Consider the following 59,684-nt stretch of genomic DNA (forward strand, 5'->3'; position numbering starts at 1 on the left):
TGAACAGAATAGATTATGACTGAATATCCCTTCAAGTAATATATCATATTTTTCAATCTTCTCTTCTCAAATGCTCACTCGCTAACTACAGATAGTCCCCATTTAATGACCGTTCAAAATTATAGTAGTTTAACAAATACTTTGTGACCAATCCTTGAATTTATGACCATTGCAACATCCCACAGTCACAGATTGTCATTTCAGCACTTTGCACGCTGCACATATTTACAATCGTCTCAGTATTCCAGAGTTATGTGATTGCCATTTGTGTGCTTTATAACTGGGTTGTAACAAGCTGAGTTAATAGAAAGGCAGAAGTAAAATTATTCATTGCAGTCATGATGTTTCGCTTAATGACCATGGCACTTAGCCATAGAGTTACCAGTCCCAATTGTGGTAGTTAAGTGAGGACTACCTGTAGTTTCCTTGGTTTTCTTCCTAAGATTTAAGTTTCTCCCCTGTGATTGATCAGCCTTATTATCTTTCTCTACTTCTATTCAGTTTCTCCGCATTTTCCCTCAAAGTGGTTCCCAGAACTAGACACATTCTTAAGACTGAGTCCACTCAATGCAGAATATAAAAGAACAGATATAGTATGTACTCTCACCTTCCCTAATTTTTCTAAAATAAACAGGAAATTATTTGGAAATTATTAGCTCGTTAAAACTTTTATTTGCTTCTTTTTCCACCAGATCATAGTTCTGATTAATATTGTTTTTAATAAACTACAATTCCAAAATCATTTTTCACACAGCTCATTATTCTGATCATATTTGCCTGTGCAGTTACATTCTATTTTCTTACATTCCTTAAATTCTGCTCCCTCCTCTATCAAAATCATTTTCTTTTTCTGTCTTCTAAGATACTATATGTGTCCATCATGTTTTGTATTGTCTGTAAATATGACCATTTGCTATCTTTTCATCCAACCATTGAATTGAAATAAATTCTACTTGGTGAAGAATATGCTAATACCTGATAATCTGCATTTCTTCAAGATTGCTTTATCATCACATCTCAAATCTTCTCTGTTTTCAGACTATCATTTCCTGGGCTTGCATTTTGCCCTTCCTGATGAAAGGGCCAATGTTTGTCTTTCTCCAGTCATCTAGTACCCCTTGTCCAGGATTTCTTAGAGAAAAGAGACAGATTTGCTTTGATCATGAGCAAGTTTCTTCAGGATCACACATGTCATTCATCTGATTCTAGAGATCTGAACTCATTCAAAGTCATTTCCCTGACTACATTCCTGATACAGCAAACTAGGAACTTGCTTACTCAACCATTTCTTTCAACTGCCTAGGGGAAAACATATCTTCTTTTCAGCAAAGCCTAGGCTAGTTCTTTTACTTTTTCCTTATTATCTATTAATGTAACTACTGATTGAAGTGGCTGGGATCAGGAGTTCTACTTCAACACATTGGTAGGCTCTGGGTTGGGAAAAGCTTGCATAGGAAACAGTCTAATACAGGAAATCAACAAAAGTCAATATGCTATAGATATTATTGTACTATTTATCTTGCAATTCACTCTTCCAATGTTATAGATAACAAAGGTGTATCAACACAAAGCAGAAATTACTTGCAGATTGTTATTTTGTAAACAGATAATTTATTTTGTAAAGCAAATCTGTTACTGTATGATGTTTCTCACAAGGTTAAGGAGCATGATAATTTTTATCCAGTATTTGGGCCACCTAAATTGAGAGGAAGCTTCTGAGTCCCTTCTGAGATGACAAGGTTGGCATGTTTGGAGGGGAATGGGGTGTTCCTGTGAGCTAGCATTCAAAAATCAGTGAGATTGGGCATCTCTACAAAGAAAAGCCTTTTTATATAAATCAACATATAAAAAATCAACTTCTTCAATGTGAGTATATGAGTATTCCGCCATATACATTGAGCTACATTGAAAAACGCCAAAGAAAGAAAGAATAATAACTACTTGAAGTGACTTTGTTGTCAGTCCAAAGGCAACCTTGATGTAAGTTGCTACACTATATCATTTTTATAGCAGTCTTCCATGTTTCCTTCCAATTTCTATGTCACTGGCATTAAGAAACCTTGTGTCCCTTAAGATGTTGCCTATTAAAATTTCTACATCCTTAACCAACATGACCCAAAATGAGAGTTGCTGAGACTAGGAATTCAACCATATCTGGAGGTCACTATCCTTGAACGTGACTGACATATTATCTAGGTAACTCCACTTACTACATTCGATAGCTGTATAATTGTAGTTGTTTATATTCTGACATTGCTTTAATCAATGGGTCAAATACTTCAGCCTTATTTTGGGCATTCATTAATTGTAAAAGTGGATAGGAGCTGGGTGTATATGTTCTGGTTCTACCTCACCTTCCCTTTTTCTAAAATAAACAGAAAAAATTGAAGAGGGACTGTAACCGTGTTCAACTGAATGAGCTTATAGCATCTCTTTAGATCTGTCATGAAGAGCAAAGGGTAAGTGAGACAGGTGTTAGAAGGAACAGAATACTTGTCCCTCAATCCTATCTAAACCTATAGTTTCTGAATATTCTCAGAGGGGCTTGAAAAGGGAATTTAGCAATGGTGGGCAAAGCCACAGACAGTTATCTGTTTACCTTGAGCAATGAAAGAGTGTCTGCTAATCATTATAAACAAGAAGGAAACTGCGGTATGGGGTTTGGGAAGGAAACCTTCCTGAACTCAATAAATAACAATATGAGCTATTTATTTTCCCCCCTCTGTATGTGGACTGGAAAGTAGAGTACATGATTGTCTGTGGGTCTGACATATCATGGTGCAGTGCGTAATTATGTTTTTATTTAGGTCTGAATTATGGGAAGAGACAGAACAAGCACACTATATAAAGCATAATTTATTGGGGGAGGGATATTTTTTCCAGAAACAACACTTCATACAATAACGCCATGTCCAGGTGCCATCTGGTGGAATTGTTCTGGGCAATGAATGGCCTGCTGAGCTCTCTTTGCCTGGGAATTGAATCAATCTATTGGGATGACCTTGCAGCCAACTTTGCAAAATAAATAAATAAATAAAAACCCTGACATAAAGACAAACTTTTATCTATTCTATTTCTACCTTTCAAAAACCCTGCTATTTGAGCTTTGCTTTATGGTGAGTCAATTTGAAGACCCTGTTTAATTGTCTCGTCAGGAACCACACACACATTTAAAATAGATTATGAGAAGCAGATTTAGTTAGTTATAAAGCTTCATTTAGTTCTTTACAAAACTTGACATCCTGCTTTCATATTTAGTCAAAATTGCTAGAGCAAAATAAAACAACAATAAAAAGGAAGAGAGAAACCTCAAATTACAGCTTAGTGACCAAGTCAAAGACATTGTCTCTACACTCTCTTTGTCCTGGCTTGGAAACTGCCCATTTGATGTAAGTGATTGGGAACTTGGACATACTTGACCACCTCATAATTCTGGAAAGTTCAAGAGGATTATAGCAAATGTTCTCTTTTGACAAAAACATTGAAAGCACTTTCTCCATCACTTTAAAGCCACCCCCAAATGTTTTCAATTGTTGGATTTCATGTCATAGTGATAAATATCAATACTGGAAAAATAATATTGTTTGTTGATTTTCATTTCATTTCAGTTTAATTGTTGATCTGACACACTTCTTTTTCCTGGTCCTATTTTTGAAAGTGTGGCTTCTAATATACCATTACCACAGGAACCTCTTTGAGGCAAGCAAAATACCATTATAACCATAATTTGATGGGATCAAATCAGGATTAGGGCAATCAGGATGGCATAATTGATTGTAACAAAAACTACAAAAGATCTGGGGAATAAACAAAATAGCACACTCTCTGTGCTCCTAACATAGGATCATTCATTGGGATCAAATAAACATTCCCCTTCCTATGTCCAATGAACACTCATGAATGAAAGCAAATGTATGTGTCCCGGATAATGTCGTAGGATCCAATCTGCCAGACACTGGGACCAGAGGCTTTATCTTCTGAGCTGTCAGACTTGTGCTTGAGCGCATCTTCAGGGAACTTCTGTCTAGTGAGTGTGTGCTGTTCTGTGTGTGGTATTTATAGTGCCTGTTGTCTGTGCCTTTTTTAGATGCTGATTGGGGTATGTTGATGGCTGGCTTTTACATCGTTAGCTGGCATTTGCTTGTGCTGCCCAGCCCTCGCCTTCTAAGTACTTGATAGGCTGGTGGTAAATCAGCACTCCTGTTGACTGACAAGGGGCCTGTTTCCCCGGCTTCAAACACTTCCCTGGCTTTTTTTGTGCCTGCTCGTCCAACAATCTTAGTAGCTGCAAAATTGAATGTGTGTCCTTGTTCATTGCAGTGTGAGGCTACCAATAAGTTAAGGTCTCCTCACCTGACTGCTCACTTGTGTTCTTGCAATCTGGTGGTTAGTTTTCTCCCCATCAGTCCTACATAGCCACAGGGGCAATCCATGCAAGGGATTTGGTAGATTACTTTGGAAGTATCTCCCACCTCCACACTAAGTAAATAACGGCCGTACAACTTTTGAATTTGAAGATCACTTGCTTTAGGGATTACCATGCCTTGGAAGCAGCTAATAATATAGCTAATAATTCTTCCCCTGCCAGGTAATGCTATTATTCCATCAATAACAGAACCCCATTATATATCTTTCCTCCCACTATGGTATGAGGGACAGTTTGCTTTGGCATAGGGTTTGTAGAAACTGCAACAGTGTCCACATAATTGCTCTGAGTTTGTTTGGAATCTACTCTAAACCAGGCTAATCTCAAATGTCCACCTCCTGAACTGATCTGCCTTTTTTCTGATCCCAAAACAGTTTGTTATTTGAAGCCAGATTTTTTTAAAAAAACAAATGACTTATATCAGTTGTGGATTTAGTTTCTTAAAGGTTGCTGACATGAAGACAAGTACCAATACTTCACATTTCTTATTGCCATGGGGTAGATGTATCCATGCTTCATCAAGTTTACTTTCAGTCTTTTTCTATTAGCTCCAATCATTACATCAGCTGGTTCATGTCTCAGAGCTTCTCAATGGATGGTCACTAGCATCGAGTGATTACTAGGGAACAATGTCATCAAAAATTCAGGTTGTTTCTTGATACAATACTAGAGACTGATCAAGCAATCAGTAGAACTGCCTTCCTGCCAGATTGTTTGAAAATGTTCTTTACTGATGGATACATTATTCTAGTGGATTTTTTGTTGTTGTTGAAAATAGTAGTTCTCCTCCAGCAATGCATATGAACCTATTATTTATACGTTGTTCTGTACTGAGTTAGATACTGCATTGAAAATACCGAACAACAACTCAAAGTATGACAGCATATGTGGCTCAAAAATTTTAAAAAGTGGGATATATTGTTTATTTTTTTCCCTTTCACTATAATAGCTCATTCAAACCGAGGGAAGTTAATAAACACATCTTAATATAGCATTCTACCATTACGAAACACTTGGATGTAAATACTTCTGAGATATGTTCAAATGTGATTATTCTGAGAATCAATAGAACAATTATTATATTACAAATATTATTTACTGGCTAATACAGTTGTTCCAAAAGATCCTTTTCCGGGAGTGGGTTGGGATCTACTAATTTAAATATAAAAAAGACCAAACTGAGAGAGGAAGGTACAACATTAGAATTAGCAATGAAGGCATTTTAAAAAAGAAAAGAAAATATTCATCAATAAGGAACATAATCTTAAATATAGTAGCAGCAGCAGCAGCAGCAGCAGCAGCAGCAGCAGCAGCAGTAGTGACAGGTGAGCCACTGATCAAATGAAGGACCAGGATGGGGACAGATAATCACGGGGATATGGTCTATCTATATGATCAGTAAGCTTCAACGCGAAGTTAATAACACATAATCAAAGCTGCATTTAATGAATATATACAGAGTTGGTTAGATATACAGTGCCTTTGAATGACTTGCAGTTTGCACCAATGAAGGTGACAAAGACTTACCTGTTTAATTGCTGTCACTATTTTGAATAGAATAAATAGAATTCTTTATTGGCCAAGTGTGTTTGGACACACAAGGAATTTGTCTTGGTACATTTGCTCTCAGTGTACATAAAAGAAAAGATACATTCATCATGAATCATAAGGTACAACACTTAATAATAGTCATGGGGTATAAATAAGCAATCAATTCATATTAGGAAACAATCAGTATAAATCATAAGGATACAAGCAACAGAGTTACAGTCATACAGTCATAAGTGGGAGGAGATGGGTGATAGGAATGATGAAAGATTAATAGTAGTGCAGACTTAGTAAATAGTTTGACAGTGTTTAGGCAATTATTTGTTTAGCAGAGTGATGGGGTTTGGGAAAAAACTAACCTTGTTTCTAGTTGTTCTGGTGGGCAGTGTTCTAGTCTATAGCATCAGGGTAGGAGTTAAAACAGTTTATGTCCAGGATATGAGGGGAACTAGCTAAAGTAATGCATTGCCTTTACTAGTTCGGTGTTTCAAAGATGCTGAAGATGATATATATTGAACAGAATGTCTTTGTCTCCCACCTCATTCCTAAGAGGCAGAACTTTGCTAGGAATTTATCAGTGACCGATAAATCCTATGTTGGTCATATGATCACATCTCAGGAAACAGGGAAGTGGGAAATACATGTAGGGCCTTTGACAATTTAGCAAGAAAAACTAGTAAGCATGGTCTGAAAATCACACAGGCAGAATCATATGATCAGAAAAGAACATTGAAGTTACCAAAGCATTCTGATATCAAAGTCAACTCCAGATTAGAAAAAAACCCAGAAATTCAAAGGTATTTGAAACTTTTTCAGTTTCTTCTCTTTGGGGGAGATGTGCCCATGTGATTCAATTCAGCTTTTTGGCTGAATTTATTTATTCTCAGGAAATTGATAATGATAATGGTGGGAGAGGTCATCCATGAAATATATATGCATTTCCGTATCCAATGTGTGGGGCACTATGATTCAGCAGTTAAGACTCTGGACTTGCCCATTGGAAAGCCAACAGCCCGTGACCCGAGCACCATGTGATGAAGTGAACTCCCATCCTCGCCAGCTCCTGCTAGCCTAACAGTTCAAGAACATGCAAATAGATAAATAGGTATCACTATGGTGGGAAAATAACAGCACTCTGTGACATCAATCCTGGCCACATAACTGCAGAAATGTCCTCAGACAGTGCTGGCTCAATGAAATGGAGATGAGCACCACTTCCAATAGACAGCAACGACTAGCGGAATAAAATCCACAGGGAACTCCTCTACCTTTGACAAGGTATATAAAGAGTCATGGCGGCTGATAAGATATCCTGCAAATATGACAAGGCTGAGTTCCACTGCGGGTGCCTAGAGTCTCTTTACTAGTGATTTAATGTGTTCCTCAACCCTCACAACATCAATAAAATGAACTGGTTTCATAAATTGAGGTATTCTTTGGAGTGTTTTGTTAGTTGTACATTTTGTCTCCTTGATGTTTATATTAGTCAATGTCTGGTTAGTGGTACACCTGTCATAACCTACTTGACCACAAAGGAATGGAAGTGGGTGCAAGATCAAGACACTCCTCCAACCCCACCGTTCTAACATTTGCTTTTGCTCTCTTAAAAATTGTCATGTACTTGTCATACCTCATTTCTGCTACTGTTTGCTTCAGCGAGGGAAAAACTAGCTTTCTGAAACAGGAGAAAGAAGCCTTTGTCAGGGACCAGGAAGGCAACATCTTTTGATGAGAAATGGGTTGGCATGTTCTGGTACCCATGCAAACTGTAAAATAGGAAAGTTCCTTCCTCCCTCCCTCCAAAAAGCCTCTAGAAAGAATACTTTAACCCAGTGGTTCAAAATGTGGGGGCCACGCCCCCCCAGGGGGGCAACTTGATTTTTAATGGGGACAATTTGAACCTTGTTTAAACCATGTTAATGGCCTTTTAGACTTCCTCCGGGTGAGTAGAGTTCACTTTTTGAGCAAGTTCTCACATTCTTACTTGAGTAAAAAAGAATTATAAGGCGCGCGGGGGAAGGGGGGCATCAGGGTTTTAGAGATGCTTAGGTGAGGCACAGCCAAAAAAAGGTTGGGAACCACTCCTTTAACCATAAATTAGCCCCTTCTCTCTCACACAAGGAACGCTGGGCATTCGCATGGCGGCCGGCTAACATCCAGCGCTTGTTCCCCTCCCCTTGGGTTTGGAAATATTGAGCTGGGCTTCCAAGTTGCCCCGAATCCAGACGTGGATTACTTTGGTTCCGACCTAGTAAGGGCCAAGTCAGCCAACCGTGGTCTTCTGCTGAAGAAACGTCTGGTTTCACGTGTTTGAGGACAAGCGTCCTGCTGCATTCCTTGTCTCGACCGCCGTTCGCTGCCCCCCATCTGCGGCTTGTTCCGCCGAGATTCTTATTCTAACGGGCTTCACAGCGAAGTATTCCCGGGAGCATCTTAGCCGCGGGGTTCAGCGGGATTTCCTCCTTGGTTGGGGAAGGCGAATGGCTGGGCTGCGGGTCCTCGGTATTGGTAGTCGACCGGTAGGATTCCCGGGGGGTGGGAAAAATCAGTTTCTCCTGTTCGCGGCGGGAGAATTTTTGAACAGGGGCGGGAGTAGGGACCGGCGATCTGCAAAGTGCTTTATAACGCGCGCAAAGGACTTGCGGTGGGGGGGGAGGAGACGGGGGACGGATTGCTGAATAGCCACCCCCTGGCAGGCCGGAGGCAGGGGGAGAGAGAGAGAGACGGATGGCGGAGGTTTCCGGCGCCACCTCGGAGCGATCGCCGGCGATGTCGCGCTTTCGCTGGGAAAGGCAAACGGCAAGGAACGGGAAGAAAAGGAAAGAGAAGGCGGCGTTTTGGGAGCAGACAGGCCTCTCCCGAATTCCCTCTCCCCCAAATCTGTGATACGTTTACATGCTTAACTAGGTGGGTTGGTTAAGCTCTGGGGACTCTTGCTACACATAGGCTAAGGCTAAGCTATAAACCAGGTTCAGGGTTCAAATCTTTGGCCGACTCTCCCCTCTTGGGGCTGAACCGTTCGACGAGTTTCTGAAATAGCCATTCCTTCTGAACCCTCAACCTGGTTTATGGCTCAGCCTGTTTAGAAATAGAGCCTCCAGAGCTTAACCAACCTAGTTAAGCATGTAAACGTATCGCAGATTTCCCCATCTCCTGATTTTTTTTTGAAGCTAGCCTCCCTTGTTCACCTTTTGTAGAAATCACAATAGTCTCATTGGACTACAAGTCCCTCTGCATAAGGCCAGACAAGTGGACAGAAGAGGTTTCTCCTGTCTTCTCTTGAGAAGCTTTTGTAGGGTTCTAGTAGCTCAGATGCTCTAATAGCTCTCTGATCATCTTCTCCCTTTTGGCAGCATTTCTGGTGATATTGACATCGCCATGTTTTCCCCCCAGGCTGGATGCACTGGACAGCAACTTTCCTTATCCCTGGTGGCCAGGTTGCTTATGTATGTAGGATGCAAAAATTACCCTAACCATGATGATGATGATGATGATGACGACAACGATGATAATCTTTGGTGAGATTCACAGCCTTTGGGGCTGGTTGATAGCTCAACAGCTCGAGTCCTAACCAAAGACCTAGGAACTGTTAAGGTAACGTCGTAGGGTGGTTTTTTTGTAGAGTCAGAATGTTCAAGTCAGGTAAATTTAGAATTTTCAAATAGCAAGGTAGCCCTTTAGGTATTGCTCCAAGGGCTCCAATTACAATTGGGACAACACATGATTTCTTTTTCCAAGGTCGCTCAACAATTTGCAAGTCCCGGTATTTTGTGATTTTCAAGTTGTATTCCATCATCTTCTAGGACCTTGCCTGCCTTGGTTGCCATTGTTGCATATTTGTCAATTCCAAACTGCATACCAATGTCTTGGCTAAATTCTTTTGTGCTTTAATAAATTCAGTTCAGCTATTATTATTATTATTATTATTATTATTATTATTATTATTATTATTATTATTATTATTATTATTATTATTATTATCATCATCATCATCATCATCATCATCATCATCACGATGCATTAATATTATTATAATATTGTTATTTTGCTTTTGGAGTAGGTGATGAAAATGCCAAAAGAATGGATGGGATTCCCTTTCAGATTTTGAGTTGGAAATGTTGGTTTTAGTTTTCAGGTTTTCCCCGTCTTGATGATGAATGTATGCACATACGGGGGGGGGGGGAGTAAAATTGTTTGAAAAATAGAAAAAAAGAATTAACTTTATTCAGGATCAAATGTCAAATCATACCTTGACTTGAGATCTAAGCTCAGTGAAACAAGACCATAGGCAGATGTTCAAATTCTTATTCAGCAGAATTTCCCCTCCTCAAACAGGGCAAATTGGCTTTGTTCATTTTGAAGTATGTGAAATACACAATGCTATCACAAAAGAAAGGATTATTGAGCCTACAGTTTAAAATGATCTAGCTAACCCACCATAATTTATACATTTTTAAAAAAAAACACGTGTACAGCTGTGCATAAAAATCAGTCACAAGTAGTCGTCTTCTTAGTAGTCAAACTGGAGCAGAGTTTATGAAATTCACTAACTTCTTCTCTAATGTTCACCAAAAACATCCAGCATTTCTGCCAACCAGGGCAAAACTGACCCTATCATTTTATCGAGAAGACAATGCAGTGATTTTGATGATGAATTCATTTATTTTTGTTGAATGGCATTACAGATTTCAAATGTTTTTCTAACACTCACCTCTAAAGGTTGCTGGTTAAGGCCATTTATAAAGAAAGGGGTTTTGCTTTCCACAGTGTTTAGCAACAATGATAAAGGAGAAGGTTGGGGTGGGGTGGAGGGGCTGACAGGTAGTCATTATATTTCTGACCTTGATCTGCCTACTCGTAGAAGGGAGTTGCCATAAATAAAAGATAAAATGCAGCTAAACAATGAGAGACAGTGGTGGACAACTAGGCACATGAAACTGCCTTGTGCCAAGTCAGGCCCTAACATACTATGTCTGTAGCTCATCTTTTTCCAACCGAGCTTGGAGAGATCATCAATTAAAGCTGAAACTTTTTGCACGCAAAACTACATGGTCGGCCTTGACTTGCAACCACGGTTGAGGTAGGAATTTCAGGTACAAAGTGATGCAGTTGTAAAGGAACATATCAAATGATCGCATTGCTTAATGATGGCAATCCTGGCAATCCCCTTGCCATCATTAAGTGAATTTTACCAGCTGTTAGCCAAGGACCAATCCAAGCCATTCAGAGCCTGGTCCCTCTCAATCCCAACTCCCAGTAAGATAAAGGACTGCTTCCAACTGCTCCCACCTGCCCATCTTCCCCCATCTTTGCTCTTGCCAGGCATCCTGCCTTGTGGGCAGCAAGCAGTCCCAGCATTGAGTACCTCTGAGGCTGCTTGCCATGCTTGCCACAACTCCCCAGCCAGTGCCAGCTGCTCTCACCACCATGCACTCCAAACTCCTAATGTCCTGTGCTCTGCTGCCCCAGTTGACCTTCACCATCTTGCTCCCACTGCCTCTGATATGTGTCCATGGCTGGCTTCATGCTGTGCTGCAGTTCAGGAACTGCCTGTTGCAGTCTCAAAGCAGCAGTGCACCAAAATATATTTTGTGCCATGCTTCTGGCTTGGTTTAGATGTCCAAAAAAAGCTTTCAGCTAAATGTCTATTTGTCTATCTGTCATCCAGCTCATGGTTGTCCCAAAGGTGCCTCTTTTCAAGAGGCAACTGGACTTTCTGGTTTTTCTTTGAAGATGTTTCACTTCCCATCCAAGAAGCTTCTTCAACTTTGAATTTAAGCTTTCAGTTTTTTTCCCCACAATATGAAGGCAAGGCAAGGCAAACCCTGAGGTTTTGAAGTGCTGATGCTCAGGGGCTGCTTTATGCAGCCCATGCCAGTAACTAGGCTGGGCATGCTTCATTGGCAGTGGGAACAGCAAGATGGTGAAGGTCAGCTGGGGTGGCAGAGTGCAGGGTAGCAGGGAACCAAAAAGGCATAGATGATAAAGGATCTGGAGCAGCCCTGCAGTTATAAGTGTGGACAGGCTGCCAATGCTCTGAATTTTGACCACAGGCCAATGTGACAGCTGTAACTTCAGGCACTAGTTGTTAAGTCCCTTTGTTCAATGCCACCGTAACTATGAACAGTCACTGAACAAATGGTCGTAGGTTGAGAACTACCTGTAATACTTTTCTAAATTAACTAATTTCCCCCTTAAGAAATAAACTAAAGCAACTAATCAGGCGTGAGTTTCAAACATTTTAGCAAGGGGTTCTCTGCCCGGTTGCTGGGTGGGCGTGGCCATGGTGGGCTCCAGAGGCTTTCCTCACGCCTCCGGGAGGGCCTTCCCAGGTCCTGGAGGCCCTCTGGAGGTTAGAAATGGGTCCATTTCCCTAAACCTCTGGTAGGCCCATTTTTTGCCCTTTCCCCACATGTCCTGCACTTACCTGCATCCAAAATGGGCCGCGTGGGGACACCTGGGAGGGATGGGGTGGCGGGACGGGGCCAGCCAGGAGTGGGATTTGGGGATTCTCCAAACTGCACAGAATGTTATTTAGAGGTTCCCCCAAACCCCTGTGAATCCCCAGCAGCCCACCCCTGAGTTGCATCTGATTTGCAACATATATTACATTTAGCCAAATTAATGAGAACAGAGATTCTAAAAGTACCAGTTTGAAACATAAAAATACTAGGAGATGCCAGTTTAACTGTTCCTTTGTGTAGCATCAGCAATTTTTTGAGGGAGTTGTTATGCTTGTCCCCAGACAAACAGGTCTGCTGCCATATTCAGACACAATTCATATACATACACAACTCACCATTGTGTAACTTTTTTGTTGTACTACTTCATGTATTAACCTATATATTAAACACTTTGGTATAAGTATGCTGCTTTTCTGCTTTACCTTTAGCTCACTTCGCAATGCTTTCCCTTGTAATAGCTTTGAAGATGCATTGTAAATATTTATATACACCTTTTTGCTCAAAGGACATAATGCATTTAACATCTGAATGGTGGGAAGCAATTTAACATTAGCTTTTTTGATCCTGGTATTATATTCCCGTCAAGAAGAAAATCAGTACCTATTGAACTTCTGGTACACTGCTTTTTACCAAGCACTAATTCTGAAAAAAAAATCAGAGGCAAATTGATGCAATTAAAATACAAACAAACACACACAAATATTTATAGTTTCTACAGTGTAACTTTAAACCATTTTTAAAGTTACACTTACCATTTTTGGTATGACTTCCCATCCCTAAATTTGGAAGCTACTGTTTGTAATAACACATCCTATTCTATAGAATAACCTTCAGATTTTGTTTAAATAGATGCCTGCTACAGACAATCCTATGTCTATCTCAAAAGTTTCCCTAATTTCAGCAAGTCTCATATTTATATCCAATTGCCAAGGTATAAAACTGCAGCTATATTGGCATACACATAAAAAAACACTGTTTCTACATTCTACACGTTTAATTGTTCACTAAAGGGTTAGTCTGTTTGTCATGGGAGTCTTATTTTTATTTTTGCATCTGCTCACCATATCTCCATCATGCCATCATCCATCACCAGTCTCAGCTATCCCAATTTTCTTCAAGCTTACCTCTGCTGTGGAAGCCGTTCCTGTTGCGATGATGGCATTCTGCTTTATTCAGAGACAGAATACCTAGAGCTGAGGGGAATCTGGAATATCCTTCCTACTCCAGTTAGAAAGCTTTCCCAGGGAGTTTGACAAAACTGAGTCCCAGGAAGAGGTGGATTCCTAAGTCCCCTCTCCATAATTTCAAGATTCACCCAGATCAATTTCTCGCCAGAAACTCTCTCAAATCAGTTCTTCTGCAATGAGTTGATTCTCCAAGGCTCTTTCCTTTTGTCCCCACTCTGAGAAAACCTTCTTCACTTGTAGCCCACTTCTCTCTTCGTGTGTTTTCAGCTCAACAGGCTTGCTGGAAATGGAAGTCATATTGAAGCTAAGGTCAATGGGATTTATTCCAGATAAGTATGTACAGGGCTGCTGTTATAAAGCAAAAAGACCTGGAACAGTACCCATCTTCCGTCTCTTTCAAAGTACAATAGGATCAAAGAACAGGATTCTGCCCTATTACCTTAACACAAAAGTACAATCAGTCAGTTTGCATGCCCATTTTGATATTTCAAAGTGTTTATTTGCCTCAGTGTTCTATCACTATTGTTTTTATTTGCTTAATGTTTTTAATAATGCCTGATAACATCTTTGCTAGATAAGTAAACTTAGTTGCCAGAACTAACTAGAAATTTTCTGGCAGTTAAAACAATTAATTAGTGGAACGACTTGCCTCCGAAGTTGTGGGTGCTCCAAACCCTAGAGGTTTTTAAGAAGAGATTGGACAACCAATTATCTGAAATGGTATAGGGGTTTCCTGCTTGAGCAGGGGGTTGGACTAGAAGACATCCAAGGTCCCTTCCAACTCTGTTATTCTGTTAAGGACCAGACTTTAAAATTTCTGAAATCAGAAATGGAAGGATGGTAATTCTTTAATATTAATGTTAAGATTCCATATATTAATTCAAAGTCGTTTATACATTCTTCCATGTCATCCACATCAGAAGTATTCTTACTTCTGGTACTCTAAGCACAGGAAATGTTGACTTGGGGTTCTAGGAATTGCTTAATATTCTAGGGAATTTGGCTGGATAGGACAGAATTATGTGTCCCCTGACTATGGATTAGCAAATATATTGATCAAGGAGTTTCGCACCATGTTGGAGAGATCAGACACCCTCTTGTGGGAGAATTGGTTCTATATATAGATATTTCCTCTAGCAGTTCCCTGGGGCCATTGCATTTTCCTTCATTGAAAATAGAGGAATGCAAGAGTGGGAACGGGCAAATGACTCATTTACCCAGGAGCCTAATTGTAGTGGCCCATTAGATGCCTCTAGTCTAGGAGATCTGCCAGCAAGAGAGGGAGCTATCTCACTTTCTATTCATCTGTTTGTCCCTTCTAATGACTTGCATTAGGCACAAAGTATTTCTGATTCTGAAATGCACACACATAGCTATTGTGTGAACAGTAACCATGACTGTTAACAAAGCCCATTAAAAATGCCTCATATTATGACTTTGATTAATTCTGCATTACTTATCCAGCCAGATCCAAAGGACAGTTAGATGTGTCTTGGCATAAATGTTAGCACACTCTAATACACACTTGACTGTAATCTCTCAGAATGGTATGTTATAGTTTATTTCACATTCCCGTAAACTCTCAGAATGGAGAGATGCAAATGTTCTGATTATGTTCTTCCCTGATGTGTGGGTTTTGATATGACTTATAAAGCTATTGAACTCTTATATAGTATTCTAAAGTATAATTGTCCATAAGTTCAATTCCTAGCAGAGTGTTCGAACCCTATGAACATCTGAAGAGCCCCAATTAAAGTTGAATCTGGTTATACAGTGCCTCCTGGTGGTCAAAATAATGAAAACACTCTCACTGTAGAAAGGCATGGAGTTACCATGGAAAGGAAACAGGAACAGACACATTTCCCCCTCTTCCTAGATACTAAAATAATTTCTTGTTTAATAAAGGGGTGTGTGTGTGTGTGTGTGTGTGTTTGAATTTCCTGGAAAATGTGCTTTCTTCTCACACACAAAAATAAATTCAGATGTTATTTGGACAAAAGCAGTGTTTCTTTTTCCTTTGTCCTTTTTAACTAAGCATCAACAGGTTAAGAAACAAAATTTGCAAGCCTAGGGAAATGGTATATATAGATTTAATGGCAACTCCAGTCTTGGGCACTAACAAGCTATAATTACAATTTAATATTATGTGCAGAGGAGTGATCTGCATGCTGCTTGAAAAATTGGAGCCTTTTTCAACACTTCTGAACCTTCTGCATCCCCGATTGGACTCCAACTTGCTCCGCACAATGTTTTCCAACTGAGACAAACGTGATACAAGTAAGAACAATGAGATCAGCAACAATCTCGCTTTAAACATCACAAACAAAGGGGCTAAATGGAGTACATCGAGCCCCAATGCAGTCTGCACCACTGGTTAGCCTGGGGAAGCAGGGAAAAGAGGGGGCTCCTCGGTCTTTGCCAAAGGACCTTTTCCCTTGTGAATACGTGATAGCCCTTGCCTCAGCGATGAACTGCAGAGGCAGTTTAATCTTTTATTTATAATAATATCCATTGAAGCAAGAATGACAAAATGGGAGTTCAAAGTGAAATAGATGATATTAAATTAAGTTATTTATACAGTTTAGTCTCCCTCTCTCCCTTCCTTCCTAAATGATGCTCATTAATGGAAAAGAGCAAGGCTACTTAGTATTAGCTGCAAAAGTATTTGTAGGAAGCGGGAAAAGGAATCAGAAAAAGAACAGGGAAAGTAGTAGCAAGAGGATAGAGAAAAGAAGAAGAGAGGGAATGACTAGGGTTCCACTCAGGGTTGCTTTAGCTGCACCCACTTTGAAAGTCAAAAGATTAGCCCTGGAAGAATTTACTCCTGAATATAGAAAAGGGTTGGTACCTAAGTATAATTTAATTTAATTTAATTTAATGCTTCTGGACCGCCCCCTCTCCCGAAAGGGACTCGGGGCGGTGTACAGTTCATACAAAATATAACAAGATACAATAAAATTAAATATGTACAGTTGACAGTTGACATGGAGGAGGTTAAAATGCCGTTAAAAGAACTGTACAAAGCAGATATAAAATAAATTCAAACCCCTAAAAACAAATACAGTAAATTAAAAAACCCCTAAAATAACCAGATATAGTACGTTTGCCAGGAGGGACAGTTGAATCATGCCAGGCCTGCTAATCGGAAGAGGTGAGTCTTCAGTTTTTGCCGGAAGGAGCGGAGGTCAGAAGTGGTTCTAATGTCGGGGGGGAGGTCATTCCAGAGGGTTGGGCCCATCACAGAGAAGGCCCTACTCCTCGGTGTCGCCCACCGGCATTGTCCAGCGGACGGCACCAGGAGAAGTCCCTCCCTGTGTGAGCGTATTGGCCGCAGGGATGTATGTGGGAGGATGCGATCCCGCAAGTAACTAGGTCCCGTGCCATGGAGCGCTTTAAAGATGGTAATCAGCACCTTGAAACGCACCCGGAAAACCACAGGTAGCCAATGCAGCTCGCGCAGGAGAGGTGTTATGTGGGAGTACCTCGTACTCCCCATCACAGCCCGCGCGGCTGCATTCTGAACTAACTGCAGTCTCCGGGCGCGTCCCAAGGGCAGCCCCATGTAGAGAGCGTTGCAGTAATCCAGGCGGGACGTCACCAGCGCATGAGTGACCGTGCGTAGGGCATCCCGGTCCAGTAGGGGGCGCAATTGGCGCACCAGGCAAACCTGGTGGAACGCCCCCCTTGCCACGGCCGCCACATGGTCATCCATTGACAGCCGGGCATCAAGGAGGACGCCCAAATAATGAAAACTTGATTTGCAACACCTTCATTAATAGACTTCCCATTCAATGGATCAGTTTGGCTGTGATTTACGTCATGGATGTAATGATGAGATCATTATGCTAATGTTAGAATGTGCATTGCTTAGATGTCCTTATGCAAAGAACATGATGGAAATGCTATCATTTCCACAATGACATCGCTACATGGTGAATAAAACGTTTGTTGTTTGCTTAATGATATTGTCATAACATTTTTGCAAGAAGCATCATTTGTTCCAGGATGCCTAAATTTCACCATATAAAATGGTGCAGTGACCTAATCTTTGCATTTTTCAGATTTTAGCTGATAATGGAACCCCCTCCCACTTTGAATGAAGTTTCACCGTCTGTATGTTACAACGGGATCAGTATATGGCTAGGCCCACGAACAGATTGCTGATGATGTGGAGTACAGGTAGTCCTTGACGTACGACCACAATTGAGCCCCAAATTTCCTTTGCTAAGCAAGACATTTGTTACGTGAACTTTGCCCCAATTTACAACCTTTCTTGCCCCAGCTGGCAAGTGAAACACTGCAATGGTTAAGTTAGTCACATGGTTGTTAAGTAAATCTGGCTTCTCCATTGACTTTGCTTGTCAGAAGGTTGACAAGCAAACTCAAACACATAGTTTCGCTGCGTGTGTGTGCACAGTTGACTGTAAATTGTTCTGCGCATGCGCAGAACATGGAAAAATTACTAAAAAACCCCGGGTCTCTGGTTCGGGGCGTGGCCAGCCTGGGTTGTTGCTGGTTCTGTGATCCAGGCCAAAAGACCACTACCAGTTCACCCGAACCAGTGCGAGCCAGTAGCAACCCATCTCTGACCATGAAGCAAATGATGCTACTTGCATAATTTTTGTCACTTGACATTTGAAAATATCACATCTTGTCACATGTATGACAACATCCCAGATCACTGCAACCAGGGACGTGCGGTCATTGGAGGCAGAGGAGGCAGAGCCTCACCTCTCATCATGAAATAATAATATATAAAATAATAATATCCACGAGGGAGTTTCATATATATAAGAGGAAGAGGAGGGAGGAGGAGGAGCGCGTGCGGGGTGGTGCCAGCTGGGCAACCGGTGGAGGCAGGAGGGTTCTCGGAAGCACCAATAGCCTTCCTGCCTTCGCTGTACTTTGTGCGCTCCTCGCGACTGCAATCGACGTCCAGAAGTGGCAGGGGCTTGATGATGTCGCTGCAGCTGCCATGCATGGACGGACAGAGGTAGCCAGAGTGGCGCCAAGGCAGTCCAGCGGACGAGCGACCAAGGATCAGGCTGCCTGATCCTCCATCGCTCGCTCGCTCGCTCTTTCGTCCACCCGGACCCCTCGGCGCCACTCTGGTTACCTCTGTCCGGCCGCGCCCAGCAGTGACGTCGGCGACGTCATCAAGACGAAGTGGCTTGGAGGTGAAGTGCTTTTCAGTGCTTTTCTGTGCGTCTGGCGTTTAGGTAGATAGCCAGATGTCGTAAACGCACAGAAAAGCACTAAAAAGCAGCTGCTGTTGGGGAGCGCGAGCCGGTGGAGCGCGCTCAGGAAGGCGGGGAATGGGATCACATGTGCTGATCCATTCCCCGCCTTCCTGAGCACGCTCTGCCGGCTTGCGCTCCGCGATCCCCAACAGCAGCTGCTTTTCTGTGCATCTGGCGTTTAGGTAGATAGCCGGATGTCCTAAACGCCAGACGCACAGAAAAGCACTAAAAAGCAGCTACTGTTGGGGAGCGTGAGTCGGCGGAGCGCGCTCAGGAAGGCGGGGAATGGGATCACGTGTGCTGGAGACTGAGGCAGCCTCAGCCTCCAGCACACGTGGTCCCATTCCCCGCCTTCCTGATGATGTCACCACCCTCACCAGGCATAAACCTCACCGCACCTCACTGACTGCAACCATCATAAATATGAATTAGTTGCGAAGTGTCTGAATTTTTGATCATGTGAGGATGGGGAAGCTGCAATGGTCGCGGGTGAAAACGGTCATAACTCATTTTTTTCAGTGCCACCACTAAGTGTGGTGGTGTAAGTCGAGGACCACCTGTATTAGTTTAGCATTGCGGGGGACGGAGCATGCAGCATTTCCAGGTTTTCTTAAAAATAGGTAAAAGACTTCCAGATGTTAGCAGCCTCAATTCCAGGTGACCTCAGTGCCTACTGGCCTGATACCTCCAGGTTGTAACAGTATAGAAAGTGTTTGGTCATTGTCTGCTTCCTGGATGTTGTTTCAATTTTTCAGCCTCACTTGCAGTCCTCATATTTCTTTCCAAAAACTAATTAGATGTGACGCTACTTGGCTTTTTAATCCAGGCAAGCCTCATACAGCTGGAAGGTCCTGCGTGATGTTCTAGAAAGGTCTTTTAGCCATGGTTCAGAATTACTGAACAGATGGATTGGTGATTATATGAAACCAAGGAATATTTCAACTGATCTGGAAGAATAATGAATATTATTAATTCTACAACATGTTAATTGAGTTATTGATTGGTAAGCAACCTTCTTTATAGCGAAACCTATACTTCAAAGGCAGAATTTAGGAAGGCAGACGTTATTGCTTCTGGTCTCAGGTTTCTGGAAAAGATGTATTCTACTAAATCTTGTTTTAACTAAGTAAAGGGAAGAAAAAAGCTACCCTATATATTTTAACATCTAGCATGCAACATATGTAAAGAAAGGGGCAAGATTTTAATCTCACAATTGTAAGTGACATTTTTTGACTCCCTCTGCTCCAATGCAGACATGCCTGTTAACATGTAAATGGTACTGGTTCTTTTTGTTTTTTGTTTGGTTCTAGGCATTATATTTGTGCATTGATCCAGATGGAATACCGATGGCTCAGCAGTCTGGCTTCTAGTCAGTCAGTTCATCTTCAAAGTTACAGTAGCTAGAAGGAGATTGCCCAACTTCTGATACTAGCGGACAATTTTTCCATTCACTGCTACATTTCTGAATATGGTAGTTAGAATGGAAACCTTTAGTTTCCCTTAAACAGGCTGCTTTAAGTAAATCATGTGTTCCTGCAGTGCCCCCTTGTGACCATTTGTGTTATGATTAACTGCCAGAAACACTCATGCAGGCAACCGAAGTGATAACCAGTTTCACAATCTATAGCTGAAACTGCTATGAGGCTTCATTATAGTTATTAGTAAACTCTTGGCCTATTTTAAAGAACGTTTAAAAGCTTAAGGAGCCCTGGCTTAAACCCATATATCATCGATGCATTTTTGTCTGCCCATCTTTGGATGTATGTATAATAGTTTAGAGAAAATTAGCAATTAAAGCAAGTGGACAAATTAACTGCAACCTGAAATATAATATGACTGATAATTGTTAATAAATTTCTCCCCTTTTTCTTCTACAGTTCTCCGCATTAGATGAACTGGAGGTAAATAAGACCACAAGTTGGCTCCAAGCAACTCGCATTTGGCTTCTACCATTAGAAAAACAAAATATATAATTCAAAACACTCATTATTTGCGGCATGCTTCAGGGCAGCTATCCAGCCCAAATTATTATATTAAACAAAAGAGCAATGATGTGGATAGATGAAACAGCTCTTTAATCATTTGAGTCTAATGGACTGGCTGCTGAGCTAACCTATTTTTATCTGTATGAAGGTTTGATGATATGGATTCTAGAAGGATCAGTCTTTGTGAATTGGAGCAACTGAGTTTTAGGACAACTGCAGGTAGGGTTGATTTTCCTGCTGAGAAACTGTTCCCCAACTGTGTGTCTTTTCAAACAATAAAAATGTTACATGAAGCTAATAGCCACACAATTATCACCTGTCATACTCATTCATCCTCCTGGATTAAAGTGTTGTTATAGAATTATTGGTAGATTCCTTATCACAGAATAAAGGTGCTTCATGTACCTTTCATTTGGGGATGTATCCTGCAGTAATGGCTTTGGACAGCAAACTCCAGAGGAAAATGGGAAGCATTTAGACATGTAGCTGCTCCCCACCATGTCATCTCCTTTTGTGTGTGTAAGGAACTGAAGTCCTGAAGCATCATGACGACCGGGTCACATCCAAAATGTACCATCACTCCTCATGGAATTCCATCCAAAGGATTCCATACTACTACATCTAGATAACAGCTTACAAAATGGTTGCTTATCTGAATTTTTGCAGGGCAAGAACTGTTCCAGGCCTACATCGTTTTTCTGTTAATTAATCATTTTAGCCTGCACAAATGGCTTGAATGATCATATAGTTAAAGGTTGCACTTTCTGTTTTATCATTATTGTTTTTATTATCAATGGTTTTCATTTTGTTTCGCTGGTGATTTTTTTTAAAAAAACTTTTACTTATTTATTTTGGCCCTCATATTAATAACCATTAGCCAACATCAAAACTATCCCTCCTAAAAAGCAGATTGAGCTGTATTGTAGCCTCAGGGCTGATTGAAGTCATGTTGGTGCAGCAAATGTCTCCTCCTTTGCCCTCAGCTCAAGAGTCCAGGACCAAAGAGCCATCAAACTGTTTTGGTGTCTGAAGCCAAACATGCCACAAGTATTTCTCACCTTCTCAGACAGCAACGATTGACTCAAAAGCTGACAACATAATTATATAACCAACCACTTTCTGCCTTTTCATTAGGTTATGTGCCTCAGGTTACTGCCTTATTTTGCCTAATGGGAATGGTGCTGAGTAACCTTACATTTCTAAAGAGATTAACAGTTCATATTCTCAACTCTCTGGTTCCTGGCTTGTCCTTGCCATCGAGGGAGCATTTGCTGCTAGCTGGTTTAGCTGGAGGTGGCTGCTGTTGGCTAGGCAGGTTCTGTCTCCAACTCTTTGGATATCAGGATCTTGGAGCAATCTCAACTGCTTTTCCAGAATGCTTAAAAGCAATATGGTATATCACGGAGATGTATTTTAAAGGGGCTTCTTGCATTCTTGATGATAGGTTTTCACATACTGGTATTCTTCCCTTTTGCTTCCTTTCACTTTATTGTTTAACATCTCTATTCAATGTTTAAGAAAAACTCACCTGGAAACTCATGACATAGTAGTCTTCTCCATCCTTCCTTTCCATCTAGGACCAGAGAACATATCACTATCCCCAACCGTTGCTTGAAATCAATGCATACAAATCAAAAAAATAATTCAGAAAAAAAGAAATAGGTTCATATGAGAAATGGGTTTTCATATCCCACCGAGCTTTAATATGATTTGTTTGAGTTTAGATTAGTATTGTGTGTGTGAACTCATAATTTAGGGCTTGGCATTGGGTGAACTAGGTTACAGTGGCATGTTGAATCTACCACAGTAAAGTATGACTCCAAGTGCACTGTTGGTTAGTAAAAGTTTAACTCAAAAGTTCTCCTTGTTTAGCTTATAATATTCCCCCAATTATGAACAAAAGTCATAAAAACAACAGTATCAAATAATCATAAAAAACCTGGCTTGACAATTCTTGCCCTGACAATTAATCCAGGATTTAGAGCTCAGCCAAAACTATTTTTGCTGTGGTTAAATTCTTGAGCCCGACATCACAAATCTGATTACTTGACTACAGTCCGGGGTGGGCTGCTACGGGTTTGCCCGGGTTTGGGAGAGCCCCTAGCTAACGTTATGGCTGGTTCAGAGAACCTCCAAATCCCACCTCTGGCTGGGTCTGCCAATCCTGACCCTCCCACCCCGCCCTTCCCACCCTTCCCCGCTCCTCCCAGGAGTCTCCATGCGGCCCGTTTTGGATGTGAGGTAAGTGCAGGGCCCATGCGGAGGCTCGGGGAGGGGTGAAAACGGGCCTTCCAGAAGTTCCAGAAGGCCAGAAATGGGCCTCCAGAGCCTGGGGAAGGCAAAAATGCCCCCCCCCATGTGATGCAGAGACTGACTAGGCCACACCCACTATGGTCACGCCTACCCAGCAACCAGGAAGGGAACCTCTTGGTGAAATTTTTGAAGCCCACCCCTGACTAACTGCCTCTGAAAAATGTCAGAAAGATCACAAACAAGAATCAGAATAAAAATAATCCGAACAGTGATTCTTCCCATAAACCACTCACATTTTTGTGGCTACCTGGATTATTCCCTTCGTGGAGAGGGTGCGGCTAACAAATCTAATAAATTCAAATTCAAATTCAATTCTACTATTCTACTATGGCTTGTGTGACATTACCCATGAAAAGTGACCACAAACCACAGAATATGCAAAAGGCTGCAGACCATTATGTGGTTACAGATTATATGACCAGAATGTTGAGCCCTTGGCATCTAGTTCACTTCCAAGCACAATTTAAATTTTTAAATGTTATGCTTTAATTTACAGAGGTGGGAAAAAGTACAAAAAGAGAAAAAGACGAAAGAAAGAAAACTATACCAGTCAGTGTTGGAGAAGTTCTGCTTCTCCTATAGATTTTCATTTCTTATATTATTGGATCATAGGAAAAGCAAGGGACAAGCAAAATGCCACAGGGAAAGCTAACGATCAGAAATGACAATCTGGGATGTATAAAAAAATAATGTGAGAAACTTCACACGGGTTGAAGTCATAACAGTTTACAGTGCCTAGTTCAGGAGTATGCAACCTTAAACACTCAAAGAGCCTTTCGTTTCCTTCCTTCCTTCCTTCCTTCCTTCCTTCCTTCCTTCCTTCCTTCTTTCCCTCCTTCCTTCCTCTTTCTTTCTTTCTTTCTTTCTTTCTTTCTTTCTTTCTTTCTTTCTTTCTTTCTTTCTTTCATTCTCTGCTCCTTTTCTCTTCCATTTATTTCCCTCTCTTTTCCATCTCTTTCCTTCTCTCTCCAACTCTATCTTATTTTTATCTCCCTCCTTCTCTCTCTCTCTCTCATTTGTTTCTCTCTTTCCTCTCTCTCATTCTCTCCCTCTCCCCTTTTCTCATCTCTCTCTCTCTTTTTTCTCCCCTTTTGTTTCTCTCATCTCTCTCTCTCAAGCATGTGTGCTCTGACGTGGGATACCCTCCTGGGCCGAGATCACAGTGGTGGTGGTGGCAGTGACTCCTCCCATTCCCACTGCCGCCACTGCGCACTCAGGTGAGTAGCCAACCGTGCTGCGCAGGAGAGCCAGAGCTCTTCCCTTCCCTGCATCTGGTGGTGGCAGCTGCTCCTCCCCCCCATTCCCCTCCTTCCTGAGCCAATACAAAGAGGACCACTGTAGAAGGCTGAGCTGCCTGTGAAGAACACAGAATTGCCAAAAGCAACTGGCTGCCAGCAGTGTGGAGAAAATTCTAATGGCACTTCAGCCACTCAGCTCTGCAGTGAGGCTCACGCTTTCTCGGGGTGGAGAGCAGGTTGTGTGACCGGGCCGGCAGGGAGCCATAGGAGAGAGGTCAAACAGCCACATGTGGCTCTGGAGCTGAAGGATGCCGACACCCAGCCTAGTTTTAACATTTTATTTACTCATTTCTTTGTTATCTTTTGTGCAGCTTGAACATCAAAGCAGACTCAGCTGTTAAAATAATATCCAAAAATTCAAGGTAATAATAAATTAAAATACAGTAATAAAAATACCTTGACTAAAAAGGTGCATCTCTGCAGATTCTTTCAAGGCAGAAAGCATAGTGGTCAAATGCAATTTGATTATTGCAGCATATTGCAGTTACGCTTTCCATAGACTGGCCTCTCACATGCTTGATAAGCAAGCTTCTAAAATCAAGTCATTTTTTAAAAGGTTCTCTCCTCCAGAATGTAATGCCTAAGCAGATGGGGGGAAAAAGGGAATTCAGTTCCCTTTAGATAGCCAATAACTTAGCTTTATGGGATGATCATCAACACCCTATTGTTTGAAAGCAGTAGAAAGCAATTAGAAGCTACTACAGGTCTTCCTCAGAAGTCATGATATCTCCTAGTACTTTACCTATTTTCTGCATTCTGCACCAATTCAAGGACTGAAACTTGCATGCAACTCAGAGGTGGTATTCAGCAGATTCTGACCAGTTCTGGAGAACTGGTAGCGGAAATTTTGAGTATAATTCAGAGAACTGGTAAACACCACTTCTAACTGGCCCTGCCCTCATCTATTCTCTGCTCCAGAGTCCCAGCTGATCTGGAGGAAATAAGGATTTTGCAGTAACCTTCCCCTGACATACCCCCAAACTACGCCCACCAAGCTATGCCATATCCACCAAGGCATGCCCACAGAACCGGTAGTAAAAAAATTTGAATCCCATCACTGATGTAAATATACTATTGCAAGTCAGAGCAAGATGCAATCATTCTTATTCTGTATTTTTGTAGTTTCTGTTTTGATGTTTTATTTTGTTCCAATGGGATATTTTTTTAAAGTCAGGATACAGCCAAGGTTCAGGAATGATTACCACAGGAACATTAGTTGTAATGGTGCAGATCAGTGGTGGGTTTCAAATTTTTTTAGAACCTCTTCTGTAGGTGTGGCCTGCTTTGTGGGAGTGGCTTGCTGGCCATGTGACCCGGTGGGAGTGGCTTGGCAGTCATGTGACCAGGTGGGAGTGGCTTGGCAGTCATGTGACTGGGTGGGCATGGCCAACTTGTAAAATGTGGTGAAACTCACTTAACAATGCTCTTGCTTAGCAACCAAAATGTTGGCTCTGGAACTCTGGCATTGAAGCACACAAGTCTTAAAGCTGTCAAGTTACAAGACCCTTGCACCCCTAACCCTTTAGAAAAAAAATCCAGGGGTGTTCAAACTTGACAGCTTTAAGACTTGTGGACTTCGACTCCCAGAATTCCTCCTCTTGCTCTTCATCTTGATGATGTGCGGACGGGCGGGGGGAGGGAGCTAGAACTGGTTCTAAACGGCACTGTAGATTTGTGGAACTCTTCTATAGAAGAAGTTAGAACTGACAGGAACCCACCCATGGTGCAGATATTCTCCTTGCCACAACCGCCACATTTAATTTCGTAACTAGGCTTTCCCTGTTTTTCTTTCTAAAGACAATTCTGTGCCATGTTGGAATGGTTGCTCCTTGTTTCATAAATTCTTTTAGAGGGGGGGGGAAACCTCTAATGCATATGTATAAACAATGAATATAGAAACATAAGCACTTAATGCTTGAAGTACAGTTGCCAAATATAATAAGCATCCAAGCGGCTCATTGATAAAATAATGCAAGGAGAGAGTTGTTATTGATTATCTAAAAGCTTTTCAGCATTCAGAAAAAGAGCTTCCTAACTTTGGTGATCTAAGAAACTGCACACATTATAATTCCGCAATTATCTGTAGAATTCATTGAATTACATTTGTCTACAAAACATTGTTCGCCCGACTTAAAAGAACATTTTCAGAATAGCACATCTTTAAACAATAAAACATTTTTTAAAAATAAATCTAGATTTTATTAATATGGTGGGCGACAATAAAGACATTTAACAACAACATCTGTGACACAACAAACAAGTTCCGGGAGCCCCAAGTCCTCCATATGACTGAAGGTTTGGACATGCCGCTACCAATAAAGGTTTGCTTCACCATTTCAAAATCTTATAGTCCTATCTTGATTATTTTTTTGATCTTGGAATGCTGAATGAAGATATATGCAGTTGTCATTTAAGAATATTTGAATATAATGGGATAAACTATTGAGAATCGTCAATAGTTGCACTCAAGTTATGGAATACAGTTGGTTGTGATTATTTGCTACTGGTTCTTAAAATTAATTTAATTCTGGTTCTCTGATAACATAACACGGTAATACTTTTGTAAATGAAGTTTCAATCATCCAGGCCAAAAATATCTTAAAATATTAAATCATGGGAACTGGACCAAAGTTTATTAAAATGGAGATTTTCAAAATGAAAATCTGGATGGACAGAGAATCCTGCTGCAGTCTGTAGGGCAAGAGTTGATTCTCTGCCTAACAAAATTTTCATTTTAACTGAAGAAATTACTTGGATGGGTAACGAAACATCACAGTGTTAATAAACTTTGGTCCACTTCCCATGATTTAACCTTTTAAGGTAATATTTTAGTGTTTTGATTTTAACTATCAATCCAGGTTGTTTATGATTATTTCATGATATTGCTTTTATGATTTTTGCTCATAATTAGAACATTTTGAAAGCTAAACGTATTTATTTAGTGTATGGCAAAAAAAAATGTTCAAAGCATATTGCAGCTACATTCTCAAACTATGAAACTACTTACTCTGTTTACAAATTCAAAGGTAAGTAATAGTTGATGGAGTTGTATACAGAAAGTCTCTGGGATTTTCTTGATATACACTCAGAAAACACAGTTTCACAATATGTCGTTTTGGAGCCCCACAGCTTCATTCCAAAGAAGAGAGCTTTCCCCATTTATGGAGGAGACTAGCATACCTGCCATGTTGAGTCCTAACCCTATTGAGGATTATGGGGTAAAAGTGAATCATTTTGGCTCAGTTGTAAAGCAGGGAACGTTATCACACCCTGGAAGAACAGAAGACTTCTTGTGTCCAGGCCTGAAGCACATTGAAGTTGTTATTCAAGGCGATCAAGCCGGTCAGTCCTACAGGAGATCAACCCTGATTGCTCTTTAGAAGGCCAGATCCTGAAGATGAAACTCAAATACTTTGGCCACCTAATGAGAAGGAAGGGCTCACTGGAGAAGAGCCTAATGCTGGGAAAGAGTGAGGGCAAAATAAGAAGGGGACGCCAGAGAATGAGTCACTGAAGCAGTCAGCGTGAGCTTAAATGGACTCTGGGGGATGGTAGAGGACAGGAAGGCCTGGAGGAACATTGTCCATGGGATCACGGTGGGTCAGACACGATTTTGCAACTAACAACAGCAAAGTTTCTGGCATGCCCTAATAGGTAAATGCCTGGAGTAAAGCCTGCTGTTTATAGTATCAGTGATAGCTGCATTGATTGCAGGTGAATATTGCTAATTATTTTCTTATACTCTCATAGTAGACTGTTTTCATTTTGTAGATGAGATGGAGGAACATCAAAGCCAGTAATCAAAAAGTGGGGTTAGATCAGTGGTGAAATTCAATTTTTTTTACTATCGGTTCTGTGGTGTGGCTTGGTGGACGTAGCAGGGGAAGGATACTGCAAAATCCCCATTCCCACCCAACTCCTGGAGGAAAAATATTGCAAAATCTCCATTCCCACCCCACTCTGGGACCAGCCAGAGGTGGTATTTGCCAGTTCTCCGAACTACTCAAAATTTACGCCACCGGTTCTCCAGAATCTGTTAGAACCTGCTGAATTTCATCCCTTGGTTAGATCTTATTACGTCCAATATGTTGCACATAGTGTGATCCAGCTAGATGTAGATAATTGGGCAAAAATGTTCTGCTGTTGAAAAGATGAGTCCAAGAGCTAAAGATTGCAAGATAGAAGCCGAGGAACCCCAGGTAGAATCACACAACTTTTGCAGGCTTCTGGCATTCTCTGAAGGACAATGTTCTGTTGAGAGTAACCCCTAGGTATTATGGGTATTTGTTATGAGTAGGAAGCGTATTCTCACACTGTACACTCTTAGTTCATGGTGAGCCATCTTGCTGGTGAGGTGGAAGCATGTTACTACAGTCTTACTTCAGTTTGTCTCCATTTGCAAAAATACTATCCTAAGATAGCTAGGTCAGCTGTCAGTGTTTCTTCAGTATACTCCATGGACTTGCTCTGTATGGCTAATGCCCAATCATCTGCATACCCAAATTTTCTGGCAGAAGTTTCAGGTTAAACTGACTATATATAAGTTGAACAAGAGCGGTGCTAATGCTAATCCTTGGAGTAGGCTGTTGTTGAGTGTCTTCTCATTACAAATATTGGTTCCCATAATTATACAGAACTTCCTATTGGTGAATATGCTATATACTGTATGAACCAAGTGGTTTTCTTGTAGGCTATTACTCGAAAGTGTTTATAGAGGACACCTAGTCTCCAAAAAGTGTTGTGTGCTGAAGTTAGGTTCACAAAAGCAAAGCGGTTTTAAGTTCTTTTTGAAATCCTTCTTCTATGTATGTAATTAACAAGAGAACTGATCTGTAGAACTATGGTTAGGGCAAGAAGCCTGCTTGTTCAACAAACACATTTTCAAGCAGGACTGGACTAATCCTATTGTAGAGTACTCTTTCCAGTAATTTATATACAAAACTCAAAAGAGGGATTTGTGGGGAACTCTAAGATTTGATGTTGGGTTTACCTAGCTTAAGGATAGAAATGATATTCATCCATTTCATGAGACGGGATGGACCGTATCTGCAAAATATGAAAATAAAATTGTGCTAGCCATGTTTCCCAGTACAGTATGTAGTAAGAATTCTGGCTAAACTGAATTGTGCTTTAGGACTAGGTTGGGATATATCAGTTTTTAAATTACAAAAATAAAGGGCAGCGATTGTATATTTTTCTTGCTTGCCAAACTGATATAAAGTTGGAGAAAAGACAAGGTATGTTTTTCCTCTTTCACCCAACAGTATATTCAGGGTTAATTTTATACAAAGAATACATTCTAACTCATGTATGTTCAGCATACAGATGTTGTGCACAGAGCAAATGCCTCAAAAGTGAACCGGTACCAGAAGAGAAGAGGAAGATAGAATAGTTAGTAGAGTATTAAGTCTAGTAGCTTTCTTGGGGGGAATAAATTAGATGTTGCATCTACACTCCTTGGGGAATATCCCCAATTGTACTAAGATCCATTACCTGCTTATATGGACTCATTATCTATTCTTTGCTATTTGCCTTCTCTTACTGGAAATTTTGCTTTGGCTGTTGCCAAAGGGCAGGGCGTTGCAAACGACATAGCTCTATAAACAAATAGCCTCTTCCTTCAAATATCGGATGGCGATAACCCTCGATGCGTATAGTTGCTCGTCATATCCACGCATTACAGCACTTGAGAAAAATCAATATTTCTTCTGCGCAATGTATTAGCATCTGACGGACAGTTGTTTTAAAACACAATTGGGTTGCAATCTCTATCCAGGTTCCTTGGATATTATAAAAATAACTCCAGCTATAAAATGAGGAGCTCTTTAGCTATGAAACAGAAGTAGAGTACAGGTTTCAGTTGGTCAAAGAAGACGCTCTACTTGAGCTCCAGAGATGTTTTCTCTCTGTTCATGAAGGCTTCCATTTGGTCTTGTTGATGCGAAGTTTGGCAAAGATGAAGTCAAGAACGTCTCCTTCTCAGCCAAAGGAAAGGACTTGCTGTCAGGTATTCTGGACTATCTTTCCCCATGCTTGCTTCATTTGTTCTCTGGTGGTCTATGCTCTTCTGGGAGCTCTCATGTTTTCTCACGTGGAAGGCTGCAGAGAGAGCCGTAAAGATGAAGCATACAGGATCTTCATGCTGAAACTTTGGAATCTTTCAAAAGATTTGTCAGGTAAGAATTTGCAATGTTAGCAGAGGAGGCAACCAAGTTCGTTGCACCCAATATATCCTCATTCTCTCCTTGTTTTGAATATATAAATACATTTTGAGTTTCTTTAGCATTATACTTTTCTTGCTTAAGTTGAAAGGATTTCTTAGTTTTACAGGCAGATTTACCCTCTGATTCTCTGCCCTGCCCCCCCAATATCATTCCCGTACTTTTCTTGATTTGTGGAACATTGTTAGGAATAGAAACGGGAATGTGAAAAATAGCTATAAAACAAAGCATGACTTAGAAATTTACTCTAACCTAGATTGTGCTTAGCATTTACAAAAAGTAGATCATAAATGTTTTAATCCTAAAGTATTTCTTAAACCTCCACTAGTCCCTGGGGATAATGGAACCACTTCAGCATGCACATTTGTGAGGAGATTGAATCTAACAAAAGTGTAATAATTGTTGAAAGAGGTACTCTAAGAAAAATGAACATGCCAAGAATATTTTCAAGATTGATCTACTTTATAAATGTTCAGTAACAATATTTTTGTATGCTTTTGGTTAGCAGTGCTAAATGAATCTGGGTTTTTTCCTTAACATTCCTTCAACATTTTCTCAATGTCACCAGCTTTTACTCTGAGAAAGAAGTTAATCTGTAAAGCAGATTAAAGTTTTCTTGTTAATACCAGAGGCTAATTCTGGAGCATAAATGGCCAAATGAACTGGGCATTTCTCTTAACATTGAGTATAGAGAGTAGCCATATTCAAAAACTAAAGAGGAAAACTACAAAATCAGAGGGAGTTGTTTCCTGTCAATGAAAGACTTATGTGTGTTTAACTAAGCCGCTTCCCATGTTTCATTGCCACAACATGTCATAGTTCTATGGATGTAACACAGCAGTAGTCTGTAGTCTTTAATTTTCCATTTACTAATCACAGCATCTCGCTTACTTATTAACAGATAATGAGACCAACAATGAGATATTTACAAACAGGACACATGAGCTGATCAACCAAATTGACTTTTCGTGGTTTACCGATCCCTCACAGAATTGGTCCTTTCTTGGCTCTCTCTTTTTCTGCTGCACTGTCTTCACCACAGTAGGTCAGTATGATTTGTATGAAATGTTTTGCAATAAACGTACTTGGTCTAACCACAGGTAAAGCAGAAAAAGCGTCAATGAAATTCAGAGCCCTTTAAAGTCAGCACATGTGATCCAAGGCCCCAGAATAACACCAGTTACGCAGACCTCTACAACTGTCTTTCACTTCACAGTTATGTGGAAGTAACTCCTGCTAAATACAGTGGGATTTACTTTTGAGTAAGTGTGTACTGCAATTACTGCAGTAACAAAGACCTTCTAGAAAATAACATCAGTGGACATGAAGCTTCGTCAATTTAATATCCCATTCAAAAGTGGGCTAAAGTTATCAGGAGTTTTACTGATGATGGCAGGATCCCTAATCATGTGAAAATATTTTGCCCAAATAGTGCACTTTATGCATAGAAGGAGAAGCACATATGTTCAGCATATTGGCAATGAGTTTGCCAATGGGTCTAGCACATACGTGCTTGTCCTTTTATTCATATTATGCATCCACTTGCATTTCCTTGAAGATGTAAATAATTTCATTTATGATTGGGAGCCTCAATAAACATGGTTAGGTTCTCCAAGTAAACATAAGTGTAATCCTTCTGAAGACCTAGGTTTTCAATACAGGTCATTCAAGGAGATAACTCTCTCACTTATACTGGTTGGCATAGACAGGCTTTCCTGTTTTGCATTGCATATTTGTACCCTCCCTTCAAGTACTGTATGTCTTGAGGATCCTGACAACACTCATAATAACTAACTGTTGGGTTATCAAGACAGGGATGATGTCGCGATAATATGACGTGCAATTTTGAAGTTCCAAGATAGCCATCAATATCTCTGCCACTGGACGGTCCTTTTGGACCTAAACCATCCCGCAGAGATGGTGATAGGGCACATCCTGCTGATCCCAGGGACATCGCAAAGCCCCTGTTAGATCCAGGAGAAGCCCTTTTCTCCAGCGACAGAGAAGCAGCCATTAAAGCTGCTAAAAGTTGGGACAGCTCCAGAACAGAAGGAAAGCGGGAGAGAAAGTGTGTCAAATTGGTGAGATAAATTTTATTATTAGAGAAGAGAACACCTAAAAAGATCAAAAGTAAAGTTAAAATTGAAGACAGAAGAGGTTAAGCAGCAAGATTAAGCCTGAGTCAAATTTAGGGTGTTATTTTTTTTACACTTTTTATTGATGGCATTTTTACAAACACTTCTTACTTTTTAAACTGGACTGGTTTATTTATCTTCTATTTCTCTTTTTTCAATACTTATTAAGACTTTTTTCTTTTTCCAATTCTCTATTGCATTTTCTTTTTAAGAATTTCTCTTTTTCTCTTAAGTTTGGAATATAAAGAGGGAAGTAAAAGTAGAGGAAAAGAAGTAACACTGCCACTTAGAGGCTTGAAGGCTTGGAAACATTGTTTTTCTTTTTTTCCCCTTTGAGCATTAGATCTACATCTCAAGGTCTCTGAGCTTGTTTATTGAAAATGATAGCAGGATGAGCACGGATTGTTTATACAGGTGCTCCTCTGGGGTACTATCAGTAGCTGGACTGGAGTGAAAGAAAAGCTTGACTTGAAAGAGAGAAGATTGCAGTGAACTTGTTTGGAACTGAATAAAAAAGCCTTGGATCTTAGATTTGTTCCACTTTCAACACCCCACTGTCCTGCTTCTTTGGGATTCAGAATGCATTAACCTCCCTCCCCCATCCCCATTTTGGTTAGGTCTGTCCACACAGGTAGTGCTTGACTTACAACCATTTGTTTAGTAACTGAAGTTACAGTGGCACTGAAAAAAGTGACTTATGACCATTTTTCACACTTATGACTGTTGCAGCATTCCCCATGGACATGTGATCAAAATTCAGATACTTGGCAACTGACATGTATTTATGATGGTTTCAGGGTCCCAGTGTCATATGAATACTTTTTGTGATCTTCTGACAAGCAAAGTCAAGGAGGAAGGCAGATTTATGTAATAATTGTGTTACTAACTTAACAACTGCAGCAATTCACTTAACAACTGTGGCAAGAAAGGTCATAAAATGGGACAAAACTCATTTAACTGCTGTCTTCCTTAGCAATGGAAATTTTGGGCTTTATTGTGGTCATAAGTCAAGGACTACCTATATTTTGTTTTATGCACTTACTGTGTAGAAACAAGTCATCAGAAAAAAATTAGGACATACTAATATGGATATAAGAATGAGTTTCCTTACCAAAATTTATAGTATATGTGTCAGGTCTTAGTTCCAACATCATTATGAAGTTGATAATTTTCCAGAAGTTTATTAACCTCACTTGTTCATAGTATGTTTTCCAAGTCAAAACAGATTGTTCTATCTTTTTATGACACCTCATGAAGGCTGGCAGCAACATCTCAATGAAACTTTGAGGCAGAGCTGATTCAATTGGTTGCTTGCCTTATCAACAGTGACTTCCACGCATACACAGAAGGCACTTTAATCAAGTGAAGATCTGCAGCTGCTCTGTTTTACTGGTTAGAATGGAAATGATATTTGCTTTGAAGGAACCCTTCCCCCAAAGTGCCCATTCAAGGATGTGATAGCCAATTCTTCATTTATACTCCCCACCAAAAGTTCATCAAACAAATTGAGAATAAAAAGTGTAAATATTTTTTTTCAAATTCCTCATTAAAATTGGAAACAACTACTGTAATTAAATAAAAATATGGTATGTCTTCTCATAATTGGCACATAATTTGCCGTCCAAACTTTAAACAATTTTTGGGCAATACCAAGGCTTTCACTCTGCCTTCTTTATTTTTAATTGCAATAATAAAATAAAGTAATAATTTATGGTAGTTTGTGGTGGATATTAATGCAATTAAGTCTATAATGTGAAAATATGCAGGTGAGTCCTGTCCTGTGAGATTTAATAGGATTGATTCCTGATGTTGTACTATCCTTCAATTAGTATGCATGGCCAGTTAGAATGTTGCCAAATTATAACTATATATCATCACTTCACTCAGCCATGTTTATTGAAGTTACTAGGGATACTAAAAGCTGCAGTTCAACAACATATAAAGGTAAAAGTTTCCCCTGTCTAGTTGAATCCAACTCTAGGATATGACTGGAGTTGGACATCTCTTTTTCTTAGCTGAGGGAGTCAGTGTTATCTGAAGACCCTTCCATGGTCATTTGGCCAAAGGCACACAGAACACTGTTACCTTCCCACTGAAGTGGTACCTATTTAACTACTTGCACTTGCATGCTTTCAAACTACTAAGACACAGGAGCTGGGACAGGTAATGGGAGCTCATCCCATCCCACAGTGCTAAACCCAACTGTCAGCTTTCCAACTGACAAGCCCAGCGTCTTAACCACTGAGCCATTGCACCCCTCCAATAACATATAGAAATGAGCAATTCTAGCCTGCTTGAGACCGGCCTATGCTCCCCATTTGTAGACCCCGTTGAACAATTTTTTTAGAGCAACTTTTCATTTCAAGCTGGGGGTGTTGGATTTAAGAGAAAAAAATAGATGCCCTAAAACTTAGACATGTTTAGATCACCAACTACATTCTTGAAAACTCAAAGAAATTAAGTTAATTTTCCAGTTAAGAGGGCAAACGGGAAAAATGGGTGCCATGTTCTTAAAATGTCAAAAAAAAATGCAAAGAACAGGATGAAGATTTCAGATTCATTCAGTCTGGTAATGGCATAGTATTCCTAGCATATGCTTTGTGGACAATTAAGGAACTAGATAGATTGTTAGTATATTTCTCCCAGGGTCAAAGATGAGGATTGTAGAAATAAATTGCTCTTAAGCAAAAATGTTACTCCCCAATGAAAGCAAAGATATTACTCTTCACCAAGCAAGATTGACAGCATTCATGGAAATATCAGTAGCAATTCCATCAAGCAAATAAAGATGTTTAAATATTTAGGTAGCTATTTACGGTCCTCTACTTCTTGGCTACAGTAAACTCAAGAGATTACAAGCTAAATTCACAAAGTTACCAGTGCAGTCATTACATCTGTCAGTTCCAATAGGAACATATAACATTTTGCATCCGTTTTAAAGTTCCGAACTAAGGTGTTAAACATACTGTTCAGGGGTGGGTTCCGGCAGGCACTACTGCCGGTTTGCTCGTGTGCGTGCTGTGCGTTTGATGTGCACTGCGCTCGCATGCGCCGTACAATTACAATTGTTCTGTGCATGCGCAGAATTGAAAAACAAGATGGCAGTGCCTATGGCACCGCCCGGAGAACCAGTTCAGGGTTGTGGCAGGCCTGGGTCGCTGCCAGTTCCAGCAGCCCAGACCGCCAAACCACTACCGGTTCGGGCGAACCGGTCTAAACTGATAGGAACCCACCGCTGATACTGTTGTTTGGTGCCCAATTCTATGCGTATTCTGATCATTCACATTTTAAACCATTCAGTTCGAATCCATCAGGACATTATTGTGAGTCCTGCTCAACTCCAATGTGCTTCTTTGGCTAGAACTTGGTTAGCCTTTTCAGAGCAGTTTGAAGGAGAATAATTTAGGGCGCCTTGCTGACTCAGCTTGCTTCGGCTGCTATGCTTCCTTCCACTGGAGGGAAAGAACAGCTAATGATCTGTTCTCCTGTGGCTTTTTAGCCTCATTCCTAATGTCCTTTGGAATAAACAAGCCTTGCAAGAAAAGAAATAGAAAACTCTTGTTCTAGACGTACAGAATTGCAGATCTGAAATCATATTTCCCAAGTATCTCTATAGAATTACTTTTGCCTCATATAGGGGAAAAAAAAACCATCATGTTAGTAATGTTTATCTTTAAAATATGGGGAAGAGATATAATAACAATCCAGTCTAGAAGATTTCTGTTCCACTTTACAACTGAATCATTGGGCCAGTTTTAACTTCATTTCTCCATCTATGCAGTTTTCATAACCTTACTTCTTACTGATTGACCATCCTGACCCCAAACTAAAGTTATTTTGCTGTTTATTATTGGCTTTTCCATTAAAATTTCCAAAATTTAGCAGTAAAATTTTGATCAGTTACTACTCTTATGAGAAAGCTTTGTGTTTGATTATTAGGATGGTTAAGAGCACCATAGATGATTAGATAGGTGATAGATAGATAGATAGATAGATAGATAGATAGATAGATGATAGATAGATGATACCGTAGATAGATAGATAGATAAATAGATAGATAGATCTTATATTTTCTCTATATATTTTGCCTACATATTTTCTATCTTGTATATATTCTATTTTACTATATTTTCATAACCAACTGTTAGAATATTATCACTAACATTCTGTAAACAATTTCTTCTGCACCTATATAGAGATAGGTTTTTTAAGTTTTAATTGTAAATTAATAAAGTTAAATTGATTTAATAATCAAATGTACGTGTATGGTTATACAGGTATAATAATAGCGATTTCTCCAATAGTTTGTGGCTGTCAGTGTCATATTGATATTCAGTATTTTTTAAAAGAGATTTGCATGCAATATGAACAGCCTTTTGACATTTTTTTCCCATTTGCTTTTCATTGCGAATTCAGTATGTCACTGAATTTTAATGCTTTTGCTGTTTACATACTTCAGAGATCTCTTGCTTGAGATTATGTCAATATTTTCAAATTATTGTTTACAGCAATACAGAAAAAAAATCATTAAATGTTGATACATAATAATGTAGAAATCCATGCAATAAAGCATTTGGAGTTAATGGTAAATTACATCTCTTCTTTGCATTGATTTTTCTTACAATTCACTTCTAAAATATATGAACAACAGGATGCGGTTCTTGCACTGAAAATAATCTTTAGTCTGCAACATCCCACTGTTAAAATTGTCATTATTATATATTATATTCAACTTTAGAAGCCAAATAAAAACAGCATGAAGTTTTCACAATTATGGCTCATGGTTGAGACTATTTGATCGGCCTCATTCCATGCCAAAGAGACATTTTAATGGACATAGTTAAGACTATTATTGTTAGTATTCTTTCAAGTATTCTTTTATTTTCATTCCCTTCCCCCCACACTAATACATACAGACACAGACACAGACACACACACACACACACTCACTCACTCACACACACACACACACAAACACCAGTGGTGGGTTGCGGATTCCGTTCCAACTGGTCCAGTTGGAATGGGCTTGCCGGTGTCCACATGGATGCATGCAATGTGCACACATATGTGCATAGCGCACACATGCATCTTGGCGCTTCTGCGAGCATCCACGACACTCCAGCTGCTCAGCGGAGTGTTGCGCAGGTGCTGTATGCGCTGTGCGCATGCGCAGAAGCACTGAAGACATAAAAGAATGGTCAGGATGTCGGACAGGCGGGTGGGCCCTCAGGAGCACCGTACCGGAACGGTATCCGGTGCTCCGGGCTGGCTTCGGTACGCCCGTACCAGGTCATACTGCCTACAACCCACCACTGACATAACCACACACCCACACACACACACAAATAAAAAACACACATATGCTAAGTAATAACCATACTTTTTCCATAAAGCTGTATTTAGCTATAGAAATGTTTTTATATTGATGTTGCTTTCCTAAATTACAAGGCTGCTTGGTGAATTTGTTTCATCACGTCCACTAAATCTGTGCAGAATATTAAATATTAAGTGCATTTGGAACAAGAGAAGAAGCTGCCTTTTATCTCAGCAAAGTAGCTAGTTCAGTTACATATTTTGTCTGTTCTTTAAGATTTCATTTAATAGTACAAATATGTTTGAAAAGCATCACATATTTCAAGACTTTGTTCAATACAATAAACCTAATCAGTTAAGTGTGACTTTCAGCCTTAAACCACCCTTTTAGGTTTCCCTATGCACTGCTGCTTATTTATCCCTTGACTTAAGTCAGGGGTGTCCAACTCACGCCATCATGGCGTTGTCGTATTGGGACTTTTTCCCCCTTTGGTAAACCGGGTGTGGGAATGGCTAGCATGTGACGCATCTGGTCTGAGGGCTGTGAATTAGACACCCCTGACTTAAGTGATGAAAAGTAATGGAGAAAAGGCTTACACTGACACATGACGCAGTGGGAAGAAGCCTATGTTCAAATAAACATTCTGCCTCTGGATCTCAGAGATGCTTGAAAAAACTTTGACCTTGCCCTTCAGTCCAGACACTCAATTCTGACCACAGGGAAGATATTGGATCAGATCTAGTCCAGCAGTCTGTTCTCAAAGTGGCTAAAACTGTACAAGGAAGCCCACTACTCGCTCAGCAGATGGCCCTTCATAGGAAGCCACACTGCCATGGAAGCTAATTGCCATTGATCCATGAACCTGAAGCTTTTGGGGACAAGTAGCTCTGGATTAGTCTAGCAGTCAAAGAAAGCCAGGGATCACAATAGGATGCAAAGTCACTGTATGTTTTCTGAATTAACTAGGAGAAGCCAATACTTTTGAAAGAGGAAAGAAGAACAATATTGTTTCTCACAATGGCTGATACCCTTAGACACAAAATGTTAGTATTTGAGTAGATGCTTTTGTTCAATTTTTTAGGAGAACACCAGCTGGGTTAAGTCCTTCTGATGACTATGATTAAAGGACAAAAAGAAGACAGAAAGACACTTAAAGCAATTAGCTGTTCTCTCTCGCCTGAAAAATCAGCCTTACTGAGCACTGCTTACAGGTGCGAGCTTAACAGGACATATACATCACCTTGGCTACAAAATTGGGAAAGTGAAAAGTATGGGTGTGCCATTATAAAGGTTCCCCTATTGAGTGCTAAATTTCACCACATTGCTTGGATTTTGCATTCTATGTAACACAGTCCTACACAGGATTCTCCATGGGTTTTGGGTGCCAGTTGTGATGAAGACTTCTTTGACAGAATTGGGGAAACTGCTTCCTACAATTTGGGATAAGGAGACACATTCTATGCAAGGTTGAACTATAAAGTTAAGCCCCATCGGCTAATCACAATCTGCTTTTAAATATTTTTTTCAGAGAACATATTACTGTACTTAGGAATGTTCAAAGATCATGCAGCAAGCATGTAAACAGGTGAAGACACAGACAGAAATGCCATGTTTAAATATGGAATGTCATGGTGAATAAATTGATTTTTTTAAGCATGACTCTAAATATTAATCACTTTGGCACATAGTTTTTCTCTAGGGAAGAGTTTTTTGCAGGTAAGTACTACTTCTTGACTGATATTAAATAAATCCCGAGGAAGTGATGTAATAGGAGGGCCTCTACTGATGATCCAGTGACTGGGCAGATTAATATGAAAGAAAATAAAACTCCATGTAAACTGTGGAAATATTCCAATATTCTAAAACAAAAACAAGGCAATTCTCCATTGTAACAGAACTAAATGACCGAAATAAAAACGGACACCTTCAAAATCAGCCAGGGCTAACAAAAGAAAGGTTTTAAGTAGCTAAAACCTAATTCCATATTGCAAATATGTATATTTAGCCACATTTCTCAAAACCATCCAATGAAAATATTTAGGGTTACAGAAGCCAGCTGGAGAGCTTTGTGCATGATATCTCAATGTTTTGCAATGAAAACTCTGATCTGCACAGCTCTTTTTGGGGAAAAAAGGTATTAAAATGGTCTAACATCTGTAATGGAAAGACAAGGAAGCAGGGGGATTTTATTATTTGCCTTCATGCCTTAAAGGCAGGCAATAGGTTCATTAAAAAGATATATGCATATTTTATTTATTTAAAACAAAATGTATTTTCAGAAAAGATATCAATAAGTGGACAAAGAAAACTAGCAAAGTTATACAATTAATGCTCCAATATAACATTAATAAAAAATAAAACTGAACCACTCCCCAAAACAACTATTATATGCCTATTCATTAGTTTTGTTCAAATTGAAATGCCATAGAAAAACAAATAATATTTAAACAGTTTTCTCTGGTTTTCTTTGGTTTCAGGTTACGGTCATATTTATCCTGTGACGAGACTTGGGAAATACTTGTGCATGGTGTATGCATTGTTTGGTATCCCTCTCATGTTCCTGGTCCTCACCGACATGGGCGACATCCTAGCAACCATATTATCCATCTCTTACAATCGAGCTCGGAAACTACAGTCAGAAGCGTTAGCCAGGCTTTCGTTTAGATCTTGCTGTAAAAAAAGCACCGATTCAAAAGGAGGCTCAGCTTCCCTTGGAGCATCCAAAATCGTCCTTCTTGAGCCTTTAAATATTAAGGATGTTTTGAAAAATAACTCTTCCTTTAAAAAAAAGCCCAGGCAAAATCAAAACGTTGAAATTTTTGAAAGGCTTATTATCAGAGAAAATGCTTTTCTTGCAGCTCCAAAACTCACCAGATTTGAACGATGGAATTCTTGTCCTGAATTGGACAAAGGGCCAATGGTGAATCACGTCATCAGCAGTATTAATAATCTAGGGAAAGAAGTAGAAAAGCTGGATGTTCCTTTTTCCCTGATGACTTTTATTGTTTTTGCATACATCTCCTGTGCTGCCGCTATTCTTCCACACTGGGAAAGCGATTTAGATTTTGAGGAAGCTTTCTATTTTTGCTTTATCACCTTAACAACCATTGGCTTTGGTGATATCAAACTGCAACATCCCAACTTTTTCTTATTTTTATCGTTTTATATTACAGTTGGCATGGAAATTGTCATAATTGCTTTCAAGCTGGGACAAGACAGGATCCTTGGTCTGTACAAGAAGCTGCTTTTGTGCATTGGTCGAAAAAAGGTCTCAGACAAAACAACATGAAGAACATCAATTTAGCCCGAAGAAGGCATGCAATATCACTTCTTGAAGGAGAACCATAGACAGTGAATTCTATAAAGGCTTGCCTTTTTCCAATGGAGAATCAGCAAGGGATCACTGGGAATCTGCTGTAAACTAACTGAACTATTACATAGAGCAGCTAAGTGTACTTGGTTGGAAAACAGTTTTCCCCTTTTAGGATATGAAAGTGATAGAATAACAGTGTGAACCTGGGTACATCTACTCAAGAGTAAGACCCCCCTTGAGTTCAACAAAGTTTGCCGGAAAGTAAGTCCTATTGAGTTGAACAGATTTGTTCTGAATAGGTATGCATGGCATTGCCACTAAAATTGGGAAATTAATGTTGAGAAAACCTGAATAGAGCACCTGTTTCTATTATTAACAATGCATTTGAAAGCACCTATTAGAAAAGTCTCCTTCACGTCCTTAATTGATGGAGATGCAGCTTCTTTCTCTCAAAGATTGTAGTCAAACATCAACCATTATTTTAAGAAAATAACACGAGGTAGAATTCTCAGTTGTGATAGATACAATTGTTCATGCATTGCATGAATCTATACATACATTTAAAACATCTGTTCTACCAATTTGGCCATTTGCTATCACTTCATCCATTCATAGCATCTCTTATGACAAGGTTGGAATTGAGATAAAAATCTTTGTCAGGCAATCATTTATGAACATACAAGTCTACGCCTTCTCCTGGACCAGCTCTACTTATCTGATCATTCCCCACTTCACAGCAATGCTCCCAAGTCAATTTTCTATGACTGAACAATGGACAAGCCGGTTATCATTTTCTTCTTCCAGAAGATAGTAGGTCCAGGTACTGATCAACCATGGATATCAGAACCTGGAAAGTCCACTATGAAGTGGATTAACCACCAAAACAGAGAGGTCTTAAAAAGTCTAGCAAAGTTAAGTGCTTGTGCTGAGTCAAATGTGTTAAGTGCTTGTGCTGAGTCAAACGTGTGCCATAGGCCCGTGATGGCAAACCTATGGCACACGTGCCACAGGTGGCACACAGAGCCCTCTCTGTAGGCACGCAAGCCATGGGCATCACCCCAGCTCAGCTCCACTGCGCATCCGCGCATCTGTGCATGCACCTCCTGCTGGCCAGCTGGTTTCTGCTGAGCTTGCAGGAGATGTGCGTGCATATGTGGGGGCAGGATGCACATGTGAAGGTTGCATGTGCAGGGGTGGAGTGCATGGGGGTTGTGCATGCATGCATGGGGATCATGCTCACATGTGGGGGGCGCACATGGGGGCACGTGCATGTGCAGGTGGGGAGAGCATGCAGGGGGTATGCATTGCCTTTGGCACTCGGCAACAAAAAGGTTAGCCATCACTGCCATAGGCCTTTCTGAAGAGATTCCAGCAACTAAACTGGAATTTCTTCAGAAAGCAATTAAGAAAGGATCATGGCTACAACTATGAGATTAAGGTCTGTAGAGATTCTCAGTCATCCAGATCATCGTTGTCCCAAAGGTGCTTTTTCAGGAGGCAACTGGACTTTCTTGTTTTTTCTTTTGAAGACGTTTCACTTCTCAACCAAGAAGCTTCTTCAGTTCTGACAGGATAGCGGGGAACGGAAGGATTTATATTCCTTGCAGACCGCTGGTCATTTGCATCCTTTTAGAGGATCGTTGAAGCCCTTGGAGGTTTATCTGTGTCCTCAGGGTCACCTGAGCAATAATGGTTGCTGGTTCCCGTAGTCTTCATTCCCCTCTGCCCCGCCTCTGGAAATGAGATGAAGGGATTTCTGTTTGGACTCCATCTGAATTGGGGTGATCTGGATTTTATAACTGGAGTCAGCAGCAAGCACAGCAAAGCCGAAGGATCTACTAGACATCCTAAGCCCCCAATTGACTGTGGCAACAGCTCTTCAAGACTTTCCTAGCATCTTAGTATGTATGTACTGTATGTATGTATGTATGTATGTATGTATGTATAAAACTTTAATAAGGACCTTATTACAGGACCTAGGTATTTGCGGGATCGCATCCTGCCCCATACATCCCTGCGGCCGATTCGCTCTCACAGGGAGGGACTCCTCCGGGTGCCGTCCAGTAGGCAGTGCCAGCGGGCGACGCCCAGGAGTAGGGCCTTCTCTGTGATGGGCCCGACCCTCTGGAATGACCTCCCCCCCGATATTAGAATAACCACCGATCTCCGCTCCTTCCGTAAGAAGCTTAAGACCCACCTGTTCAACTTAGCTGGCCTGGCCTAACCGTAGTTTTAGTCCCTCTAGCCTGTATTTTAAATTTTTAGGGATAGGTTTTTAGGTTGTTTTTAATTTTTATCATACTGTACAGCCTAGTACTTAATTTGATTTTATGGGTATCTAAGAGTATTTAATTTTGTATACTGTTTTTTATTGTGTCATCTGTACACCGCCCCGAGTCCCTTCGGGGAGAGGGGGCGGGCTATAAATTTAATAAATAAAAAAATAAATAAAATAATAATAGGCATTTTATTACATGGAGATGAGAAACTAGCTTTGAGGCTCAAGTGATGATTGGAGGACTCATCCTGGATTTATTAGGATTTTTTTCTTTAAACAATATTTATGAAAGACCAACTACTAGTGCCATCTTTATTTCCAAGGATGGACTCCATGGGTTTCCAGTGGCATTTTAGAAAAATGCTTTCTGAGACAGTAACAAAAATATTTGAGCATTTTATTCTGGCCCATGCACAATCATCTAGGGAGAAAAGGTTAGTTGGGAAGTAGTGGAAGTAGAGAGCAGCTTGCAAGAGGGTGGAGGATGAAGATGTACTTTAAATACTTGTGTATTTAAAGCCTATTATGTTGTAAAGCTTATGGACAATGAAGTTACCCTGCCCTCTTCAGGCTAAAGTTAATTGTTTGTTGATTGAGAAGCACTGCTGGTATTACAGAAGCATTACCAAAAGGAGGGCATCTTCTTGTAATCCCTTGCCCTCTACATAACCAAACGCCAAAATAAAATTTAAATTAAAAAAAAATCCTAGTCACCAGGGATACAGAAAATATAGCAGTAATAAATGCATATTGTGTGAAGAATGTCAGTGTTTGAATTCTCAAAGGATTCACTTTTCCCCCTTATCTAGCAAGCAAATATAAATGCTATGTCAAAATGAAGTTTGATTCCAGTTTTCAGAGTTGATCACTGCAGAAGCAGATCAACTGCATTACAGTATACTACATCCTATAACGTGATAGGATGCTGCATTATTAAAACTTTATTCTTGGTTATTTCTCCACTAGTTTTTAAACCTTGCCTGAATACGACATTTGGTACACATGTATAAAAGTCATGTTTTGCTACAGGGAAACCTGTAAAGAGAGAAGAATATTAGGTATATTTGCCACCTTGGAATTTTTTAAATTAAAAAATAATAAAGAGAGCATATAAATCAATCAATCAATAAATAATCTTGATCAGCAAAAGAAGAGAGGAAATGGGAGGATACAGAGAGGTATCTATGTATACCAGTGGGGGAGTTTCCATTTTTTTTACTACCGGTTCACTCGTGAAATGTCCGGGCGGGTGGCCGGAGTCTCCCGCCTCTGCCCCTACCAGTTCGCCCGATCTGGGCTGAACTGGCAGAAACCTACCTCTGATGTATATCCTTTAATTGTTTGAGTTAAAAATCATTATGGATGAATATGAATAAGGATGAAAGCACAGGCGATCTTTTGAAAACAATCAAAATGAAAGAAATTTTGCTATTTCTGCATGTTGCGCATGGGCGTACTGTAGCTGCCTTAATCATGGTTAATTGCTAGAAACCAATTGATAATGGCTTGTATATTAGCCCAGATTTTAAATAATGCCAATAAAGAATTATGTGTAATGCATCATTTGTGGTATTGAATCTTCAGTCTCATGCAGCGTTTTTAATTCTTATTTCTTTATGACGGTCATATTTGGGCTACAGAAATTCAAAGGCCCACTAGACAGTAGCATAAAATGAGAATTGTGATCCTACAGGCAAGGAAGTCTTTGCTTCTAGGAGATCTAACGATTGGGATAATGGGATGATGCATTCTCTGGAGATGCCCTTAGAACATAAAAAGGGCGAGGAGCTCATTTGGAAGGGTACTGTCCTGAAGGAAGGGAGGGAGGGAATGACCTCAGTAACATGTTTTGTTTTCCAAGGATCAATGTTTCGTGATTGGCAACATCCACCATGACCACATGTAAATAGACAAGCATCTATGACAGTCATTTTAATCCTAATAATTAGAGTGGGATATGTGTCTGCATAATAAAAAGCTTCTGTACTATATCATTTCACATATAGCTGCAGAACTATAGTTGCAAGTGCAATAGAACAATTTTACCCTTGCATTCTAAATACTTCATTAAATATATCTGAGAAATAAATGTTAGAAAAAACTACTTTGTTTGTTTTAGAGTTGCATTAATAGAAAGCAGTAGGCCACTATTATACCTCCCTCTCCCTCTCGTAACCCTCTAATAAGATGTTTCCAGGGAGAGCTTCTCTGAGCTGAAATACTTACACAAAAGAGAGCATTGGAAACTATTCTGGAAAAATTCCAGTCATGCTTGTTACAATGCATAGGGCGCAGGTGGTGAGGGATACGAATCTGTTAGTTTAGCAGACTACCAGACACCACTTAACACAACTTTCCATCTTCAGTGGCACTCTTTTTTCAAATGAACAGATCTATAGAGTTTGTATTAATTAGGGTTATCAGGTTTGGGTTGCGAAATCTGCCACTAGATTCACTAAAGAACTAGAGTTTTCTGCGTCTCTCTGCTATCCATTAAGAGTGTGGAAATTTATGTAGTAGCTTTAATGAGCACACACAAAGACCTCTCCCACACGCTTTGTTGGAAGTGTGCCTACTATTGCATTGCATACCACACAAGCCTTTTAAACTGAGAATGCAACAGCTACAGTTTAGTAGGCCATGGCATTTTTAAGACTGAGATATCTGATCAGGATAAATAGAATGTAAATTTGAGCATCCACCCTAGGGCTTTTTATTGTCACTGCATTCTATGTCTATCCAATTTTTTCTTTCTCAGTAGCTCCCCCCCCCCCGCCGCCCCCATTGAAGTCAGAAACCCAGTAAATAGTAGTGTGGACAGAATCTCAAAGTACAAAACAAACATTGGGATTATATTTAAAATTTGGACAGGAAACTCTACTTTGAAGATGAAGCATTTCTCTATCTAATTACTTTGAATAGGGAACTATTGTTTGGATGGAGGGTTCTCCATTTGTGGGGCTTTCTGTCCCTAGAAACCACCTGTGAAGAATAGAATAGAATAGAATAGAATAGAATAGAATAGAATAGAATAGAATAGAATAGAATAGAATAGAATAACATATTTGGAGGTCTTCTAGTCCAACTCCCTGCCCAGGCAGGAAACCCTACACCACTTCAGACAAATGGCACTCCAACATCTTCTTAAAGACTTCCAGTGATGGAGCATTCACAACTTCTGGAGGCAAGCTGTTCCACTGATTAATTGTTCTAACTGCCAGGAAATTTCTCATTAGTTCTAAGTTGCTTCTCTCCTTGATTAGTTTCCACCCATTGCTTCTTGTTCTACCCTCAGGTGCCTTGGAGAATAGTTTGACTCCCGCTTCTTTGTGGCAACCCCTGAGATATTGGAACCCTGCTATCACATCACTCCTACACCTTCTTTTCATTAAAGTAAACATACACAGTTCCTGCAAACGTTTTTCATATGTTTTAGCTTCCAGTCCCCTAATCATCTTTGTTGCTCTTCTCTGCACTCTCTCCAGAGTCTCCACATCTTTTTTACATCGTGGCGACCAAAACTAAATGCAGTATTCCAAATGTGGCCTCACCAAGGCATTATAAAGTGGTATTAACACTTCACGTGATCTTAATTCTATCCCTCTGTTTAGGAAGCCTAGAACTGTGTTGGCTTTTTTGACAGTTGCTGCACACTGCTGGCTCATATTTAAATGGTTGTCCACTACGACTCTTTTATGCAGGCTTCAGATCGAAGTAGGGAGACAGAGTATGTTCTGTGATCAAAACTGTGATATGGAAAGAAGCAAAGCACTCTTAGAAACGAATCTGAAAAAACTCTAGCACTTGTACCACCTTTGAAAAAATGGCACAATTGATCTTCTGCTCTGACAGAACTGCTTGACTTTTACACAGCATTGTCTCTCTATTGAAGTAGTATTGACAAGGGAAACAACATGTGGGAGTTGATTCAATTGATTACTGTCCATGAGAAACTGTAAAAAACAAATATGACTAGATATCCAGATGAGATGGTACTTGCTTGGAAGCTTGTCTTGCTATTCATTTTCAATAATGTGTCAAGTACTTCAGAGATGAAACATAAGGAAACCCAAGAGTTTTGGCCAAATTTCACATTTGCTATCTTTTTCTGTCTCTTGTTCTGCAAAAGCATAACATTTGATAAATTAAGTAATCACACGTGTTTTTAATTTTTGTTTTTTTTAAACAAAACAAGCCTTAAATGGCACTTATTTAAAATATCTAAGTGTGATGACAAGCTATCTTATAAGAAATTCAATATTAAATGTCGCTAAAGGACGGACTCAGCAAAAACTTAAGAAACTTGCCCACAGAAAATCCCTTAATATCAGACACTTAGAGAAACATTTTTCATTCTAAAGTAAGGTAAGTTAATGTGGGATTCCAGGGGAATAAGAAGCAATTCAACAATAAATTTGGATTCCAAAATATTATATTCTAAGGACTTTCACTTAAAAATCATCTTATTCTTGCCATTTGCTAATAATAAGATCACGTGAAGTGTTAATATCACTTTATAATGCCTTGGTAAGGCCCCACTTGGAATACTGCATTCAGTTCTGGTCGCCCCAATGTAAAAAAGATGTGGAGACTCTAGAAAGAGTGCAGAGAAGAGCAACAAAGATGATTAGGGGACTGGAGACTAAAACATATGAAGAACGGTTGCAGGAACTGGGTATGTTTAGCTTAAGAGAAAGAAGGACTAGGGGAGACATGATAGCAGTGTTCCAATATCTCAGGGGTTGCCACAAAGAAGAGGGAGTCAAACTATTCTCCAAGGCACCTGAGGGTAGAACAAGAAGCAATGGGTGGAAACTAATCAAGGAGAGAAGTAACTTAGAACTGAGGAGAAACTTCCTGACAGTTAGAACAATTAATCAGTGGAACAGCTTGCCTCCAGAAGTTGTGAATGCCCCAACACTGGAAGTCTTTAAGAAGATGTTGGATAGCCATCTGTCTGAAACGGTATAGGGTTTCCTGCCTAGGCAGGGGGTTGGACTAGAAGACCTCCAAGGTCCCTTCCAATTCTACTATTGTATTATTGTATAGCATAACCTGAAGAGCTATAATTGAATTGGATTAGTCTTAGGATACATTTACTTGGATCATGTTCAAAGTAGCACCCGATGATTATTCAGTTAGCTAGCTTCATTCTGTTGTGTACTTTTATACAATCTTCCAGGAAAGAATTCAAATCTATATCATCTTATTATCTCTCTTCCCTTAGGCCAGTAGTACTTTAAATAGTTTCTTAATGGATTAAGTGCACCTTTTTACTTTTACCTTTCCATATGTATCATTTCGGTTTATTACATTCAATAAACACCAAGCATTGGTGCACATTTATTAAACATGATGGGGTTCCGTGGACCGATTTTTATCAGTGCAGTTTTATCCTCAGCAGTATCCAATTGGCAACAGAGATAGTGAGCTCAGGTACATTTTTGTCTTTATGTGGCGTTTATAATTTATAAATCAAATAATAGATTTCACTGACTTTTTTACAGTTTACATAATGCATTTCTCTGGTTTTATAATATGAGTCGGCCAGATTGATGTTGCCAAAACACATGGCATTACATTTTTTGAAACCCAGATCAAATAGCACGATTAAGACTGTGACCACAAAACTAATTAGTACACCCAGAAGAAACCAAAGCCAAGAGCAAGTGGAACATGGCAATCTCAGGAAGACTTGAAGTCAGATTTTTAGAGGTAGTCCCAATTCGTAAAAACAATGCTATTGCCCATAATGCAGACATCCTCAACTAGATGGCCTTTAGCTATACAGGGACTGCAACTCTCAGAATCCCAGTCTAATTAATTACATTAACAAGAATTTTGGGAGCCGCAATCCTACTACATTTAGAGAGACACAAAGTTTGGGAAGACTGCCATAAAATATGTCACACATGTTAAGCCTTGTTTGGACATTCTCTATTCATAACATAATCATTTCCATTTTATCAATATGAAATCCTCATTCATCCTGATTTTGCCAAATGAAGTTATCTATTCCAAGGACAATTCTGGGCAATGATAGTGACTGTTGCCCATTTCTCTTGACCATATTGTCTTAGGTCTTTGCATTCTGTTTACTTGCTTATCTATTTACTATTATCTCTTCGGAACTTTTTAACAGGTGCCTTATGAAATGAACCTACTGGATGAGCTGGATACTCTGCTGTATTACATGCTGCTACTATGCACACTGAGTCAAACAATATACTGCTACAGAACATAATAAGATTGGTGGTGGTGTTTCCTAGAAGGGTAATGCAATGTTTGCAAGCTTACAACCAACCTCAGAGAGCACCGAACCTTCACACTTCAACCCTGAGCTACAAATATTCTCTTCTACAAGAAAGATGTGGCAGAGTGTGTGTGTGTATATATATAATATAAATATATTTATATCATGTATTGTATAAATCTGAGGCTTTAACTAGAGTTGTTAGATGGTAACAAAGATATATGAAGCTCTCTTTCATAATCTATAGTGGTTATTTGGATTTATAAATTCTAGATCTAGGAGCCCAAGCTTCCCCAAATAATAAAGATACCGTTTGTGCCATTAGTGAGGACCAGGATATGGGAAGGCAGAAGACATTGCTCTGCACAATGAGACCAATTCAACTGAAGTCACTGCACCAGCTACTTTTTTAAAAAAACCATCATTCACCCATGTTAGGAACTGGTGCGATTAAGCACTAGCAATGAACCCCAGGTCGAGGTTATAACAGAGCAACCCTGTAAAGTATACGCAGCGTGCGATAGATAAAGCAACCACACTGAATAATGGATAGTAAAGTAACAAAATAAATCTTTACTTTTTGAAGAATATAGCAAAATCCATAAACACAGCCAAAAAGTCATACACAGAAAAAGCAGTCCAATACTACCAAGATAACTTGGATACAAGTAGCAAATAACTTACACACAGTAAGTAGTAGCAACAGTAGTAACAGTTAGGCAGCAGTTATCATACAGCAATCAAGAGAGAGAGAGAGAGAGAGAGCAACAACATCAGCTGCAATTTAAAGGCTGTAATCTACTAATTAGCAGAGCTCCTCTCTTAAAGATACATAACATGCCTTGTGCAATATATTGTCTACCCAACTTGTTGGTTACACCCTAACATTCTCCCCTTTGGGTAGATCAATATATCCACTCACAATCTAAGATGATAACCTTCACATGATGAGGTATGTTTCACTGAACTTTGTGCCTTAGTGAAGTTGTCTGCTAAATTGTCTTCAGTTGAATAATATTCCAACTTTATCAGGCCATCCTTAATGCTTTGTCGAACATTAAGATACCTCAAATCAGTATACTTCGATCTCGTCTTAATAGCTAAACTAGTTGCCATTTTTATTGCTGCCTGATTATCTTCATAAACAGTAAAAGGTTCATTGATACTTAATCCCATATCTATAAGCAACTGCTTACAATATATCAGCTCAGTACATGTCAACGACAAACATGAAAACTCAGCTTCCATTGTGGATAAGCTTATGTGTTTCTGTCGTATCGACTTCCATCCAATCAGTACACCACCTAGCATAAAGGCTATGCCGGAAGTTGACTTCCTATTATCTATAGCAGCTGCAAAATTCGCATCAGCATAAACAATCAAAACTAAATCCCTATTCGGCTCTAAATACAACGCATAGTGGATAGTTTTCTTTAAATAATGCAGCACACGCTTTGCTGCTTGCCAATGCCTCTCTGAAGGATTATCATTGAATCTAGCCAGTTGGTTCACACTAAATGATATATCTGGTCTAGACCAATTACTTAGGTACATTAGGCTACCTATCAAAGATTGATAGATTCCCTTATCAAAACCAGTACCCTCAGTAACCTCAGGTTTAAACTCCAATGCCATTGGTGTCTTTGCAGTCTTACATAGCTCCATGCTATATTTCTTAAGCAAATGATTAATTTTACCAGCCTGCGACAGCTTAAAACTTTTACTGGTTCTAACCACATCTAAGCCCAGATAATGCTTAATTTCACTCAAATTCCGGATTCTAAATTTACTCTCTAATTGTGAAACAATGTCAATAGCTTCCTGCTCAGATCTAGTAATAATAGCTATATCGTCCGTGAACAAAAGCAACAACGAGATCAAACCATTTTTCACCCGTCTAAATAAACAAGGATCAGCCAAACCTGGAATAAATCCCATAGCTTTTAGTTCATTTACTATGCATCTGTTCCACTCAAAACCGGACTGTTTTAAACCATAAAGGCTTTTTTTAAGTCTCCAACAACCAGTCTGGCCATTAGAATCCACACCTGGTGGCATCTTCATATAAATGGTATGCTGCAATGGAGCATGCAGATACGCTGTTTCAACATCAATATGGGTAACATTACACCGATACTTAGCAGCCCACACCAATGCTGCCCTCAACGTAGAGGCTTTCAAGCTCGGAGCAAAAACCTCATCGTAATCCCTCTCAGTTTGGGAAAACCCTTGAGCAACTAAACGAGCCTTATAAATAGCATTGCCAGCAGCATCGTTTTTAATTTTAAACACCCATCTACATCCAATTGCACTCTCCCCTGAAGGGAGCCTAGCTTCTTCATAAACCTTCAATTCCTGTAAGGATTTCAACTCCTTCTCCATAGCTGCCTTCCACAATTTCTTTTCCTTTTCAGGATACAGCCTTAACTCTGCAAAACTAGAAGGTTCTATGCTAACTTGCAATACTGTACTGGCTTGGTATCTGTGCATAATTCTCCGAGTTCCAGGTTCCCAGAACCTAAACGATCTATGATTGGAATTGTACCCAACAAAAACCATCTTCCTAGCTCTGCTTTGATCCTTCCGTCTAGTCTGTGAGGGAATATGCACCCAAGCAGGGACACCAAATGTGTGTAAATAACTCAAATCAGGGTTCCTACCATGCAAATTGTATGAATGTTGTCTGGAAAAGCAACGGTTAGGGTATATCTACACTTGCAGGTGGTCCTATGTGAATGGATCAATAATCATTTCTGAGAGCAAAAATTAGTGATCATCCTTCTGCAGTACTTGCCTACAGCCCATCATAATTTCACCTGCATTTTCCCACTGCAGTTTTGAAATAAGAGTTTTCCAACTTTTGCTTTTGCACTGTAGAAGGTCAGCACCCGCCACTCCCAGAAAAAAGGCTTTCCTAGAATCAAATCATTCACTTCTCTCCACTACCAGGAAAACATTCCAGGCAGTCCTTCCAACAGTTCAGTTTTATGAATGAGATACTTTTGTATCTATTGAAAAGTAGAAAAACAAAGACTCCTAAAATCTACATTCCTCACTCAGTTCCAAGAACAGGACATGACCTTTTAGACCAGGGGTGTCAAACTCAAGGCCCCTCAGACGGATATGGCCCATGGGTGCTGAAATCTGACCCACAGGGCCGGCCTGGAAATAACAAAGAAACGGCCTACGGGGCTTCTGGCAGCAAAAATGGGGCAGGGGGCCATGCACCCCCCTCATGCCTCATTTTTGGTCTGGATGGCCTCCTGCAGCACTCTGCTGGCCAAAATGGGACACGCGGGGGGGGGGGGGGCTTACCCACCACCATTAGAAAAGCAAAAGAAACAAGGCTCACTACATTGCACAACCCCCAGGACCATCTCAGTCACTAAACCCCAGAATACTCTAAAAATCCACCCACTCATCCTGCCAATTGGTCAGCCACCCCAGAAACATCCTGCTGTCACTGAAGTTTCTGGCATCCAAGTAAAAGGGGACCTTCTTTCCTTGTAGCCAGTTTTATTTCCAGCCTTTTTCTCCTGGCTTGGAATTGGACTGGATTTTTCTTCCAACAATACTTTATTTTCTTCCCTTGCACTTTCTTTGGCTTCTGCACAGAGGAAAGAACATGCCTTTACTTAAATCAAAAGCAGCAACTTAATTATTAGAAACATTTAACTTTCTAATTTCTGCTGCAGAAACTGTTGTGACATAGGAATCTCAATGGCACAGTAGCAGGGGTGGGTTCCTGCCAGTTCTAACCTCTTCTATAGAAGAGGTTCCACAAATCTACAGTGCCGTTTAGAACCGGTTCCAGCTCCCTCCCCCCGCCCGTCCGCATATCATCAAGATGAAGAGCGAGAGGAGGAATTCTGGGAGTTGAAGTCCACAAGTCTCAAAGCTGTCAAGTTTGAACACCCCCGGGTCTTTTTTTCTCTAAAGGGTTAGGGGTGCAAGGGTCTTGTAACTTGACAGCTTTAAGACTTGCGTGCTTCAAATGCCAGAGTTTCTGACCCAACATTTTGGTTGCTAAGCAAGAGTGTTGTTAAGTGAGTTTCACCATATTTTACAAGTTGGCCATGCCCACCCAGTCACATGACTGGCAAGCCTCTCCCACCCAGTCACATGGCCAGCAAGCCACTCCCACAAGGCAGGCCGCACCTACAGAAGAGGTTCTAAAAAAATTTGAAACCCACCACTGTACAGTAGTTATAACTCTTGAGTGACGTGTAGAATACTGGCTTGAAATCTGGGGAAATCATGGCACATTTGCTGTTTTTAAATGCTGTTTTCTTTTTCTTGCGTTACCTACTTTTTTTTAATGTAAGTACTATAGTGTTGTATTTATTGTTTTCTCACTTTTGCAATTGGTTGCAAAAGCTTTCATAAACATACATACATATAAAATTAAGTATCTCAAATGCTAACTGTCTGTAAAAATGAGAGCAATTAGCAATTGCTTTTCTGGAATAATAGGTTAGGAGGGGCAGAGCAACAGGGGAGAGCAGTCTACTGGGGGACCATGGTAGCCTGTAGTCCAGAATGAACCTTAGGCAAGTCATTGAGAAAGATTCTAAGTCTGGAAAGGAGTTTTTAAAGCAGGTTTAGAGATTAAGCTGGGGAAGAGCAACTTAAAGATATAATGTGGATGTGCTCTCAGCCTCCAAAAATAGGCTAGCTTTCACTTGCCCCTTTACTTTAGGAAAAAATGAGTATAGATACTCAAGAGTATTGCAGGTTACTCCTGCAACCATTTGTCTGAAATGGTATAGGGTTTCCTGCCTAGGCAGGGGGTTGGATTAGAAGACCTCCAAGGTCCCTTCCAACTCTACTATTGTATTGTATTGTATTGTATTGTATTGTATTGTATTGTATTGTATTGTATTGTATTGTATTGTATTGTATTGTATTGTAAGAGAACCGAGAAGGAAGAGGACCATATACCAGCGCAGGGGCCAAAAGATCTTCCTCTAATACATGTCTGCGACCCCAATGAGGTAATAAGCAGCATATTTAACCCGAAATAATATTTTATTTGGAACTATATAATTGGGTCATCATTTCGGATATATTTCCTTACCTAAAATGAGAAACAGTGGAAGTGAATTCCTGCTGACTTCTTCATTAAGTGTCCTAGAAGAAAGCTGGCATGGAATGAGTATTTAACTTAATTGATTTTACACACAGACACACACACAGACGCACACACTTCTTTAAAACCTTTCTCATGTACCAGACATAGCTATCTCTTGTGTTTCAGGATTAGCACAAGTTTGCTTGCCTGTTTGTGTTGTGTTCACATAGCTGGAGTTTGGACAGGACATTCCAATGTCCTTCCTTTTCTGTTTTATTATATCTGTAGGGATAAATTCTGGGTAAATGATCTGAGAATTCCACAGTTGAATAGAAATATTGTGGAAGCCTGTTTAATTTGGGAGGTTGTGAGAATGCAGCTGCCGTGTTTACAAACCCTGACATTATAAACCTGATTCTGTTTCCTTTTTGAAACAAAAATCTGAAATATCCTGCCATAACTGTGGTCGACATGAGACTTTTTTGGATTGCTTTCCTGGAAGCTGGGCTTGATCTATGCTGCTGCTTGATTCAGTAGAAGTCTGAAAATCTCCAAAGAAACCACTAGATGGCACAGCCAACCGTAGCATTGCAGCAACATCAAACCAGCAGATGGCAACAGTCAAACATATATTCTTTCCACATTTAAATCCCACTTCAATAAAAACAGAAAAAGCAGAACGTCTAGGTGGAATTCTGTAGTAGAAAATTATTATTTTATATCCTTTGGTTTTAGAATTCTAATTTTATCATTTTTAATGATAAAATAGTTTTTCTCTTTGGACTACAGAATTTATATTTTAATTTTCAAATGCACTTTCATTACTGGACGGACACACACACACACACACACACACACACACACACACACACACACACACAGCAATCCAGGGAAACAAGAAAGCAAAGCTAGTTCCCTCATTTTCAAACATTGCCAAAGATGATGATCATAGCTTTTGCTATCTTGCTCCTAACCTTTGTAAACTTATCTATGGCATTGATGTTATCGCATTAATGGAAAATATGCAATGGAAATTATGAATATACTGGTGTAGTTTAGAATATGTTCAAGTTATAACAATAAAAATAAGGAAAAGATTGGGAAATTTGGAAAAGACTATGATATAGAGAAAAGATGACATTCTGAATGGATGTCAAGAGTGATTATATTCTAACCCACTGGATTTATAGCACCATATCAGATTTCTTTAAAAAAAAAAAGATTAGCAGCCACACATATTTAATCAACCAACTAATCACAGCTTAGCTATATTTATCCAATTCATCTGTCTAATTTAATAGTTGGCATGATGTACATTAAAATTAATTTCTACTCAGGTAAATCTCACTGACTTAAAGAACATTTGTTTAAAATGGAAAGTTATTGCTTTGATCTGAGTCTTTGAGGTATTTCTATTTGCAATCGTAATATCCAACCCTACATGTATAAAACTGGGAAACAATCTCCACTGATTTCAGCTCAAGTAAATATGCATAAAATTGTAGCCTAGTTTAAAAATGCCATAACTATGGCTTTTTAGCTCTTTAATTAAATTTTCTTCTCAGAGGACATACATACCCTTTAGCAAATAGCTGGGTTCTTGTTAAGACAAATTCAACAGGCAGAGAGAATAAGCTAGCAATGCCTTCTTGTTCATAGAAAATGATCTTAAACCAAGTGTTACTCCAAAATATTTCCCCCTTTTGTGATCCTATCGTAACCCAGGATTCAAATCAAGTCTGTCACCCTACATTTTGTCAACAACGGATAGGATTGACACAATGCTTGATCTTCTGATAAAGCTTTGTCAATCAGTAGTGAATCTCCTGATTTATTGCCTGCCGGTTTGAAGCCCTGTGAAGATTTTTATTAGTTTGTACTTTGCCTAAGCCTGTGACACATATTGCATTGTCCAGATCGGGTGGCTGATTTTAGCAGCACCAGACAATCTGAGATGTAAACATGTAAAATGTCAGCTGTTACACAAAGGCCTAATTACTGCATGACAATAGCCTTCCCTCCCCTTTAAACACTACTGTGCTCATTAGACTCTTCCTGCTGTAAATGCTCAAGAAAACCAAGAATGGGTGAAAACATCTGTGATTTTGCATGTGTGAGAAGCACATGCTGCTTATTTTTATTCTGAAATCCTGATATATATATATATATATATATATATATATATATATATATATATATATATATATATATATATATATATATATATATATATATATATATATATATATATATACATACATACATACATACATACATACATACATACATACATACAGCTCAGGTTCAAATCCCAGTAAGGGTATGGCTAGCTGATGAGAGCTAATTAGCTCGAAATAGATCTATACTAGTCTCCCTTTATTTATTTATCAGTACAAATACAACACACACACGCACACACACGCACACACACACACACACACACACACATATATCCCTCCCTCCCTCCCTCCCTCCCTGTGTGTGTGTGTATCTGTCTGTATCTCACAGCAGGTGGCAGCACCTGTATGATGTCCTTGAAATAATGTATGAAAATAGAGAAGATTATACGTACAGGCTAATGTTGACACCTTAACTAGAATGCAAGAAGCAGGGAAAGAAGAAAAATATCCAATGTAGCTTATAGTCAAGTCTTCCAAGATTATATAAAGCCAGAACTAAATAACCAGTGGCATATGATGAATTACAACTTCCAGCTTCTCTAGAATCAAGGCTAAAAATATGATACATAGTTAAGCTTCTCTAGCCACAGGTTGCTCATCCCTGAAGCAGAAATGCCAGCCATACTCATCAGCTTCTGGATGCTTTGTTTATGTAGGAATATTATCCCTCACAATCACTTCTTCACTAGCCAGCAACTTTTCCAGATTACCTTGTTTCCATTGTATCCCAAGGGATCCATTTTTAGGAATTCTTTTGTCCCAGGAAGGCAAACCCTCCAAGAAGATTTCCAATATATGAGTATTTGATGCTCTATTCTATTCTTCACAGAGAACCTTTAAAATAAGTTCCTGAAACAGTCTTCTTCAGATGAAAAAAAGTGAAACTCTATTGTGATGTACTCCAAGCATGAGTGTCAAGGTAGGCTGTTTGCTTGACTGTATTACTTAGGTAGAATTTTTTTTCTTGTACCTGCACACTAGCATCATCTAAGGAACACTTCTCTGAAGTCTTAGTTGAAACTTTAAGCCCATTTGAGCCTTTTCACGGGTCTAGTTGACAAACAACGAAGAGATGTGTAACAGAAACAATTATGATATCAGTATCAGTGACCAATACCCAATTATAAAATCAGCTCAAATCCACTATGAACAGAAATGCAAATCAGCCTGAACATTGATTCAAATATTGAAGCCTCTCCTTATTTTTAGGAAATCAGGGGATAGATTTTGGCCAAGTATTTAAAAAATATATAAAAGCAGAATAAAATGAGAACAAAGAAGCCTAAACTAAATCCAGAAGTAGAGAACACACAATATCAAAGAATAAGAGCATGAAAATACAACAGGTAGAGAATAAAAACTCTAATTCTTAAATGCTTGCAAAGTACAAAATTGTATCTACTATTGCAGGGGTGGCGAACACGCGGCTCTCGAGCCGCATGCGGCTCCCGGCCAAAATGAATGAGGCTCTTTGCCTCTTATCATTATTTTGTATACTGTGGCTCGGATCGCGCGCTCCCTTTCGGAAGCTGGGGAGGTCCTTTGCAGGCAGCTAGAACGGGCCGCCTGCAAAGGACTTCCCCAGACTTGCTTTGAGGAGCACGGGGCGACTGAGGCTAGTTGTGAAGCCCCAAAGCCCCCACCGCCACCGGAAGAACTGCTGCCACCTCCTCCTCCTCCTCCTCCTCTAACAGGCAGCACTGCCGGATTTGCCGCCCGGCGCTGCGGCTGAGATGAAGCCGCCAAAGCTCCAGCCGGCATCTCCGCGCGTGGCAGCGGCGCCTCCCCTCCGCTCGGAGCAGCTGAGCTCAGTCAGCGCTGGGTTACCCCTGCCCCCTCCTCCTCCTCCGCCGTGCTTTTGAGGAGCCATGAGGCTGCAGGAGCCAGTAGGAAGGCGGGGGGGGGGAGCAGGGGAAAAAAAGCCTCATGGCTCCTCAAAAGCACGGAGGAGGGGGAGGGGGCAGAGGTAACCCAGCGCTGAGCTCAGGAGCAAATCTGGTGATTCTGTTGGAGGAGGAGGAGGAGGAGGTAGCAGCAACTCTGGTGGCAACTCGTACTCGTCGGCATCTTCAGCAGAAGCCCTGCCCACAATGAAGAAAGCAAAGATGGAGCAGATCCACGCAGATGACGTTGCTGCAACATGACTGGAGGAGGAATTCTGGGAGTTGAAGTCCACAAGTGTTAAAGCTGTCAGGTTTGAAGACCTCTGCATTTTTTTTCTAGGGGTGGAAGGGTCTTGTAACTTGACAGCTTTAAGACTTCCATGCTTCAAATGCCAGAGTTCCTGAGCCAACAGGACTGGAGGAGAAATTCTGGGAGTTGAAGTCCACAAATCTTAAAGCTGTCAGGTTTGAAGACCCCTGGGGGTTTTTTTCCCTAAAGGGTTAGGGGTGCAAGGGTCTTGTAACTTGACAGCTTTAAGAGTTGCGTGCTTCAAATGCCAGAGTTTCTGAGCCAA

At 40.1% G+C, this 59,684-nt stretch overlaps 1 protein-coding gene across 1 annotated transcript; it reads left to right on the forward strand.

The window, feature by feature from the left end:
* Positions 1 to 27,568: 27,568 nt before the first annotated feature.
* On the forward strand, positions 27,569 to 41,420 carry KCNK18 (potassium two pore domain channel subfamily K member 18; the record flags this gene model as incomplete). Its single annotated transcript, XM_081954068.1, has 4 exons — positions 27,569 to 27,803; positions 30,560 to 30,637; positions 31,584 to 31,727; positions 40,609 to 41,420. The coding sequence occupies 4 exons, from the start codon at positions 27,569 to 27,571 to the stop codon at positions 41,418 to 41,420; spliced, it is 1,269 nt and encodes a 422-aa protein (XP_081810194.1).
* Positions 41,421 to 59,684: the final 18,264 nt, after the last annotated feature.

The sequence above is a fragment of the Natrix helvetica genome (assembly GCF_964273705.1).
Source record: "Natrix helvetica genome assembly, chromosome: 5".
Classification (NCBI taxonomy): domain Eukaryota; kingdom Metazoa; phylum Chordata; class Lepidosauria; order Squamata; family Natricidae; genus Natrix; species Natrix helvetica.